The sequence below is a fragment of the Arvicola amphibius genome, chromosome 7 (genome assembly GCF_903992535.2).
Source record: "Arvicola amphibius chromosome 7, mArvAmp1.2, whole genome shotgun sequence".
Classification (NCBI taxonomy): domain Eukaryota; kingdom Metazoa; phylum Chordata; class Mammalia; order Rodentia; family Cricetidae; genus Arvicola; species Arvicola amphibius.
Genome location: NC_052053.1, coordinates 43,191,249 through 43,261,068, shown reverse-complemented (window position 1 = coordinate 43,261,068; position 69,820 = coordinate 43,191,249). Strand labels below are relative to the sequence as shown.

At 48.3% G+C, this 69,820-nt stretch overlaps 5 protein-coding genes and 1 pseudogene across 5 annotated transcripts; 1 reads left to right on the top strand and 5 right to left on the bottom strand.

Annotated features, from left to right (window-relative positions):
- Positions 1–2,889, top strand: part of LOC119819728 — a 3,378-nt pseudogene extending 489 nt beyond the window's left edge.
- Positions 2,890–14,482: 11,593 nt separating this feature from the next.
- On the bottom strand, positions 14,483–15,379 carry LOC119818730 (protein B-Myc). Its single transcript, XM_038336497.2, has one exon. The coding sequence runs from the start codon at positions 15,312–15,314 to the stop codon at positions 14,724–14,726; it is 591 nt and encodes a 196-aa protein (XP_038192425.1). The 5' UTR covers positions 15,315–15,379; the 3' UTR covers positions 14,483–14,723.
- Positions 15,380–20,252: 4,873 nt separating this feature from the next.
- LOC119819726 (odorant-binding protein 2a-like) lies at positions 20,253–24,198 on the bottom strand. The gene is made up of 7 exons (XM_042055382.1): positions 24,112–24,198; positions 23,454–23,587; positions 23,152–23,222; positions 22,587–22,697; positions 21,935–22,036; positions 20,739–20,851; positions 20,253–20,414 (listed from the first exon to the last, which is right to left on the bottom strand). The coding sequence occupies exons 1-7, from the start codon at positions 24,196–24,198 to the stop codon at positions 20,253–20,255; spliced, it is 780 nt and encodes a 259-aa protein (XP_041911316.1).
- A 15,712-nt stretch (positions 24,199–39,910) lies between these two features.
- LOC119819725 (odorant-binding protein 2a-like) lies at positions 39,911–42,652 on the bottom strand. Its single transcript, XM_042055381.1, is given in 7 exon segments — positions 39,911–40,086; positions 40,368–40,469; positions 41,042–41,152; positions 41,610–41,643; positions 41,645–41,681; positions 41,911–42,044; positions 42,566–42,652. Coding segments are annotated over 7 exon segments (681 nt in total).
- Positions 42,653–59,872: 17,220 nt separating this feature from the next.
- Lcn10 (lipocalin 10) lies at positions 59,873–62,765 on the bottom strand. Its single transcript, XM_038336502.1, has 6 exons — positions 62,664–62,765; positions 61,837–61,976; positions 61,439–61,509; positions 61,071–61,178; positions 60,330–60,428; positions 59,873–59,901 (listed from the first exon to the last, which is right to left on the bottom strand). Exons 1-6 carry the CDS (start codon positions 62,763–62,765, stop codon positions 59,873–59,875), a joined length of 549 nt encoding a protein of 182 aa, XP_038192430.1.
- Positions 62,766–64,112: 1,347 nt separating this feature from the next.
- Positions 64,113–69,451, bottom strand: Lcn6 (lipocalin 6). The gene is made up of 7 exons (XM_038336501.1): positions 69,359–69,451; positions 69,037–69,176; positions 65,724–65,794; positions 64,983–65,093; positions 64,664–64,765; positions 64,373–64,398; positions 64,113–64,206 (listed from the first exon to the last, which is right to left on the bottom strand). Exons 1-7 carry the CDS (start codon positions 69,449–69,451, stop codon positions 64,204–64,206), a joined length of 546 nt encoding a protein of 181 aa, XP_038192429.1. The 3' UTR covers positions 64,113–64,203.
- Between the last annotated feature and the right edge of the window lie 369 nt (positions 69,452–69,820).

Below are 69,820 nucleotides of genomic sequence, written 5' to 3'. Positions count from 1 at the left end.
AGAAAAGAAGACAGACTCAAAACCCACATTCTCAAGTTCCATCTCCTGCTACTGCTAGGCCCAAAGTTCAAATCCCCAAATTACCAACATGAGACTGGAACTGATGGAAAAGCAGAGAGTCTTTATTGCGACTTAACTCAGACCTTCCCCCTTCCCGTCTGCGGGGAACAGCAGCAGCAGAGCAGGAGAGACTCTGAGTGGACCGGGAGGCTTTTTTTTTTTTTTTTTTTTTTTTTTTGGTTTTTTTCGAGACAGGGTCTCCCGGTAGTTTCTAGAGCCTGTCCTGGAACTAGCTCTTGTAGACCAGGCTGGCCTCGAACTCAGAGATCCACCTGCCTCTGCCTCCCGAGTGCTGGGATTAAAGGCGTGCAGAGGCAGGCGGATCTCTGTGAGTTCGAGACCAGCCTGGTCTACAAGAGCTAGCTCCAGGACAGGCTCTAAAGCCGCAGAGAAACCCTGTCTTGAAAAAAAAAAAAAAAAAAAAAAAAAAAAAAAAAAAAAAAAAAATAATAATAAATAAAGGCGTGCGCCACCACCGCCCGGCTCCCGGGAGGCTTTTTTATAGTGGGGAAAGCTCTGTAACTTCCAAGCCCACAGGCTTGTGATCGCTAACCCCCCATGGGAGAGGAGGTTGCCTGCTCCTGATTGGCTCCTTCCATAAGGGGGAGGAGTTCCTGGTGTTAGCATTCAGTGAAAAGTCATGCCTCTAGACTAGAGAAGGCTACTTCCTCAGGCTAAGATCCCAAAAAGGTCATAGCAGTCTCTAGACTAGAGGTTACTACTCTACGGCTCATGATTGGTTGGTTTTTCCTGCTCAGGGATTGGTTGGTTTTGTGTCTGGGTCAGAGCCGCCTTTGACTTGGGGGCCAAACTGTGTTTCTTTCTCTGGTCCTTTTTATCTTTCAGGCTCTAATTTTAGGACCAGGGTGAATTTCTTTAACAAGCTCTGGTTCGAGGGGCAATGTGTGTTCCCTTGGCTCTGGTTTGGGGGCCAGAGTGTTTTCTCTGGCTCTGGGTTCAGGTATAAAGTGTTTCTTTGACTGACTCAGGTCCCAGATCCAAAGTGTGTCCCGTTCACTGGCTCTGGATTCAGAGTCAGGGCGCTCAGGGATTGTCTATGGCTACAGATCTATGGGGGCCTGGGTCTCTCACTACCTTTAAAACGTTCTATGTGGCCTGAACCTCCGGACTGAGAATGAAAGGCAGGAGAGGTGAGGACTAGCTGCCAGCAACACAGCAGCGACGCAGGCCTCCCACGAGGTGCACTCCCTGGGGAGATATACAGGGTAAATTCTTCCTTTCAGAATCTGTGCAGAAATCTGATCAGCTACCGAAGCTCTCAAAGCCCCATCCTTTGGGATGTTAAGAAGACTAAGCAGTGTCTCTAACCCTAAGAAGATGGAGTGAGGACACCCGGCAAGGACTGTCTGCTTCCTCGGTCCTCTTGGCCTCTACACAGCATTCATCCCATTCATCCCGTATGGGTTTGGGGCCGAAGGTACTATTCCTCCAAGGGAAGAGCTGGAGTAGGCACCTCAAGGAGCATTTCACAGAACCACAGTCCCCAACTACACCAACTGAAGGAAGAAGAACCCCTGAAGCACAGGCTTCACCTAAACCAATTGGAGGCAGAGTCGTGTAGACAACAAGGTAAGAATACACTCAACAACATAAAGAGCAATGGGGCACCAGCAGAAACTAGAGGTTCTACAAGACCTGAAGATTCCAGCACAGATGAAGCAGGAGAAAATGGCCTTGAAAAGAACTTTATGAACATGATTGAGGTCCTTAAAGAGGAATAAAAAAAAATTCCCTTAAAGAAGTTGAAGATGTTTGTCACCAGTGTCCCTTAGTGGCTGGTGCATTCTGGGTAAAGGGAGAGACCACAGCCAGAACATTACCCACCCACCCCTTTCCAGGGGCCACTGGAACCAAGCAGCTAGTAGTACTTCAGCTTGCCGTCACCTCTTCTCCAGCGTTTGGGGAAGACAGTGACTCCCTTCAGCACAGCATTAAATGTTAAATCCAACAATTTTTTAACACAACATACCCAGTAAACCACTGGCCAGATGGGGCCCAGCCCCTCAATCAGGAGGCTTTCACCATTGATGACTTTGAAATAGGGCATTCTCTGGGCAAGGGGAAATTTGGGAATGTGTACCTGGCTCAGCTCAAGAAAAACCATTTTACTGTGGCCCTGGAGGTCCTCTTCAAGTCCCAGATAGAGGAGGGAGGAATTGGAGTGCCAGCTTTGAAGGGAGGCGGTGATCCAGGCTCATCTACAGCACCAGAATATCCTGTCTCTACAGCTACTTCCGCTATGCTCACTGGGTATCCTTAATTCTGGAATATGCTCCATGGGACAAGCTCTGCAAGGAGCTTCAGAGAAACCACGCCTTAGAGAAGCAGCATACAGTCATGATAATGGAAGAGTTAGAAGATGCCCTGACCTACCATCATGAGAAGAAGGTGATTCATGGGGACATAGAGCCAGAGACTCTCCCTACTGGAGCTCAGGGTTAGGTGAAGATCGCAGAATTTGGTCGGTCTGTGCATACCCCCTCTCTCAAGAGAAAGACAGTGTGTAGACTCTGGACCACTTGTCCCCAGAAATGAGTGAAGAGAGAACATAGGATGAGAAGGCGGCCCTGTGGTGTCTTGTCACCCTGCTATGAGCTGCTGCTGGGAAATCCTCCTTTCACAAGCAGCACTCACAACAAGACATACAAAGACAACCTCAAGGTGAATTTGAGGATTCCTCAATCAGTGCCTGTGGGGGCCCGAGATTTGATCTCCAAGCTTCTTAGGTACCATCCCTCAGAATGGCTGAACCTGGGTTGGGACCACTCTCGTAGGATGCTGCCTCCCTGTAATCAGATGGCTTCCTGAGCCCTGCCTGCCTCCATTCCTAAGTGTTTACTCAGGAAGCTCTCCAGGCTCTTTTACCTCATCTGTTTTGCTTGTTTTCTCTTTTAAGTTGTGAATTAAAACAGCAAAAAAAAAAAAAGTGGAGGAAAGGAAAAACAAAAAATTGGAAGAAATCAACAAAGTCCTTAGAGAAAACCAAGAAAAAGCAATCAAACAGATGAAACAGTTCAAGACTTGAAATGGGAAATAGAGGCAACAAAGAAAACACACCAAGGGAAATCTGGATAAGCGATCAGGAACTACAGAAGCAAGCATAAACAACAGAATACAAGAATGAGAGACTCTCAGGCGTTGAAGATACAATAGAGGAAATAGATACATTGGTCAAAGAAAATGTTAAATCCAACAAATTTTTAACACAACATACCCAGTAAATCTGGGACACCGTTAAAAACTGAACCTAGGGGGCTGGAGAGATGGCTCAACAGCTAAGAGCACTGCCTGCGCTTCCAGAGGTCCTGAGTTCATTTCCCAGCAACCACATGGTGGCTCACAACCATCTGTACTGAGAGCTGGTGCCCTCTTCTGGCCTGCAGGCATTCATGCAGTCAGAACACAATATACATGATAGATAGATAGATAGATAGATAGATAGATAGATAGATAGATAGATAGATAGATAGATAGGACCTAAGAATAATAGGAATAGAAGGAGAAGGAGGAACAGGAGGAGGACGAGGAGGAAGAGGTGGAGGAGGAGGAGGAAGAGAAGAGGAAGAGGAAGAGGAAGAGGAAGAAGAAAAAGAAGAAGAAGAAGAAGAAGAAGAAGAAGAAGAAGAAGAAGAAGAAGAAGAAGAAGAAGAAGAAGAAGAAGAAGAAGAAGAAAAGAAGATCACAGAAAATATTCAACAAAATCATAGAAGGAAGCAATCCCAACCTTAAAAAAAAAGAGCATACCTATGAAAACACAAGAAGCTTACAGAATACCAAATAGACTGAACCAAAGAAAAAAGTCCCCTCCCCACATAATAATCAAAACACTAAACATACAGAATAAAGAAAGAATATTAAGAGCTGAAAAGGAAAAAGGCCAAGTAACATATAAAGGCAGACCTATCAGAATTACACCTGACTTCTCAATGGAAACAATGAAAGCCAGAATGTCCTACTCAGGCATCATGCAGACACTTAAGAGACCACAGATACCAGCCTCAACTACTATATCCAGCAAAGCTTTCAATCAGTATAGACGAGTAAACAAGATATCCCATGACAAAACCAGATTTAACCCATACCTATCCACAAATCCAATCCTATAGAAAGTATTAGAAGGAAAACTCCAAACCAAGGAAGTTAGTTACACCCACAAAACCACAGAAAATTGATAATCCCACACCAGCAAATCCCAAAGAAGAGAAAAGCACACAGAGTACCACCACCAACATCCAAACCAAAGAGAACACGTACTAGCAATCACTGGTCATTAATATCCCTTAATATTAATAGACTCAACTCACCTATAAAAAGACGCCAGCTAACAGATTGGATATGAAAACAGAATCCATCCTTCTGCTGCATACAAGAAACACACCTCAACCTAAAAGACAGAAATTACCTCAGAGTAAAGGGTTGGGAAAAGATTTTTCCAATCAAATGAACCTAAGAAACAAGCTAATGTAGCTCTCCTAATTTCTAACAAAATAGACTTTGAACTAAAATTAGTCAAACGAGATAAAGAATGTCATTTCATATTCATCAAGATGAAGTCCCAATACTGAATGTCTATGCCTCAAATACAAAGACACCCTCATTCATAAAAGAAACATTACTAAAGCTTAAATCACACATCAAGCCCCACACATTAATAGTGGGTAATGTGGGATTGCCCTCTGTATGGTATGAATGTATTTTATTACCATTGGTTAATAAAGAATCTGCTTTGGTCTATAGCAGGGCAGAATATAACCAGGCTATAAGAGATATAGAGAGAGAGTAGGCAGAGTCAGAGAGACACCATGTAGCTGCTGAAGGAGAAAGACACCACAAAACCTTCCCGGTAGGCCACAACCTCATGGAAATACATAGATTAATAGAAATTAATATAAATTAGCCAGGAATATGTCTAGTGGGAGATCACTGACTCCAGACTGACAACTGGGGAACCTGCATAGGTCCGAACTAGGACTCCCTGAATGCAGGTGACAGAGGTGTGGCTTGGGCAGTGTGTGGAGCCTTTGTCAGTGGGACCAGGATCTATCCCTAATGCATGATTACCCTCTCTGAGGAGCAAATGAGGGGTGGGGTGGGGTGCGGTGAGGTGGGAGAAGATATGGAGAGCAGGAGGAGAGGAGGCATGAGGAACTGGAATTAGTATGTAATAAAGAAATAAATAAACTCAAATAAAATAAAATAAAACATTACATGCAAGATGTTAGAGGAAGCTGATAATAAAAGAATTGAATGTTTAGAGTTGAACAATATTGACAACCTTTAGCCAAGCTGACCAAGGCTAAGGAAATAATATAGTGACATCATTAATTAAAAAGGAAAGTATCATTCTGGTACTAGCATGGCATTACATGTAACCGAATAAGAGAATATTATGCTCAACCTTATGAGATTAATCTGACAACCTACACAAGATACATAGAGTCCTTAGAAGAACCAGTGTTGACACAGGGAGGAGAGCAGTCTCTCTATGGCCCTGTGTATAGTATAGCCAGGCATCATGACTCCTGCCTATAATGTCAGCACTTGGGAGGCTGAAGCAGGACCATCACCATGAGTTCAAGGCCAGCCCAAGCAATATGGTGAGACCCTGACTCCAAAACAAAACACTTATATTGAAAATCTTTGTACTAATTCTCTGACCTGTTAGACAACTACTTCACTGGTGAATTCAATTAAGGAAGCAATTATGATAAGCTTTGCATATAGTGGCCAGAATCATCTTAATATAAAGTCTGACAAGGTGGGACAAGGATATTAGTGGTATTAAAAAGCTGCAGGGCAATCCCCTTTATGAGGATAAGCACAAACTCTGAGCAAACCAGAATCACCCAGTGAGGAATGCAGTATGGGGCTGGAGAAGTGACTGGGGGTAAAGATCCTTTGCTGCTCTTCCAGAGGACCTGAGTTCAGTTCCTAGCACCCATGTCTCCTGGTTTACAACTTCTTATAACTGCACGTCAGGGGACCCGACATCCTCTTCTGGACTTCAAGGGCACCCACACACATGGCATATACTCACACAGATACACACACATAATTAAATACAAATTAAGCTTTCTTCTAAAGAAGACTTTGCTGTCATGTGTAGTTTGTTCCTGTAATGCAAGGTTAGTTTAACATTACAAAATATCAAGCTACCCAGATCACTAACAGCTGACTACATGGAGAAAGAATGGAAAGCTGTGTACAAATGGGCTTCTCAGCAATGATTACATTGACAAACTGTGCCACTTTGTTTTTTTTTTTTTAAAAAAAAAAATTCCATCATGACTGCAGCCAGAGAAGCAGTTCCCAACTTCAGCAGGTACCCCCTGGGAACACACAGTCCCCTCTGACCAGGGAATCAGCTCCCAGCTCCAGCAGGCACCCTCTGGGTACCCACAGGCCCCTCTGACCAGGGAAGCAGCTCCCAGCTCCAGCAGGCACCCCCTGGGAACACACAGTCCCCTCTGACCAGGGAATTAGCTCCCAGCTCCAGCAGGCACCCCCTGGGTACCCACAGGCCCCTCTGACCAGGGAAGCAGCTCCCAGCTCCAGCAGGCACCCCCTGGGTACCCACAGGCCCCTCTGACCAGGGAAGCAGCTCCCAGCTCCAGCAGGCACCCCCTGGGTACCCACAGGCCCCTCTGACCAGGGAAGCAGCTCCCAGCTCCAGCAGGCACCCCCTGGGTACCCACAGGCCCCTCTGACCAGGGAAGCAGCTCCCAGCTCCAGCAGGCACCCCCTGAGAACCCACAGGCCCCTCTGTCCAGGGAAACAGCTCCCAGCTCCAGAAGGCACCCCTGGGAACCCACAGGCCCCTCTGACCAGGGAAGCAAGCAGGCTAACTACAGATGGTTATCTTTCCCTCCACTGTAGGCGAACTTTTCTGTCCCACCTGCCAGCTCCCAAATAACCATACGGAGACTTCTTAGTAATTAAGAAAGCTTGGCTGGTCGCTTAGGCTTGTTCTTATAACTTAAACTAACCCATTTCTATTAATCTATGCTGCCCCAAGGCTCGTTTACCTTATCTACGTACTTCCCATCCTGCTCGTCCTGCCCTGCATCTCATGGTGTCTCCTGGTGACTCCACCTTTCTTCTTCTTCCCAGTGTTCCCTTAGTCTCCCTCTTCTGCCTAACCTCTCCCTGCCTAACTATTGGCCAGTTGGCTCTTTACTAAACCAATGAGAGCAACACATCTTCACAGTGTACAGATAACTCCAGAGCACACCTTGCCTCCAAATCTAACCCCAGTCTCATTCCCAGCTCTACAGCAGACCTTCTGCTCTTGCCTCTTCTCACCCTTTAGCCCCATTCCCATGTGACTAAGCAGATCCCAGGGGAACACCCTGCTTCCCTCCCCCTCGAGAAGCCCCTCCACTTCCCCCAGCCCTTCCCCATTCCAAATTTCAGCTCCTGATAGCCAGAAGCACATTTTACCTGGAACCCCCAGTGTCCACATCTATCGTGACCCCAGATGATTTTCCTACAGGTAACACAGAGCCACCACACTCTCCTAAGAACCAGAGAAGAAACAGAAACAAAGGAACGAAGCACCCAGCCAAATTGGGCAGTGATGGCACACGCCTTTAATCCCAGCACTTGGGAGGCAGAGGCAGGCGAATCTCTGTGAGTTCAATGCCATCCTGGTCTACAAGAGCTAGTTCCAGGACAGGCTCCAAAGCCACAGAGAAACCCTGTCTCAAAAAACACAAACAAAAACAAAAGCAAAAAAAGCACCCAGCCAACAAAGACATATATCAGCACAGTGAGAACCAATGTTAAATTTTTAAGTTTTAATTACTATGCCATACATATCCATGAAGTAGCAACAGACATAATTTTATAGTTGGGGTTCACCACAGCATGAAGAATGATATTATAGGGTTGCCACATTGGGAACGTTGAGAACCCCTGCTCTAGAACAAAAAGAAGAATTCACACCACAAACACCCAAAAGGAATAGACTGTAAAATCCAATCAAACACAGGGCTGAAATTAAAAAGAAACAAACAATAAACAAGCAACAACAACAAAAATACAAAGAATCAATGAAAAAAAGAATTGTTTCTTTGAAGCATAAATAAGATTGACAAATCATTATCCAAATTAACTAAAATGCAGAGAGTGAATATCCAAGTTAACAAACTTAGAAATGAAAAGGGGGCCATAACAGCAGACACCAAGAAATCCAGAGAATCATAAGGACATACTTATACTTTTAAAAAAATGTACTCTACTAAATTGGAAAATCTAAAAGAAATTGGTAATTTTATTGATATATGCTAATTACCAAAGTTAAATCAAGAACTACATAGTGAGAACCTATATTTAAAAAAAAACAAAAACAAGACAAAAAAAACAGCAAAAGTTTGTTTCAAGCCTTTGATGCTACCATTTGAAAGCAGGTGAATCTTCATGAGTTTGAGACCAGCCTGGTCTACATATGGAATTCTCAGTCAAAGATACATAGTGAAAATATGTCTCAAAAAAAAAATAGTGAGATACATGTCTCAAAAACAACAAAGACAAAAAAGACCAATTGTAGAATATAATAATAAGAAATATCTCTGGGCATCTACAACAGGCTTTAGAGGTAGGTTGGATCTATGTGTCAGCAGGAAGCTGAGATGATACTCCCCAGAGACCTGGGCCCCTCTCTCAGGGCCCTAGTGGGGAGGACAGTCAGTAAAAGCATTCAGAGATCACTAAATTCTTTCCAGGGGAGCTGGACGGTGGTGGTGAACACCTTTAATCCCAGCACTCAGGAGGTAGAGGCCGCGAATCTCTAAATTGGAGGCCAGCCTGGTCTACAGAGCGAGTTTCAGGACAGCCAGGGCTACACAGAGGAACCCTGTCTTGAAAAGAAAAAAAAAAATATATCTCCAGGGAAGGATTATGTGCTGAATAGCTGCCTGGTGGCCCATTAAATCATGTGACCCAGTGACGTGACTGTGAGCTCATTTAGACAAGGAGACCTTGCAACAATGAATAGGGATCTCAAAAGAGACCATCGGGGAGGGTCAAGGTGGCCTAAATCCACTGACAAGGGTGCTTGTCACAGTCAAACAGAGGGACCTTTTAGGTTGAGGATGGGCGGGGTAGAAATGAATGCAGAACTGGGACAAGGAAAGGCTGTGGAGTGCAGGGAACTGCCAATCATCCAGGAGCCTACCCAGAACCTTGTGGCCCTGGCCTGGTCTCCACACTCAGCCTTCATGGGGAGTTCTGCTCTGAAGGAAACAGACATGAGGTACTGAAGGCCAGGTTGGAGGGCGTTTGTTACAGAAGCCCAGGCAGCTCCTGCCAGTGCTCTGAGGAAGAGAAGGCCAGGAAGGGGAAGACGTGGAGAGAGTAGACACCTCAATAATCTGACTGAGCCCCGAGTCAAAAAGCTGGACCTACAGAACACCCAGGGCAAAGTTCGCAACAGAACTTGGTGTACATAGGGTGGAGCAGGCCTGAAATCCTGCTCTCTCCAGATCCCACCTTCACCATCACTGTTGAGAGCCCCTTCCAGTTCTCCTAATGGGGACAGCAGATCCGATTCACTTGGCCCATCTTTTGTGTCCCTGATTCTCCCTCAGCTTCTTTGGACTCCAAACGGTGGCTGCCATTTGAAATGGCCTGTAGCCTGTTGGTCTCTTGAAGTCTTAACAAGCTGTTATACAAAACCTGACATTCCCCTTGCCAGCTGGCTGTGGACGTAACTCAGAAAACCTGGTTCTCTTAGCCAAGCTCCCTACGGACTCTGTGAGGGGCCAAATGAAATGTGGCTGTGTAAGGAGCCGGTTTCCTTCCCAGCCCTGGGAGTAGCTTAAGGCTAGCTGGGGACGCAGACCCTGGACATGAGGGCTTTGTTCTCCACCATCGGCCTCTGCCTTATTTCCCAAGATTCCTTAGCACCAGTCTGGAAGGACTTGGAAGTGAGGCCTGAATCTGAGCCTTCACTGGCACAGAGAGACCAGGGTTCTGGGCTCAGGGGACATCTCATTCTGACCTCTCTCTCTCTCTCTCTCTCTCTCTCTCTCTCTCTCTCTCTCTCTCTCTCTCTCTCTCTCTCTCTCTCTCTCTGCCAAAAAGAGTGGAGAGATTTGGAATTAAAGGACCCATCACATGTTCCCAGGCCTCCTTAAGCACAGGGGTGGAGGCTGAGAGAATGTACTAAGAAGGGGTTCTGGTACTGTGGGAGTGAGAAGGTTTCTGTCATGTGACGCCCCTACATGGTAGAAGTGAAGTGGTCAGGACTGAGTGGTGGTTGTGGGGAGCAGATGCCACATGGGGGGCGTACAGGCAGTAGGAAGGAAGGGATTTCACCTTTCTGTTCTCCAGGTATCGTTTCACTAAGGCCACTGTAGGAAATGGTGAGTTCCCCATAGAGAAAATCTCCCTGTAACTGTCTTGGTACTGAGCAGTGGTGACATTCAGGCTCAGGGGTGAAAGCCACTGTTTGGAAGGAACTTTGCTATCTTAAGATCCTCTATAAACAGAATGGGTAAAACACTAGGCTCTCAATGTCATTCGGGAAAATGGAGGTGTGGCCATAGATCCATAATCATCTCCATCCCATGTTGCTCAGTAACAGATGCATGGGGGATGGGTATGTAGGTAGAGGTGCAGAGGAGGATCCGTGAATGGTGAGAAAGTGATCAGTGGATGAATAGTAGATAACAAATGAGTCAGTAATGAATGGATGGGTGAGAAGAAGATGGGATGGAAGGAAAAGAAGAGTGGGTGTGTAGTCACCACATGGCAGGACTGACGGATGGATGGGTGTCGGTCACCTCTTCTGGGCTTCCCAGGTTCTTCTGCGCTCTCTCTCCTCGTTACCCTGACTCTTACCACTCACAATTTCACACACAGACAGCTTCTAATCTGCCATTTTGCACCCTAAATAATTTTTTAATGGGATAGTGGCAAGGATGAGACCCAGACACTGACAGAGACAGATAACGTCATTCATAACATTGCACTTTCCTGCCTCTAGGTAGAGCCTGTAGCAACACCACGGTCATTCCTCTCCTGTGGACAACACTCAGCTCTCTCTCTCTCTCTCTCTCTCTCTCTCTCTCTCTCTCTCTCTCTCTCTCTCTCTCTCTCGCTCGCTCTCTCTCCACCTCCCAGGCTTCCCCATCAAAGGGAAGATCCAGTTCACAAAGCATAACTTCTATGATAACCTTTAAAGGCACTGGCAGTCCTTGAGCCGTTTTTTTGTTTGTTTGGTTGGTTTGGTTTGGTTTGGGTTTTTTTTGGGTTTTTTGTTGTTGTTGTTTTGTTTTTTCTGCTGTGGGTAATTCTGGGGTCATTATCTAAATAAAGCACTCTCACCTGGATCCCCCTGCGGTGGTCTTCTGCTGAGTCATGCTGTGATGGCTAATCTCATCTGTCCACTAGTTGAGGTCTAAATCACCTAGGAGACAGGACTGTGGGCATACTCTGGGGTTGTCTTCATTAGCTAAGGAGGAGGGAAGACCCACACATTGTGGGTGATTCTGTTCACAGGGAAGGATCCTGGACCATAAAAAAGAGCCTTGGTCTGTCTATTTCTGGGCTGGGACTGCAAAGTGATAGATTGCCTTTAGGCTCCTATGTCCAGGATTCCTCACGGTGGTGGCCTGTATTCTCAGATTGTGAACCAGAAAAAAAAAATTATTCTGAAGTTGCTTTAGTCTGGTTTTTTTGTTTGTTTATTTGTTTGTTTAGTTTTGTTTTGTTTGTTTGTTTGGTTGGTTGGTTAGTTTGGGTTTTTCAAGACAGAGTTTTTCTATAGTTTTGGAGCCTAACCTGAAACTCTGTAGACCAGGTTGGTCTCGAACTCACAGAGATCTGCCTATCTCTGCCTCCCGAGTGCTGAGATTAAAGGCGTGCAGCACCACCGCCCGGTTTAGTCTGGGCTTTTTTTTTTTTTTTTTTTTCCCACAGAAACAGAAAAAGGAACTAAAATACAGGCTAAACTGACATGCTAAAAGGTGGCCCTGTGGTTTCAGAACCTCTTGCCCTGGTGCTGAAGCTTCACCAACCATTGCTGCCACCACCTGAGGCCTCTGCCAGGTGGTGAAGGCCTCAGGATACAGAGCTGCCAGAGGAGTGAGCCAGACTGGGCTATAGAAAGACAGGGGACACCTCTGTGCAACATCTCCTGAGAAGTTCAAAGATGGCTGGATAGCACCACCTGGTGCCAAGAACTGAAAGACCGTGGGGCAAGTCTTGGTGGTCAAAGCTCAGACAGTGATGAAATTCAGAGGGCCTCACGATGGTTGTTGGTGCCCACCTACCTGCCATGTCTTCAGACCCAACCTCAAGGAGATGGGGTTGCGGGGGAGGAGGGGTGGCTTTCAGAGGTGCAGACCTCATACGCAGAATTGGTGCTTTTAGAACAGGGTTCTTCCCATCCACCATGTAAGCCCACAGTGGTTCACAGCCATCTGAGTACCAGGAAGTGGACCCTCAGCAAAACCAAATCTGCCAGCTCCTTGACTTTGGCTCCCGGGCTCTGAAACTGTGGAATCAATGTCTGTTTACAGCCACGTGGACTGTGTTGTTTTGTTCTCATAGCCAAGTCCACCTCTGAGGAACGGCTTGCAGAGTGTCCTGCTGACTGCCCTTAGCCAGGGGTTCACAGGGCACAAGACCAGGAACGAAACAGACCGGAACTAATTCCCAATGGGCAACGTGGAAAAAGCTTACAAAAATGTTCAATAGCAACTACTGTGATTGTCCAACGTGGTCAAAAGCTAAACCAGAGACTTCCAGATGGATGGAGGTGAGAAGGTGACTCCATGAGCCCTGGTGAAAGAGAAGAGTCAGGATAAGGAAAGACTGTGTGTGTGTGTGTGTGTGTGTGTGTGTGTGTGTGTGTACATATATATAATAAGGAGAGAATGGGAGATGCTATTACAAAAAACAAAAACAAAAACCCCACTTTAGACATTCATAGAAGCAGGGCCAGGACAGCTGGGAATTGTGTAGAAACAAAAAGAAAAAACTCAGCAAAGGGAAGAAAGCCAAGCACAACTCCAGCACTGTGGCCCCTGTGAGGGAGGAGTCAGAGCCCCAGGCCAAGGACAGCCAGGTAGCCCTGGTGCTGGGAGCCACAGGACAAGGCCACAGCTCACACAAGCCTCAATTCCAGAGGTTGATCTTGTGGAGAACAGTCGGTTTTCTAGCTAGGTGGGTGGGCTGTGGAGAGCAGTGCCCCAGCTCTGAGGGCTATGGCCAGGAGCCATCCTGAGAGGGAACCTGATTTGTAAACCAGATCTCTCTTGGAGGCCAGGAGCAGAGAACCATCACAATTCAGGGACCCCAAGTTTAACCTCCCACACAGCTCCAGGGTGAGTTTGGGAGGCAGCTATGGAGAGGAGGTGTCTGGTATTAAGAAACCAAAGAGTCAGACTAGCAGGAAGCTGGGCCCAGGCAGTGAAGTGCTTGGGAAAAGGGTCCCCACCCTGGCTGCCTGGGGCTTACCTGATCAACTGAAACTACTCTGGAGTTTGACAGAGCTGAGCTGGGGCCAGCATGTCTATCAGTGCCTTGAGTGTGGCTCTGTGGGCTCTGAGATCCCTGACTCCAGTAGCCTACTCTGCCTCCCAGCTGCAGCCTCCAGTGTGGTGGGCTTTGAAAGTAGGTCTGTCCACCCAGACAGGTCTCAGCACCACGGCCTCTGGCTCACTCCCAGCACACTTGGATACCCTCCCTTCCCCTCAGCTGGAACTTTAGCTACTCCTGGGTAGGAGCTAAGGGAGGAAGTTCAGGAGGGTGAGGGGGGAAAGAAGGCCTGCCCAGCACTCAGACTGCAAAGCCAAGTGTGGCCAGCAGAGGTCCCTGGTACGCGAGGGAAAATACCAAAGTGACGACAGCGCCTGTGTTCATTTGTCCCATGTGGGGCCAGCACAGCCTAAATGGGAGGAGAGAGAAGAGTCCACAAGCTCAGCTGACGCCATACACCCTGTACATCCGAACACCTCCAAATTCACAGGACCCAGGAGAAGGAAACACCGACACTTTGGTGGTTTTTTCCCTTGCCTCCTGCGAGTCACCCTTTACCGTTTTCTATGCTTCAACAGTACCTTTATTTTATTTTTAAAATTATGGTCCTAGTTTTAAACCCGTTGGTCTATTTTTAAAATTTTGTTTATGCATTGGTTTCATTATTAGACTATCTTTTGTCTTTTCCTTTTTTGTTTATTTTAATTTTCCTTTTTAATCACATAAATTTCCTCTTTCTTACTTCTAGTATACTTTCAATCGTAGTATTTTCTGTAGCTTCTTGGTTTTTTATTTTTGATTTCATAACACTATTTCTTTAGCGTGGGCTCAGTATATTTTCTAATTATTTTGTTTCTCTTAAAAACAATAGAAAATAATCGACTTTTAAAAGGAAAATATACTTTTATAGTTCATATTTGAAGATCTCATACAACTGATACAATGTTTTATTGAAGTTATTTACATTTAAGGGTCCAGTAACATTGGAAAATTGATAAACTTTAAGACATTTTATTAAACAAATACAAATCTGTTAAGGGGAGTGAGGAAGGATGGCAAGCTTTAAAAAAAGGGGGGGGAGGGGGTTCTCTTACGCCCAGAATTTGAGGCAGTTAACATGGCTGAAGCTTACAGTCTAAAGACCCAGGGCTGTGCGCTCAGGTGTTGCAGGTGCAGTCTGGAGGCGTCGCAGGCTCAGTGTCCCCGGCCGGGCTCGCGCTGGCGCCTTCTTTGCGCACAGCCTGGTAGGTGTCCAGCTTGGAGACCAGTTTGGCGGAGGCCGAGAAGCCATTCCACATACAGTCCTGCAGAATGATGTTCTTCACGAAGGTCTCGTCGTCCGGGTCGCAGACGAAGCTGTGCTTCACCGCCTCTCCAGGCAGCTCGGGCACCATCTCCAGCAGGTCTGCGGGGTAGAAGCTGTCACCGTCGTGTTCCCTGGGGGAGAAAGCCGCGGCGTCCGCTTCGCTGGAAGGTGAGTAGAGGCCGGCGTGGCCCGGGGACGGGCGCGGTGTGGGCAGCAGCTCGAATTTCTTCCAGATGTCCTCGCTGGGCGCGGGCGGCTGCGGCGGCTGCTGCTGCATATCTTCTTCCTCATCGTCGCACATGAAGTATGGCTGCACCGAGTCGTAGTCCAGGTCCCGGTTGCCGTTGGCGAGGCTCACGTGTAGGGGCATGGTCTCGGCTGTGCGTTTGAGGGCCACACCAAGGCGAGCAGGGCTGCTGCGGAAACCTGGCGCGGTGCGCATCGGTCCCGAACCACTCCCCTTCCCCGGGATCACTTCCTACAATCCCGGCAATCCCTTCACCAGGCCTTGGTCTCCGTCAGGAGCACAGGGAGGAGGCGACTGCTAGTCGCCAGACGCCGCGCTCAAAGTATCGCGCCACCTTATGGAGAGAGGCTAGAGGCGCCGCGTCCTGCACACTCAGGATGTTTTCCTGCCTGCATCTGACCTACTTCCAGCAAATTCTCATTCATCCCCTGCTATTTTGTACTCCTCCACCTCTCTTAGTCCTCTTTGTTCGCCCGGTTTCTCGTCTACTTTCATGTCATCTGTAACATGTATGATTTTATGTATTTATAAAATCTGGAACCGACGAATGAGAGAAACAAAGATATTTTGTCTCTCTGACCCAAACAGCATGTCAGAGCCCTGGACCTGGAGTTACAGCACTGTGAGCCTCTCTGTATCTTCATTACAGATTGTGGGGCGCTCCTGGGGAATTGGCTCTGCATTTAGGACCTCTTGCGTACCTCCTGGATTTGGTTCCCAGCACTCACAGAGTGTTATGTAATGTCAGGCAGGCAAGGCAGCTCCTACATTGACTAAGACAGGGGGATTACCCTAAATTCAGTTTGACTGGGTTCCAGGATACCCTGGCCTACAAAGTAAGAACCTTTCTGAAACAAACGAGAAAAATCCACAGTGCAGAATTCCTAAAATCAAAAGATCTAGTTTTATTTTTCTCTTTTCTTTCCTTAACCTATACCGAATTTAACAAATTATGTAAAAGAACCCTGGTAAGACACATATGATTTCTGGTTTCTAGACAATATCTCTTACAGCAATATGAGATGTGGATTAAAGATCTGAATTAGTTACAGATGTTTCATACAGGTACAAAAGGCTTGAGGAATAAACACTTTTTGTGTGTTCGTGTTTGTGTGTGTGTGTGTGTGTGTTCACACACATATAGGTCAGAAGTCTACCTCAGGGGTTCTTCGTCAAGATGCCATCTACAATGTTAGTTTGAGACAAGTTCACTTTCTGATTGATTAGGCTAGGTTGGACATCCTCCTGCCTTCATCTCCCCAGTGCTGGGGTCATATCTCCATGACTTACTTGTTTGTTTGTTTGTTTGTTTGTTTGTTTGTTTTTAACGTGGATTCTAAAGATCAAGCCCTGGTCCTCCTACTTTCACAGCAAGCTCTTGACTGATTGGACATTCTCCCAGCCCCTTATAAAGGAAAAACACTCTAAGGGGTAGAGAGATGGCTCAGGGATTAAGAGGACTGGCTGCTCTTCCAGAGTCTGCAGACTTGATTCCCTTAGGGTGGTATAGCTCGTAACAATCTACATCCTCTTGGCCCCCACAGGCACTGCCTGAACATGGGGTACAGATATACATGAAAACAAAACACCAATATACATAAAAATAAATAATTATTTTAAAAAAGAATAAGGTATTATATATGAAATTATATATAATTAGGATGGGTATAACCCACATACACCATATAGGGTTTACTTGTGCTTTATTTTCTTTTTTTGGTTTTTTGAGATGGGGTTTCTCTGTAGCTTTGGAGCCTGTCCTGGAACTAGCTCTTGTGGAACAAGCTGGCCTCAAACTCGCAAAGATCTGCCTGCCTCTGTCTCCTGAGTGCTGGGATTAAAGGCGTGTGCCACCACCACACGGCCTCTTGTGCTTTATTTTCAAATAATTGAATTTTCTTGGAAAGTTTATTTCATTTTTTGTGTTTATTTATTTTTAATGTTTAAATGATTTTTCATATAAGGTATAGAAAGTTGATATATTTTAAAGAAAAATCCAAAAAGACAAAAAAGTAAATGGTGGCACATGACTTTAATCCCAGAACATGGGAGGCAAAGGCAGGCAGAACTCAGACTTTGAGGCCAGCCCAGTCTACAAAGCAAGTTCCAGGGCAGTCAAGGCTACACAGAGAAGCCCTGTCTCAAAAAAAAAAAAAGAAAGAAAGAAAGAAAGAAAGAAAGAAAGAAAGAAAGAAAGAAAGAAAGAAAGAGAAAAGAAAGAAAGAAAGATAGAAGGAAGGAAGGGAGAGAGGGAGGGAGGGAGGGAGGGAGGGAGGGAGAGAAGAAGGAAGGAAAGAAATAGAAAAAAAGAAAAAGAAAGAAAGAAGGAAGGAGAGAGAGGAAGAAAGAAAGAAAGAAAGAAAGAAAGAGAAAGAAAGAAAGAAAGAAAGAAAGGAAGAAAGGAAGGAAGGAAAGAAAAATAGAAAAAAAGAAAGGAAAGAAAAATAAATTGATACTAATTTAATATTTATGTTTACTGTTAATTCTTCTGGGTTTTAATTTTAATGAGGACTTATTTAAATTTTGAGAGCCTGTAATCTTGAGGATCTACTTTGAGATAGAATTAGAGAGCTATCAAGACAGGACATACAGCTAAAACTAAAGAGCAACTCTCCCTTGAGAACTGGGAATGTTCTATTCTTTCCCTGAGTGTCTCTCCTTCCACCTGTGTATATAACTTAGCTTTCAGTGTCATATACTAAATTGTGACTCCCCTTTGTGAAGGCCGTGCTCCCAAATCTGGAGTTCCTGTATTCTCTTCTTAAACTTTCTCTTTGAACCAGTCACCAACTCTGCTTTATACAGGTTCATCCTGAAATTCTTCTCTGCGTTGAAGCCATGAGCCTGTGATTGACCTGAGTCAAGGGCTCTAGAAAAGGGGCCCCTCAGGCTACCCTGGATGGCAGCTCAAAGCTGTGCGGTGCCCCCATCTCTGCCGTGACACTCTATGTGATTCTAGCCACCTGGTATGCCTTTTGTCATCTGTAGTTCTGGTCTCTCAACATTCCTCCACTCCCCCCTCCCCCACCAAAAAAAGGCAGAATTTACAACTGAGCTAGTGAAAATACCTCCAAAGAGCACTTTTCAAGAAAATACATTTACCAATACATGTTTGCTCTGCTGGTTAGGTTGAACGTATTTCCTGTAGCACTTCAGTATTCCCTATTGACATTGGGCAGAAGTAAAGCTTCAAGGAGCCTGGCACGCAGTGCTCAGATGCTAAACACCATCCACAGAACAGACAGGATTAACTGAGTAGCACCCTCCAGGTGGGAGCTGTGGTTGTCCATTCCCTTGTCAGCCTGATGGAAATCATCAGGAAAAAGAGCTGAGCACGCCTGTGGTATTGTCTTGTTTAGGTTTGCTGAGGTGAATTTAACTGTCCACTGTGGGTGGATCCATTCTCTGGGCTGGGATTCTAAGATGTATAAAAAGAAAAAAATAGGCTGAATACAAATATTTATCAACCTATGCTGTTTTAATTTTATATCACATTTTATTATTTATTTTTATTGCGTGTGTGTGTGTGTGTGTGTGTGTGTGTGTGTGTTCAGATGACACGGTCACCATGTAGAGCTCAGAGGACAACTTGCAGGAATCAAGCCTCTCCTTTCTCATGTGAAAAAGGAGGACTAAACTCAGGGTCAGGCTTGGTGACAAGCTGGTTTACCCTGAGTCTTCTGGTTGGCCCAGTCTGTGCTGCATAACTGTGGATTTGATGTGACCAGTTCCCTCTAGCTGCTGCCACCTTGGCTTCTTGACAGACTGTGGTCTGAAACTGTGAGCCAAACTCCCTCCTTCCTTAAGTCACAATGCCAGAGTATTTTAGCAGAGCACAGAAAACTAACACACTAGTCTGAAGATCCCGGACTTGGGGGCCTCTAGTTGCTTAACTGTGGCAAAGAGAAAGCACCATTGGTACCAGAAGGGTCGATCTGTGAGTGAGAAGCACACTAGATGCACCCACCCTGACCACTTGACTCAATCCCAGAAAGAACCCAGGTAAAGCTGGAAAGAGCACTGTGACCATAAAGCTGTCCCATGACCACCATATCTAGGTAATTTTTGAATTTGAGGTTATTCTGGGACCCACAGTTGAAATCCATGCATAGTGTCCCTGTCTCAATCAAAGAGAGCCTGGTATCTAGGTTATAACAAGTGCATTCCTGCATACACACAGTGGTCTAAACATAACATTTTTTTTTCTTTTTTTTTTTTTCTTTTTTTGGTTTTTCAAGACAGGGTTTCTCTGCAGCTTCTTTGGAGCCTGTCCTGGAACTAGCTCTTGTAGACCAGGCTGGCCTCGAACTCACAGAGATCCGCCTGCCTCTGCCTCCCGAGTGCTGGGATTAAAGGCGTGCGCCACCACCGCCAGGCTAAACATAACATTTTTAAAGTGTTTTTGGCTCTATCTTGCAATCTGCCCAGCCCCTAACATGTGATCAGACCACCTGAAAAAGCTCCCTCCAGATCACGAGGGGCCAAAAAAACCACAGAAAACCACAAGATGGTTGGTTGGTCAGTATGTCTTTAAAGAAAATGGGTTCCAAGTTCAAAAAAAAAAAGTGGTCCCTGCCCAAATGGAGTCCCTGGTGCTTCCCTTCCAGCAGTAGTGAAGCCCAGGAAGTCAGCAAAGGCTCAGTGCAGGGCAGCTGGCAGGAAAGGAGGCCTCTCCACTTTGTGTCCTGCTAGGATTCTGCTCACTGCTCCAGGGCACAGTCACAGCCCTGAGCTTTCACACACAGTGCCCAGGGTCACAGCTCAGTCCCAGTACTGACCCGTGGCAGGGGGCGGGGAGCTGTGATACTGTAATGGGGTTTAGGGTCAGATTGCAGTCTCTGCATTTTTTGGATTCAATTAGAAGTTTTCCTGAACTACTGATTACAAAAGAGAACAGCATCAAATTTTTGAATTTGAGGTTATTCTGGGACCCACAGTTGAAATCCATGCATAGTGTCCCTGTCTCAATCAAAGAGAGCCTGGTATGTGGGATCCAGCCTGGCCTGGCCCTACCCTCCAAGACTTCAGGACCCACCTGCACCTGCAGAGCTGCCCCTCCTTAGGAACTCCCAAGAGCTCCCAGCAAGATCTAGGTCCAGAAGGAGAGGAATTCAGAGAGAACAATCAGGCGAGTTAGACAGGAGGGTCACTGAGCTGAGGGGCACTAGCCTGAGTTCCAGCAACCCTCAGCAGAGGTGACATGCTGGACAGCCAGCACCATGGGGTTTGCACTCTGAGGCTGTATTGATCACCTGGGATCGGTACATCTTCTCCCACACTGTGGCCACCATGTCCCTATTGGACAGTGAAACCCCACACCCTTGTCCTTGGAAAAGCAAGGGGAGGCCTGGGGTGGAGTACTGGGGGCGGGGGGCTGTGGCTGCTTCTGTGTTTCCTGAGGGGACATGATAGAGGAGCTACCCACCCTAGCTCCACCCTGTCACTAACCTAAACTTCTCAAGGAGGGGTCTTCCTGGCAGCCCACCAAGTCCTCCTAGACTAGGAGCCCTGTGGTGACATTCAAACTGCCCAAAGCCCTGATGATTCCTCACAGCCCTGCTTCCCCAGGAGCTTCTCAGACGCTCATGATAGGGTCCAGCCTGACAGCCAGTGGCTCACCAGGTGGTGTTCTAGGACCTCACAAGGCTCTCCAGGAAGTCCGATGCTATGCTCCTTGGACACCAGCCCAACAATGTCACTGTACTTTTTCCATGTCTCTGCTGGCAGCAGGGCTTTTCAAACCCACACAAGGCCCTTCACAGAAAGGCTGAGCCAGAGTACTGCTAAAGGGCTTTATTTGGTGTCAGGAGAGGTAGGGGAGGCCAAGGTGGGGAGTTGGTCCGGGAGAGGTGTTGTAAAGGGATGTCACAGTCAGGTTTGGGCAGCAAGGCTTGCTCAGCAGGTGCAGACTTGGGTAGCTGCTATGACAGACAGAAGAGAGATAAGTGTCCGTCCCCCACCCCCATTCTTTAGGATAAACAGTCAGGGAGTCATGGACAGGGACAGCCCAGGGCACATATTGGACAGAGATCTCCTTCCACATGGTTCTGTGAGGTCCCTGCTAGGAGCTGGGGCACTCTGAAGAGATCCCTCACCACTCCCATGAGCAGCCAGGTCTCTGCCAACCTGGAGAGAATGGTAAGAACAGGGCAAAGCAGAGACCAGGGACTAAGAGAGATCACGACAAAAAGGAAGGACTTTCCAGCTGTCCTAAAAACTACACCCAGGGCCACTTCCCCGGGGACAACACCTGTCTGTGGGGATGGGATGAGGACCAGGGCTTCTTCAGCACCACATTCTAGGCTTCTCCACATTCCTACTGGTGAGGGTGGTAGGGGGAGACTTACCCTATTTGCTTTCAGGCACACAGTGCTCTGTAGAAACCAAAAGAAGCCCAGGGGTAAGTAGGGCCCTGTAGAGGACCCCATCACACCTGCGGCCCACACCCTCCCTCAGCCAAGACCTGAGGCAGGGCCTGGCAACCCTGGGAGAGCTGACAGGACCTTGAAGCTGCAATGGAGAAACTAGGGATCCAGAGAGAGCAAGGGAGAGAGTGGACAGAAGCACAGGAGACTTAGAGGTACATAGGGACACCGAGGGACAGAGGCTCAGAATGTGACATTGTGACCCTGAGGAAATGATGGAGATACCACAGAGACACAGGAAACATGGACAGACATGAAACAACAAATAATGGACAATAAGTACAGGCACAGAGAGGACGCAGAAACACACAGACAGACATGGTTTGGGGCCACAGACAGGTAGCAGTGATATAGGAGACACAAGAGAGGCATGGACAGTCCTGTTCTCACCTTTCAACTCTGGGACAAGGAGGTTTTCCTCTTTGAGTCCCTTACGCTGTACAAATTTCTTAAATTCTTCCATGGCCTCTGGGTTTTCCTCAGGGTTTCTCCCTGTGGGGAGGTCGGGCAGGCTTAAGGGGTGGGGCTCAGCTCTGCAGAGAGCCAGAGACATAGAGATGGGAGCATTAACCAGCACAAAGGTGGAGAGAGGACCCTGGTGGTTAACAACAAACTGGGTGTGGACACCCAGACACCGAGGGACCCTCTGTCCCTAGGGAGATCCTCTGCAGACTTGGTTACTCCACATAGCTGTAAGAGCCCTGAATTTCAGTGGCATGAGGCTGTCCCCTGACACTGGAGGATCTCTTCCTACCATATGGGCTTCTGCCAAGACATTCCCTTTGACCTGACCCTTGACTGAGATCCCTGGAAGTGGCATTTGCTGGCTCCAGAGGTGGAGACTGTTCCTGAGTGCTAAGGTCTCCAAAGGCCACAGAAGCCCCAGGCTCAGCCAGTTTTAGCCACTTTTCTCTTCGTATCTCACACATTTCCCAGGCAGCACCCTGGGCACAGCACCAAGAGGCTTCCCAGTCCCCAGTGCCAAGCATGGCTGCTGGAAACAGACACCAGAAACAGGATTGGGGCCTCCATGGCACCTCACCCATGAGCTTTCCCATGGCAAAGAACTTCCCGTGGTAATGGCCTTCACAGTAGAAGATGTAGTGGTCCTTCACCGGCAGCTGTGTGATATAGATGGACTTCTTGCCGTGAACTGCGGGTGAACAGAAATAGATCATAGTGTCTTATCCTTGAGTCTCATTGCAGACCATGTGAGGGAACACCTTGGAACACCTCAGTGGTCACCCAGGAGACCTGTCTAGTCTAGCCCTGGCCTTTCCATCTTCTCCATAGTTAGACAGGAGTCCTTTCTTTGAAGCTGTCAAGGCCACCTACGATGTTCAGAGAAGGGGGCTGAGGTTGGACCAGGCCTGAGCATCCATCTCCCTGCCTGGCTTTCTGCTCTTAGCATGGTTTTCTCATGGGTCAAGAGTTGAGATCTTCGCAGGGGACCAAGAGCCTGTCAGTTGCTAGGGTTGACTACACAATGACCTCTATATCTGGTACGTGGAAAGTGAGTGGATGGTCGGTCCTACAAGCTGGATCAGGCAAGGACCCATCTATTCAAGGGCTGCCACTCCAGGACAACCTAAGACACAGGGACTCACAGGAGGTGAATTTGCCAGGCTCCTTAGTTTTCTTCATCAGAATTTTAATGTCGTGGCACTGATCATTCATCCTGTAAACACAAGTCCACAGTCAGGCTGCTCTCAGCAGCAGAGCAGAGCCTTTCAGCTCTTTTGGTGACTCAGCCCTGGTCAGGTGATCTCCTAAATTCCATGTTACTGCTTTAGAAAACTGCTTGGGACTGTGTTTCCTCAAAGGCAGAAATTTTTAGTTTCCCAAACTCAAAACATGGATAGCAAGGGATTCACAAACAATACAGAGGCACACAGCTGGGGACACGTACCATAATATAATGTTGGCCTCCAGGTCTCCTCCTTCCACGGCTGTCACCTTCACAGGGAAAACCTTTGAGGGTATCTTGTAACTGGGTAGGCTGCCATTGTATATTGTGGCCTTTGGATACCAGGTCCCAGAGTACTGCAGGAGACAAAGCTTTGAACATGCCCAGTCGTGGCCCTAATCCTATCCCAGGCTCCAGCACATGGGCTAGCACCTGAATAGACAATCAGAGCCCAGGCTGCAGCCACTGAGAAGGGCTAACTAACCCTGTTTGTCCCAGAACCTTTGGTCAGAAAACAGAAACCAGCGCTTTAGGCTACCCAACACCATGATGATAGAAAGTGTGTTCTCCCCATCCAGGTATCTTAAACTCTTGAGGCCTACACCTCAGCACTGGATGAACACCCTTGTCCTCGAGGCCTTCTAGCTCTGGGTATCATGTGAACAAGGACCCCTCACCAAAATCTGCTTTCTGTTTTACCCCTATCTTCTGGAGGACGCCAACCTTCTGTTAGAATAGTGGAAGCCCAGTTCTGACTACTCAGTGCAAGGTCAAGTTCAACCTTCAAGGAAACATGCTGCACCTCAGCTCAAATCTACCAGCACCAAGCAGAAGGCCATGCCTTTATCCCACCCCTCCCCATTTACGGTCCCTTCCTCACATCTTCCTGGTCATCTGTTGGAAGTTCTTGGGCCTTCAGGACAGCCACCAGCCCCAGAAGCATGGAGGTCAAGAGCAGGCTCTTCATCTTCAGTAACTAGCTGGGCTCTCACACAAGGCAGGTCACCTGGGGAAGGTCTGCTCTGGCTGCTCACAGGGTGCCCTTTATATCCCCCGTGGCCAGGGATGTGTGCCCACTTGGCACTGACCACGTCCCTCCCGTCCTTGTCTCATGGCCAAATCCACATCCATCATGGAGGTGGAAGATTGTTGTTGTTGGGATCTGATGACAATGAACTCAATGTCACCCACAGACGAAGAAAGACACACAATGCCCTGCAATGTCTGTGCCACCAATACTGTGCTCACAAAGGACCCTGGGAAGATGAGTGAGTCAGGGGCAGTGAGGTTGCTCATTGGGCACGGAGGGAGGGCCAGGATTCACAGCCCTGGCCTCCATCTGCCATGGCTGCCCTGAGCTGTGTCCACTGAGTTCTGGATTCTGACCTCCTGTGCAGAGAATGGGGCTGAGCTACACCACCAGGGACTGTTGCTAGTCCCCAGATGGCTTGGCTGCTGCCCTGGAGGGAGCCCACTTCATTGTCCTTTCCATTCATGGATACCCCAGCTGGACCTTCCCGTAAGTGTGGACACAGACTCCTGACTCTTATCAGTTTGTACATCATCAGGCAGACCCCCTGCCACACTAGGCCACACCATGACCCTGACCCAGCTGTGGGCTCTGCAGGGCACTTCTTACTCTCAGATGCCCTGGTCCTTCTCACTGTCTGGCCAATGCCATCTCCTCAACCACCAGGTAGGGCTCCATTTCCGTAGTTCACATGATTTTAAGTTGACTGCATGAAGAATTCCAGCCACACATGAATATATGGCCCATGAAGGACAGGTAAAGGGGCTTCACCTCTGTGAACTCAGGGGGATACATCTCCAACAAGGCGACTTGACCTTCTGCTCTGCTTGTCATCTGTGGACCTGCTGAGTGGACATTTTGAGAACCAAACCTGCCCATGTAGAACTGAGGTCCACATGTGTTCATTTCTTGCCATCTTGTACCCTGAGGTGGGATGAAGAACCAGCGTCCATCACAGCCTGGCCTGGGCCCACCCCAGTGCTCCTATTGAACTCACTTCCTCTGGAGTCAACAGGTTCCCTCCTTGTTATCTCTGAGCACCCACAGGCTCTCCACAAGTCCAGATCACACTCTTTTTGGGTAAATGATGCAAAAAGCACCATGACTCCATGTGCCAACCTGTGTTCTGAATTCATGATGTCTGCCATGGCTCCAGGCCTTAGCCCATCTTCCTTCCCGGTAGGATCTGTGCCTTCCACTCTCCACTCTGCAGTTCCTGAACTTGGCCCCTGCCCTGAAACCTAGAAGTCTGGAGAAGGATTTCATTTCCTGTGTGGCTGTCTTCACTCCATGGCTCTGGAGACAGGTGCTGGTCCCACAATGGCATCTCTGTGCCTGTCTGGACCAAAGGTGGACGGGCTCAAGTATCCACAAACAATCTTAATGAGCACCCTCTGACTTGCCCTGGCTTATGCTGAGTAGTTGGCACAGCCCAGGTCGTGACCTCACTGTAGAAGTTGTTGAGCAGGAGGCTGACATTCTGCGTGTGAGCCGGGAGGGGCACTTTGGGACCAGAGATTAGAAAACAGGCTATCATTTCCAAATCAAGGCGATGCGTCTCTGAACCTGCTAGCTTGTCCTTCATTAGTGTCTTTGATTCATTCCTCTGAGCACCTCACCACACAGGCACCCGTGTATGATTTCCTGAATCAGAGAACATGTGCCCATGTGATTGACAGAGCAAGGGATGCGGTCAATCTGCTGGAGTTCATTCTAACTTGCCACGTGCCTCTCATTATTCATTTCTCTTGCCTGTGTCTTAGCACCTGATTCATCTCAAGGTTTCCAGTTAGGTTTCTTGGTAAGACGAAATTAAAGTGGCAGCAGATAGCTGCTGTTGCATTTGTGGAATGGACTCTATTTGAATCCTGAAGTGTCAGTGCTGGGGTGGGCTATAGCTGATAGTGGTGATGGCTGAGCCTTAATGTCACCTACCACTGCAGTTGACATTTCTTAACAACAGAGAGACCAGCAGCTTCCCAGTCTAAGCCTGCACTTCCCTTTTGTGTTTCTCTGACCCACAGCCTTGAAGGGCAGGTGTGATGTTGATAACCACACTGTCATGGATGGGTCTGAATCTTCCCCCAAAGATTCGTGTGCAGAAGGCTTAGTCCCAGCTGACAGCCCTATTTGAAGAGACTGCAGACCAAGGCCAGGGTTGGTAGAAATTAGTCATGGAGAACACCTTGTCCTCCTCTCTGCTTCCTTGATGGCATGAGATGTCAGCTGTTCCTCTTAACCCTCTCTGCTATTATGCTCTGAGTCCACAGGCCCTCGGCCATGAGACCAACCCATCGTGGGCAGAACCTCTGACACCAGGAGCCAAAAATAACTCCTTCTTCTTTAAGTTGTCCTCCTGTGTGTTTAAGGCGATGATGAAAACCTGGCTGATACATCATCAGCATGGATGGAAACTGAGAGGATGGTGGACTGGGCTCCCCTGCTTCCCAAGTTCACATGAGATGTCCTACCTGTGACAGTCTCAGGGGAGCCAAGTCCCAATAGCTCCAATGCTAACTTTCTTGTTAAATGACAAAATATGACCTTAAAATATCACCAGATGCCAGGCTTCTGCCTCCAGAACGATCAAGCATATGTTGTAGGTTTTTGGTTTTGTTCTCTTAGCAGTGCTGGGATCTACCCCAGGCCTGGCACAGGCTTTGGTGCACTTTACCACCAAGTTCCATCCGATGTCCACATTTCTGGATTTTAAGGGCTACAACTGCCCTTAAAATCATTCCTAACTGATCAATAGTTACATTACATGCAAATGGTCAAAATCCATCAAACACAGCATAGTGACTAGTACAAATGGCTGAAACCGTATGATAGCTATTGTTGTCTACGAGAAATCTACTTTAAAAGTGCTGATGGAGGTGAACTGGGTGGGAAAGTATACAGTTGCAGTAGGTCAACTTTAATCTAACAAGATGTAACATCAACTGATGTAAAACCTAGAACAAAGCAAAATTAATGGGATAGTGAGGGGCAGCGTACAGGACAGTTATGCCATTCCTTGGAGAGGAGCTGCCATCCCAAAGGTTAACAGAGCAGGCAGTCAACAGGGCAGAGCAATAGAACTTTCTAGCAGAACTAGAAAAATGGTGAGAAAGAGATGGAGAGAGAGATAGAAAGAAATAGAAAAAGAGAGAAATGGAGAGAGAGAGAGAGAGAGAGAGAGAGAGAGAGAGAGAGAGAGAGAGAGATCCACATTTAAGGTTGGAGATGCCACCCCACTCCACCAAAGACTGAAAACCAGCATTGACACCGAAGGCCTCAGCCTTGCTCACCCAGCAGCTGTGAACTCTCCTCACCAACGCAACACTACCCACAGTCCCTTATACAGTCACACAACGTGCAACACAGAGTGCACCTTGTCCTAGTGCTGGATGACCTGGACACACTGCGAGGGACTGAAAGTGTGTGGGAAGTGTCCACCAAGCTCATGGAGCACATACCAGACCCCAGCGCCAGAGGGAGATGGGTATGTTCCTCAACAGACTTCAAAATGCCACAACTCAACTCTGAGCCGTTCATGGACCAAAGAGGAATCCTGCAGGGAAGTGATACATTGAACTCATTGAAAATGAGAAGATGTGGGTCTGTAGCTTAGCTATTTGGTAAGCTGAGGCAGGAGGATGCTGAGTTTGTGGCCTGCTTATGTCACCGAACAACTTCAAGGCCATATAGGTCAAATTAGCAAGACCGTGTATCAAGATCCTGAAAATGAGGGATTGTAGGGATGGGTCATTGGTTAAGAGTACTAACTTCTCTCTCCTCTCTCTCTCTCTCTCTCTCTCTTTCTCTCTCTCTCTCTCTCTCTCCCTCCATCCCTTCCTCCCTCCCTCCCTCCCTCCCCCCTCTTTCTTTCTCCATTTTTCTTCCAGGGTTCTAGTCTCAGCATTCACAATATGGCTCACAGCAGTGTGTAGCTCCAATTCCAAAGGGATCAAATGTGCTCTTCTGTCTTCCACAGAGACTAAGTAAGTACTCAATATGCAAGCAAAACACACACACACACACACACACATATAGATAGATAGATAGATAGATAGATAGATAGATAGATAGATAGATAGATAGATATAGATATAGATAGATAGATATATAAAATGAAGATTTAAAAAATAAAACCGTATTGGAGAACGTCTCAGTTAGGGTTTCCATTGCTGTGAAGAGACACCATGACCACAGCAACTTTTATAAAGGAAAACATTTAGATGCAGCTTGCTTGCAGGCTTAGAAGCTTAGCCCATTGTCATCATGGTGGGCAGCATGATGATCATGCAAGCAGATATGGCACTGGAGAGGTAGCTGAGAGTTCTACATCCAGATCTGCAGGAAGCAGGAAGAGAAAGAGCCGCCAGGTTCTGGGCCTGGGCTAAAGTCAAAGTCCACCCTCCAGTGACATGCTTCTTCCAACAAAGTCAAACCTACTCCAAGAAGGCAACACCTCCTAATCCTTGTGAAATAGTGCCTCTCCCTATGAACCTATGGGGGCTATTTTCATTCAAATTACAACATTTCCCTCCCTGCCCCCCATAGACTTAGATCCATATCATAAAACAAAATGCATTTAGTTCAGTTTCACTAGTTCCTGTAGTCTATCACAGCCTCAACACTGTTAAACACCCACAGTTCAAAGTCTCTGATGCTCATGGCAATCTCTTAACTATAAGCTCTTGTAAAATCAAAATGAAAAAGCAGATCACATCCTTACAACATACAATGACACAGGATATGCATTTCCATTTCAAAGGGAGGGAAGGGAGCATAGTGAGGAAACACTGGGCCAAAGCAAAACTGAAAACCAAGCTTTGAACACCATACCCACCTTTAGTATGTTCAAATTCTTCTATAATGCTTAAAATTTTAAATTTTACAAGGTTTTCATTTTTGTTCTTAGGTTTATGTCAAGCTAATTAATTTTTTAGATATAAAAATTTATGTTGACGAGTGTTTGCCTATATATGTGCATGTGTACACATGCACCACCTGTGTTTCTGGTTCCCGTGAGGTCAGAAGAAGGCATCAGATCCCCTAGAACTGGAGCTATAGATGATTGTAAGCCAGTGTGTGGGTACTGGGATCTGAACCCAGGTCCTCTGCAAGAGCAGCAAGTGTTCTTAGCTTCTGAGCTATCTCTTCAGCACCCCACAAGGTCATATTTGAGGAAATTATGAAAGGGTAGATTTTGAAATATACTGCAAAATTCTATAAAATCGAGAAGATCTGTATAGATTCTCCACCCACAGGACCTACCCAAGCTAAATCAAGAGGAAATGCACTACTGTAATGGATCTATATTGGGCAACAACGTTAAAGTACTGATAATCTTCCAACAAAGAAGAGCCCAGGAGAGGATGGAGTCACTGCTAAATTCTACAACAAACTTAAAAGAATCAGCACCAGTGCTCTACAGACTATACCGTAAGAGAAGGACTTCTGCCACCTTCATTTTGTAAACCAAGAACATTTGATATTCAAAGATTGTAAGTAGAAAACTATAGATAAATTTCTCTGTTGACCACAGATGCAAAAATTCTCAATAAAATTCTTGCAAACTGAACACAGCAACATTGGGTGGTCAGGCAGCATGACCAAGCTGGTTTCTTTCTAGGAAAGCAAGAGAATGCACAAATTAGTAATTGCAGCCCAAACCCAAACTCTAGACAGATGTCGTCTGATCATTTCAGTAGGTGATGATTGACTTTCAACAAAGCCAACATTGTTCTAATCAGGGAAGAGCTGAAGTGCTCTTATTCAATACAGTGCTTGAAGTCTTAGCCATAGCAATAAGGCTGGCAAAGAAATGGAGTCTATCAATAAGAAAGGATCAAATTCAGTTATCCTTATACTCACATTACTTTACTTTTTTACTAAATTAAATAGAAAACTCTGAGATCTGATTTAAAAAACATTCAGCAAAATAGTAGAATATAAAATCAACCTGAAAAATTATTAGCTTTTCTAAATTGAATAATGATAACAGGGAGGTAAATGTGAGGCAGGGAGGAAGCGGAAATTTTTAATAATAAAGAAATAAATAAAGAAATTGAATAATAATAACAAGCATGCTGAGAGACCATGAAAATGTCCAAATCATATCAGCCAAAAAGAGGAAGAAAAAAGAAGAGGAGGAGGAAGGGGAGGAGAAGAAATATTCCATTTCTACAGAAACAACAAAGCATGGAAGAACCTGGATAACACAATAGCAGAAGGAACACTATGTCCATGGATTAGGGGAATCAATATTGTGAAAACGACCATATTGCCAACAGCCGGCTTAGGCTCCAATACAAATTTCTGTCAAAAGTCTAATGTCACTGTAGGAGGAAGGCTGCTTGTTTGTCCCAACCACCCTGAACTGAAATAATCACACAGAAATTGTATTCATTACATCACTGCTTGGCACATTAGCTCTAACTTCTTATTGGCTAACTCTTACATCTTAATTTAACCCATTTCTATTAATCTGTGTATTTTCACGAGGTTGTGGCCTACCAGCAAAGTTCCAGCATGTTTCCCTCTGTCTTGTTTTCCCAGAATTTCGTTTAGTTTTCCCGGTCTAGCTCTGTTCTTCTATAGCTCTGCTATAGGCCCAAAGCAGTTCCTTTATTAACCAATGAAAGCTGCACATTGACAGGAGAACCTCCTATACCATGTCACAGAAATAGATAATTAATCCTAAAACTCATTTGTGAGCCCCCAAAGCCCTGAATAGCTAGAGTCATCCTGGGCAGAAACAGCAATGCTGGGGATGTTGTAGCACATGGTTTTAAACTATACTACAGAGCTGCAGTAACAAAAATAGCATGGTATAGCACAGAAGCAGGCACACCAGTCAGTGTGGCAGAATACAGGGCACAGACTCAAACACACATAGCTGCGGCCGCCCGACTTTAGACAAAAGTGCTCAGAGCACACAGTGGGGAAGAGACAGACATCTATTCGTCAGCTGTGCTGGGGACACTGATACCCACACACAGGAGATGAAGCTAGACCTCGGCTATTGCCCTGTGCAAACACAATCTGAATGGGACACAGACCTTAATGCACGACCTGAAACTGCTGGCTGGGGGGGGGGGTGTTAAAACACTTCAAGACACAGGATACAGGCAGAGAAAAGGACTTTCTGGATCGGACTGAAATTGCATAGGAAATAATCCCAAGAGAAAAGGAACCATGTGAAATTAAAATATTCTTTCTGCACAGCCAAGGAAATAATCAACAGAGTTAAGAGACGGTCACTGAAGGGGAGGAATCTTTCCAGCTATACAACCAACAGGGGAATGACATACAGTACGTAAAATACTCAAAACATTTATTACCAAACAACTTATCCAACCAATAAATGAGCAGATGGATGTAGAAGGAAGCAGCGGCGTGGCTGAGTTCCCGCCGCCCAGTTCCCAGCAACCGGCTAGCTTTATACCCGAAATAATTACACGGAAACTGTATTCTTTTAAAACACTGCCTGGCCCATAGTTTCAGCCTATTGGTTAATTCTCACATCTTCCTTTAACCCATATTTAGTAATCTGGGTAGCACCACGAGTTGTGGCTTACCAGGAGAGATCTTAACCTGCGTCCATCTCGGAGAGGAGCAGCATGGAGACTCCTATGGAGACTGCCTGAAGCGTCTCCACAACTCTACTTCCTTGTTCCCACAATTCTGTTCTGTCTACTCCACCTACCTAATTTTCTGTTCTTAAAGGGCCAAGGCAGTTTTCTTTATTAATTAACCAATGAAAGAAACATAGACAGATAACTCTCCTCCATCATTTCCCCTTTTTCTGTTTAAACAAAAAAGAAAGGCTTCAACTTTAACATAGCAAAATTACATATAACAAAACAGTTATCAAGCAAGTATTACAGCTACAATATTTAAATCTATTTTATCTTTTATCATAACTAAGGAAAGCTATAACTATCTATTTATTCTTCAACTCCATCAAAGACTCCAGAAGGATATAATGCTACCTAAGTAAACAAGAAATAAGTAACTTATAAAACTCTAGAAATGACAGAGACAACTCGCTGCCTGGACAGTCACCCAAAGTTCCTCTGTACCGTTGGGGCATCCATCTTCGGGCTTCAGGCCCACAGTATCCAGCAGACAATTCCATGAAGCAGAAAAATTCCAAAGACAGTTCAGTCACTTTCTGCTGTGTCCTGCAGAACGTCTCGCAGACTCTTTCACGAATCAGGAACCCTGAGAGACCATCTCACCTTTAGGCAAGTTTAGCAGTCCTCTTTCTGTGGGTTCCTTGTGTCCAGTTTATGCAACAGTCCAGGCAAGAGCAGTTTCTTGCCCAAATGGCTAACAAACTCCATAAGTAGCCTCTTCGATGCCCATCCTCCTCTCGAAGTAGATTGGTGCTGCCAGGAGCAGATGTGTCTCATTGTCATGAAAAACCCTAAGTTATTAAAACATTAAATGCCATATTCTGCAGTCTTTGAAAGATATGAAGAATGTCTATCTAACTGAAATATGTCTCTACATATCTAGAAAATCTAATAACATGACTACAAGCTTAACTATTATCAATGATTATCCATTAACAACCTATATTTCCTAATTATACATTACAGTTTTTAAAATGAACTACAATCACAATAGCTTAATCAAGATAAGAAATACATATACATATAACAAAATTGACCTTAAAATCTATACCAATGCAAATTCATATCTATATCATCTCCCCCTTTAAATGTAAAAGAACATTTATAAGCAATATTTGGGAAAAGGGGCGCAGTTTTTTCTCTCCAAACTGCTTCCTGCTGAATGGGGGCGTTGTTATTTAGGTCTTTCATGGTATAACCTGTGTGCTAGGTTCCTCTCAGTTGGCAGTTGAGTGAAGTAATTTTTTGAAGATATTCACAGCAACCTTTCAGGAGGGCGTGGTCTATCATACCATATTGGGATAGAAGCAATCCACAGAGTCTCGTCCTCTGTGAAAACAAAAGAAGAAACTCTTTTCCAAAGCATCATGTTCTTAGATCCAAATCCTGAAGTCATACCATTAAGATGTCCATTTTGGTCTAGCCTGGCAGCCCATATAATGAAATGTCTCTCTGTACTTAGCTCCTTTACAGTCAAAAAAATCAAAGAAAACACAACAAAATACATAATCCAGACTCTCTGTGAATTTTCCATTTTTACGTGGCTTATTTTTACTCTATCACTTTACTTCTTTTAATCTATAACTATCTGTACTCTGTCTCTTTAAAGACTTTAACCTTTTTTTTTAAGGCATTAACTTTATTCTCTATATTTTCTTTTTCTCTCTTTTAAGCCTACGTGAGCCATTTAAAGGCCTTCTATGTCTGAATCTTTTCTATTGTGAATCTGTAATTTTTTACTATCCAGGAGCATTTCTTAAAAGGTTAACCACTTCTTAAAATAATACGGTACTGCCTGTTTATAGCCAAGTCTAAACCTTAACTGCGCTGTTATCATGGTAATTACGATAGTTCCTGCCTGAGGTCAGCACAATTCAACATGGCTGAGCAGAGCCAAAGCCGTTCCTGCCTCAGTCATTTGGTGCCCCTGAGCCGCACACAGTTCCAGGCACACAGCAGTCGACATTGGAGCCGCACTCAGCAGTTTAATTCTGAGACTGAGCGTGCAGCACAGAAACTCTTTTAATCCAAGTTACAGCCAAATCTGACGTAAAGAGCAGTCTGAAAACACCTCTCTCTCTATGGCAGCAGGAATCCGCAAATGCTGTCCTGCTCGCCTAAGCCTGATTCCGCCATCTGCCCAGGTGCAGGAAGGGAGCAGTGAGCCATTGGCATGGTCTCAGAGAACTTTCTTTCCGATCCCAAGCGGGCAAGGTTTTTAAGTGGATTTAGTCACCACGTTGGAGCGCCAATCTGTAGTGGGAAGCGGCGACGTGGCTGAGTTCCCGCCGCCCAGTTCCCAGCAACCGGCTAGCTTTATACCCGAAATAATTACACGGAAACTGTATTCTTTTAAAACACTGCCTGGCCCATAGTTTCAGCCTCTTATTGGTTAATTCTCACATCTTCCTTTAACCCATATTTAGTAATCTGGGTAGCACCACGAGTTGTGGCTTACCAGGAGAGATCTTAACCTGCGTCCATCTCGGAGAGGAGCAGCATGGAGACTCCTATGGAGACTGCCTGAAGCGTCTCCACAACTCTACTTCCTTGTTCCCACAATTCTGTTCTGTCTACTCCACCTACCTAATTTTCTGTTCTTAAAGGGCCAAGGCAGTTTTCTTTATTAATTAACCAATGAAAGAAACATAGACAGATAACTCTCCTCCATCAGATGGATTGAACAATGAGTTTCTAAAATGGTAGAATAAATCATCAACAGTATGTGAAATAGTGTTTTACCCTGTTTACCATCAGGGAAACACAAATAAACACAACAGTGAGGTTTGTTCCCCTCACTCAGTTCAGAATGGCAGGTGTAGAGAAGACAAGTACCCAAAAATTCTGGGATGGTGCAGGGAAAATAAACCCTAACACATTGTTTATGGGGACAGAAACCAGAGAAGCCACTACAAAAACTAGTTTGGAGGTTCCTCAGAAAACTAAAAATAGAACCAGAAAATGATCCAGCTCCAGCAAGCACCCCCAAATTTATACCCAAAAGATTCTAGTCATTGTAGCTCAGGGAAACCTGCACATGTGTGTTGATTGCCATGTTGTTCACACAGCCGAGATGCAGAATCAGCCTAGATACCCACAGAAGGCTGAGATGCGCAGATACAGAAAATGCCATGAATGAACACTGGAGTTTTGTTCAGTCATAAAGCAAAAGGCAGTTTGCAGGGAAAGAGAGGCAGGAAGAATGAGGTAGGAGGGCTGATGCAGACAGGGCTTTGTTCTGGAGAGAGGACAATGCTTCAGGCCTGGACAAAGATGAGCTGGGTGTGGTGTTGCGTGCCTTTAATCCCAGTGTCCCAGAGGCAGAGGCAGTGGTAGAGGCAGGTCGATCTCTATAATTTTAAGGCCAGAAGTCAACCTCAGTATTCCTTCCTCATGATGCGGGTCCACCTTGTTATTTTTGAGACAAGGTCTCTTCTCTGACTTGGCACTCAGCAGTTAGGGTAGCTAGCCAATGAGTCCCTCCCAGTGCTGGGATTACAAGTACCCCTCCAGGCCTTGAGATTTTATAAGGGACACATATATACATATGCATAAAATTTTATGTAGAGACACACATAACAAAAAAATCATATTTTATGTGCACTGTTAACTTTTCAGGTCTTTAAGAGGATCACAAATAATTTAAATTATTGTTTTGGGCTAGATTTATTATTATTTCATTCAGTTTTTGAGATTATACTATAAGTACATCATTTCCCCCCTCCCTCCAAACATATAGCCCTGCTTGCTCTTTTTCAAATTCACAGCCTCTTTTTCCATTAAGTGTGTATATATGATCCCGCCTCTCTTTTCCTGCAAACTACCTTTTGCTTTATTATTCAACAAACAAATGACTGTTCACACATGTCATTTTTTATCTGTTTATCTCATCTGTCACATGTATATATGTATAATATATATAATATAGGAATATATATTATATAGGTACATAGGTACAACCTGTTCAGCTTACATTCTGTTAATTGATTGTGTGTTTTCGGGGCTGACCATGTAATATTAAATAACCAGTCGGTGTAGTCTTCCCTGGGGAAGACTATTTCTCCTGTTCCCAGCATCCCCTCATTCCTGTAGTTCTTGAGGTCTCTTCTTGTCTGTTCCCCAACCACCTTAGCTTGTCTATTGCTGTTGTCCTTCAACTCATGGTTAGGCCGCCATGCTGCTGAGACTTTATGGGGAAGCTTCTGATACCTCTAGGAGACACAATCTCATAACAAACTCCCTGACTGGCTCATAAATTCGGGGCTGGAATCTTTAATATCTATTTTGAGACATAATTTGAGAGCTATCAAGACAGTATTTATAGCAAAACTAAAGAGCAACTCTCCATTGAGAACTGGGATGTTCTATTTTTTCCCTGAGTGTCTCTCTCTTTACCTGTGTTTATACCAAAGGTTTCATGTTCATATAGTAAACTGTGACTCTCTTCTTTGAGATGGCCATGTCCCCAAATCTGGAGTTCCTGCACACTCTTTTTGAACTTTCTCTTTGAGCCAGTCACCAACTCTGCCTCATACAGGTTCATCCCGAAATTCTTCTCTGCACTGAAGCCAAAACCTGTGTTTGGCCTGAGTCAGGGACTCCAGATAGAGGGAGCACTCAGAGTGCCCTGGGTGGCAGCACAGAGCAGTGCAGAACCCCATCTCTGCCATGATGCTCTATGTGATTCTAGCCTCCTGGTATGTCTCTTGTCATCTGTAGCTTTGATCTCTCAACTAATACCCCCCCCCCCAAAAAAAGCATTTACAAGTAATCTAGTGAAAATACCTCTAATGATCATTTACTTTTGAGAAAGTTATTTGACTGGACAGTGGTGGTGCACACCTTTAAACCCAGCACTTGGGAGGCAGAGGAAGGCAGATCTTTATGAGTTTGTGGCCAGCCTGGTCTACAAACTGAGTTCCAGGACAGCCATTGCTGTTACACAGAGAAATCCTGTCTCAAAAAACTGGAAAAAAAAGAAAAAAAGCAAGTTAGTTCGCTATTACATGTTTGTTCTGCTGGTTATGTTGAATATTTTTCCTGTAGCGCTAAACTGTTCCCTATTGACATTCGTCAGACGTAAAGCTTCAAACAGCCTGGCATGCAGTGCTCAGATGCTAAACACCATCCACAGGACAGACAGAATTAACTGAGTAGCACCCTCCAGGTGGGAGCTGTGGTTGTCCATTCCGTTGTCAGCCTGATGGAAATCATCAGGAAGAAGGGCTGAGCACGCCTGTGGGGATTGTCTTGTTTAGGTTTGCTGAGGTGAATTTAACTGTCCACTGTGGGTGGATCCATTCTCAGATATATATATATATATATATATATATATATATATATATATATATAGCGCTGAACACAAACATTCATCAACCTATGCTGTTTTAATTTTATATCACATTTTATTATTATTTTCTTTGCATGGGTGTGTTTGTGCCTGTGTCTGTGCGTGTGCGTGCCGGTGTGTGTGTTCAGATGACACGGTCACCATGTAGAGCTCAGAGGACAACTTGCAGGAATCAAGCCTCTCCTTCCTCATGTGAAAAAGGAGGACTGAACTCAGGGTCAGGCTTGGTGACAAGCTGATTTACCCTGAGTCTTCTGGTTGGCCCAGTCTGTGCTTCATGACTGTGGATTTGATGTGACCAGTTCCCTCTAGCTGCTGCCACCTTGACTTCTTGACAGACTGTGATCTGAAACTGTGAGCCAAACTCCCTCCTTCCTTACTTAAGTCACGATGCCAGAGTATTTTAGCAGAGCACAGAAAACTAACACACTAGTCTGAAGATCCCGGACTTGGGGGCCTCTAGTTGCTTAACTGTGGCAAAGAGAAAGCACCATTGGTACCAGCAGGGTCACTCTGTGAGTGAGAAGCACACTAGATGCACCCACCCTGACCACTTGACTCAATCCCAGAAAGAACCCAGGTAAAACTGGAAAGAATGCTGTGTCCATAAAGCTGTCCTGTGACCTCCACACCTATGCCATAACTTGTGCATTCCTGCATAAACACTGTGGTCTAAACATAACATTTTTAAAGTTCCTTTGGCTCTACCTTGCTATCTGCCCAGCCCCTAACACGTGATCAGAACACCTGAAAAACCTCCGTCCAGGTGAAGAGGGGCCAACAAACCACACACAGCAAACCACAAGTTGGTTGGTTGGTCAGTATGTCTTAAAAAAATGGGTTCCAAGTTCAAAAAAAGGAAGTGGTCCCTGCCCAAATGGAGTCCCTGGTGCTTCCCTTCCAGCAGTAGTGAAGCCCAGGAAGTCAGCAAAGGCTCAGTTGCAGGGCAGCTGGCAGGAGAGGAGGCCTCTCCACTTTGTGTCCTGCTAGGATTCTGCGCATTGCTCCAGGGCACAGTCAAGTCCCTGAGCTTTCACACTCAGTCCAAAGGGTGACAGATCAGTCCCAGTACTCCCCCCCCCCCTGCTGGGGGCGGGGAGCTGTGATACTGTAATGGGTGTGGTGTCAGATTGCAGTCTCTGCATATTTTGGATTCAATTAGAAGTTTTCCTGAACTACTGACTACAAAAGAGAACAACATCAAATTTTTGAATTGGGGTTTATTCTAGGATCCCCAGTTAAAATCCATGCATAGTCCTTGTCTAAATCAAAGAGAGCCTGGTATTTAGGATCAGGCCTGACCGGGCCCTGCCCTCCAGAGTGGCCTGGAGGCTTCAGGCCTCACCTGCACCTGCAGAGCTCACCCTCCTTAGGAATTCCCAAGAGCTCCCAGCAAGAGCTAGGTCCAGAAGGAGAGGAATTCGGAGAGAACAGCAAATCAAGCGGAGTTAGACTGGAGGGTCACTGAGCTGAGGGGCACTAGCCTGAGTTCCAGCAACCCTCAGCAGAGGTGACATGCTGGACAGCCAGCACCATGGGGTTTGCACTCTGAGGCTGTATTGATCACCTGGGGTCGGGACATCTTCTCCCACACTGTGGCCACCATGTCCCTATTGGACAGTGAAACCCTACACCCTTGTCCTTGGAAAAGCAAGGGGAGGCCTGGGGTGGGGAACTGGGCTGTGGCTGCTTCTGTGTTTCCTGAGGGGACATGATAGAGGAGCCACCCACCCTAGCTCCACCCTGTCACTGACCTAAACTTCTCAAGGAGGGGTCTTCCTGGCAGCCCACCAAGTCCTCCTAGACTAGGAGCCCTGTGGTGACAGTCACACTGCCCAAAGCCCTGATGACCCCTAACAACCCTGCTTCCACAGGGGCTTCTTAGACACTCCTGGCAGGGGCCAGCCTGACAGCAAGTGGCTCATCAGGTGGGGCTCTAGGACCTCACATGGCTCTCCAGGAAGTCAGATGCCATGCTCCTTGGGCACCAGCCCATCAATGTCACTGTATGCTTTCCCTTGTCTCTGCTGGCATCAGGGCTTTTCAAACCCACACAAGGCCCTTCACAGACAGGCTGAGCCAGAGTACTGCTAAAGGGTTTTATTTAGTATCAGGTGGGAGAGGGGAGGCCAAAGTGTGGAGGAGGGGCAGTGGGGAGTTTGGTCCAGGAGAGGCGTTGTACAGGGATGTCACAGTCAGGTTTGGGCAGCAAGGCTTGCTCAGCAGGTGCAAACCTGGGTAGCTGCTGTGACAGAGAGAAAAGAGATAAGTTCCCCTCCCCCCCTTATTCTGTAGTAGCAGCAGTCAGGGAGTCATGGACAGAAACGGCCCAGGGCATATATGGGACAGAGATCTCTTTCCCCCTGGTTCCGTGATTTCCCTGCTAGGAGACGGGGCCCTCTGAAGAGATCCCTCACCACTCCCATGAGCAGCCAGGTCTCTACCACCCTGGAGAGAATGGGAAGAACAGGGCAAAGCAGAGATCAGGGACTAGGAAAGATCATGACAAAAAGGAAGGACTTTCCAGCTGTCCTGGAAACTGCACTCAGGGCCACCTCCCCGGTGACAACACCTGTCTGTGGGGATGGGATGAGGACCAGGGCTTCCTGAGACAGGCATTCTAGGCTTTTCCACATTTCTGCAGGTGGGGCATAGTAGGGGGAGACTTACCCTAGTCGCTTTCAGGCACACAGTGCTCTGTAGAAACCAAAAGAAGCCCAGGGGTGAGAAGGGCCCTGTACATGACCCCATCACACCTGCGGCTCAGACCCTCCCTCAGCAAAGACCTGAGGCAGGGCCTGGCAACCCTGGGAGAGCTGACAGGACCTTGAAGCTGCAGTGGAGAAACTAGGGATCCAGAGAGAGCAAGGGAGAGAGTGGACAGAAGCACAGCAGACTTGGAGGTACACAGGGACAGAAGCTCAGAATGTGACATTGTGACCCTGAGGAAATGATGGAGATACCACAGAGACAGAGGGCACATGGACAGACATGAAACAACACATAAGGGACAATAAGACCAGGCACAGAGAGGACGCAAAAGCACTCAGACAGACATGACTTGTGGAAACAGACAGGTAGCAGTGATATAGGGGAAACAAGAGAGGCATGGACAGTCCTGTTCTCACCTTTCAACTCTGGTACAAGGATGTCTTCCTCTTTGAGTCCCTTACGCTGTACAAATTTCTTAAATTCTTTCATGGCCTCTGGGTTTTCCTCAGGGTTTCTCCCTGTGGGGAGGTCGGGCAGGCTTAGGGGGTGGGGCTCAGCTCTGCAGAGAGCCAGAGACACAGGGATGGGAGCATTAACCAGCAGGAAGGTTGAGAGAGGACTCTGGTGGTTAACAACGACCTGGGTGTGGACACCCAGACACCAAGGTACCCTCAGGCCCTAGGGAGAACCTCTGCAGACATACAGGTCACTCCACAGACCTGTAAGAGCCCTGAATCTCAGGGACATGAGGCTGTCCCCTGACCCTGGAGGATCTCTACCTACCATAAAGGCCTCTGCTAAGACATTCCCTTTGACCTGACCCTTGACTGAGATCCCTGGGGGTGGCATTTGCTGGCTCCAGAGGTGGAGACTGTTCCTGAGTGCTCAGGTCTCCAAAGGCCACAAAAGCCCCATGCCCACACAGTTTTAGCCTCTTTTCTCTTTGGAGCTCACGCATTTCCTGGACAGCACCCTGGGCACAGCACCAAGAGGCTTCCCAGCCCGCATTGCTAGGCATGGCTGCTGCCCTTCTCATGGCTGCTAGAAGCAGACACCAGACACAGGACTTGGGGCCTCCGTAGCACCTCACCCATTAGCTTTCCCATTCCAAATAACTTCCCGTGGTGATGAGCTTCACAGTAGAAGATGTAGTGGTCCTTCACCGGCAGCTGTGTGATATAGATGGACTTCTTGCCGTGAACTGCAGGTGAACAGAAATAGCTCTCAGTGTCTTATCCCTGAGTCACCATTGCAGACCATGTGAGGGAACACCTTGGAACACTTCAGTGGTCACCCAGGAGACCTGTCTAGTCTAGCCCTGGCCTTTCCATCTTCTCCATAGTTAGACAGGAGTCTTTTCTTTGAAGCTGTCAAGGCCACCTAAGATGTTCCAAGAAGGGGGCTAATGTTGGACCAGGCCTGAGCATCCATCTCCCTGCCTGGCTTTCTGCTCTTTAGCATGGTTTTCTCATGGGTCAAGAGCTGATATCTAAGACAGGGGACCAAGAGCCTGTCAGTTGCTAGGGTTGAATACACAACAACCTCTATATCTGGTACGTGGAAAGTGAGTGGATGGTCGGTCCTACAAGCTGGACCAGGCAAGGACCCATCTATCCAAGGGCTGCCACTGCAGGACACCCTAAGACACAGGAACTCACAGGAGGTGTATTTGCCAGGCTCCTTAGTTTTTTTTCATCATGATTTTAATGTCTTGGCACTGACCATTCTTCCTGTAAACACAAGTCTACAGTCAGGCTGCTCTCAGCAGCAGAGCGGAGCCTCTCAGCTCTTTTGGTGACTCAGCCCTGGTCAGGTGATCTAAATTCCATGTTACTGCTTTAGGAAATTGCTTGGGAATGTGTCCCCTCAATGGCAGAAATTTTTAGTTTCCCAAACTCAAAACATGGATGGCAAGGGAGACACAAACAACTAGAGAGGCCCACAGCTGGGGACACGTACCAGAATATAATGTCGGCTTCCAGGTCTCCTCCTTCCACGGCTGTCACCTTCACAGGGAAAACCTTTGAGGGTATCTTGTAACTGGGTAGGCTGCCATTGTATATCGTGGCCTTTGGATACCAGGTCCCAGAATACTACAGGAGACAAAGCTTTGAACATGCCCAGTTGTGTCCCTAATCCTATCCCAGGCTCCAGCACATGGGCTAGCATCTGAATAGACACTCAGAGCCCACGCTGCAGCCACTGAGAAGGGCTAACCCTGTTTGTCCCAGAACCTTTGGTCAGAAAACAGAAACCAGCGCTTTAGGCTACTCAAGCCCATGATGATAGAAAGTGTGTGATCCCCATCCAGGTATCTAAACTCTTGAGGCCTACACCTCAGCACTGGATGAATGCCCTTGTCCTCGAGGCCTTCTAGCTCTGGGTATCATGTGAACAAGGACCCCTCACCAAAATCTACTTTCTGTTCTAAACCCCTATCTTCAGGACGATGCCCATCTTCTGTTAGAATAGTGGAAGCCCAGTTCTGACTGCTCAGTGCAAGGTCAAGTTCAACCTTCAAGGAGACATGTTACACCTCAGCTCAAATCTACCAGCACCAAGCACAAGGCCATGCCTTTATCCCACCCCTCCCCATTTACGGTCCCTTCCTCACATCTTCCTGGTCATCTGTTGGAAGTTCTTGGGCCTTCAGAACAGCCACCAGCCCCAGAAGTATGAAGGTCAAGAGCAGGCTCTTCATCTTCAGTCACTAGCTGGGCTCTCACACAAGGCAGGTCACCTGGGGAAGGTCTGCTCTGGATGCTTACAGGGTGCCCTTTATATCCCCCGTGATCAGGGATGTGTGCCCACTTGGCACTGACCACTTCCCTACTGTCCTTCTCTCATGGCCATATCCACATCCATCATGGAGGTGGAAGGTTGTTGTTGTTGGGATCTGATGATAATGAACTCAATGTCACCTACAGATGAAGAAAGACACGCAATGCCCTGCAATGTCTGTGCCACAAATATTTGTGCTCCCAATGGACCCTGGGAAGACGACTGAGTCAGGGGCAGTGAGGTTGCTCATTGTGCAGGGAGGGAGGGCCAAGCTCCCCTCACAGCCCTGGCTTCCATCTGCCATGGCTGCCCTGAGCTGTGTCCACTGAGATCTGGATTCTGACCTCCTGTGCAGAGAATGGGGCTGAGCTACACCACCAGGGACTGTTGCTAGTCCCCAGATGGCTTGGCCGCTGCCCTGGAGGGAGCCCACTTCATTGTTTTTTTCATGCATTGATTCCTCAGCTGGACCTTCCTGTAAGTGGGGACACAGACTCCTGACTCTTGTCAATTTGAACATCATCAGAACAGATCCCCTGCTCTAGGCCTGATTGTGACCCAGCTGTGAGCTCTGCAGGGCACTTCTTACTCTCAGATGTCATGGTCTTTTTCCACTGCCTGGCCAATGCCCATCTCCTCAACCACTAGGTAGGGCTCATTTCCATCGTTCACACGATTTTAAGTTGGCTGCACAAAGAATTCCAGCCACACATGAATATTTGTCCCCCTAAAGGGACAGGTGAAGGGGTTTCATTGCTGTGAGGTCAGGGGAATTCATCTCCAACAAGGTGTCCTGACCTTCTGCTGTTCTTGTCATTCAAGGACCTGCTGAGAGGACATTTTCAGAACCAAATATGCCAGGTAGAACTGAGGTCCACATGTGTTCATTTCTTGCCGTCTTGTGCCCTGAGGTGGGATGAAGAACCAGCGACCATCACAGCCTGACCTGAGCCCACCCCTGTTTTTCTATTGAACTTTGCTCCTCTGGAATTTCATGTGGAGGCTCTCCACATGTAGAAGGAACTGCGGGATGCGTTCCTCTGGCCACCGGCTAGCTTTACCCCAGAATAATTTCACCGAAACTGTATTCATTTAAACACTGTCTGGCCCATTAGTTTTAGCCTCTTATTGGCTAATTCTCATATCTTGCTTTAACCCATATTTAGTAATCTGTGTAGCACCACGAGATGGTAGCTTACCAGGAAAGATCTTAACCTACGTCTGTCTCAAAGAGGAGTGGCATGGCATCTGCCTGAAGCATCTGCCTGACTCTGCTTTCTTTCTCCCACAATTCTGTTCTGTCTACTTTGCCTACCTATGTTCTGACCTATCAGGCCAAGCAGTTTTTTTATTAATTAACCAATGAAACAACAGATATACAGATGACCCTCCTCCATCATCCACATGGCCAGATCACACTCTCTTTGTGTAAATGATGCAAAAAGCACCATGACCACATGTGCCAACCTGTGTTCTGAATTCATGATGTCTGCCCTGGCTCCAGGCCTTAGCCCATCTTCCTTCCCGGTAGGATCTGTGCCTTCCACTCCCCACTCTGCAGTTCCTGAACTTGGCCCCTGCCCTGAAACCTAGGAGGTCAGGTCTGGAGGAGGATTTCATTTCCTGTGTGGCTGTCTACACTCCATGGCTCTGGAGACGGGTGCTGGTCCCACAATGGCATCTCTGTGCCTGTCTGGACCAAAGGTGGACGGGCTCAAGTATCCACAAACAATCTTAATGAGCACCCTCTGACTTGCTCTGGCTTGTGCTGAGGAATTGGCACGGCCCAGGTCTTGACCTCTCTATAGAAGGTGTTGATCAGGAGGCCTGACCTTCTGGGTGTGAGCGGGCAGGGCCGGTGCTCTAGGACCAGAGATTAGGAAGCAGGCTATCATTTCAAAGTCGTGGGAAAGATGCCAGCTTGTCCTTTATTCATTCATTCCTCTGAACACCTCACCACACAGGCACCCGTGTCTGATACCCTGAACCAGAGGAGAACAATGTGCCCGTGTGATTGACAGAGCCAGGGCCACTGTCAGTCTGCTGCTTACTTAGTCTGTGACTGGAAATGCTGAAGGTCGAACCCCACAGCCCCCCAGAATCTATGGTAGACATAACAGCCTCACAGCTTCCCAATCTATTTTGCCTGAATCTACTTCCATGTTTTTCTAACACATACTTAAAGAGCAGAGGTGAAATAAATTAGCATGCTGTCATGTTTGGACCCGAAGCATCCTTCCCAGACCCATGTGGTGAAGACTTATTTCTGGCTAGGGGCTCTAGATATACGGCTAGTAGAAACGAGTCACTGGGAATAGTCCTTTCCCTAAATCTTGGCCTGTCTTATTCTTAACAGACTCAGAAGGACAAGTTTTGCTTGTTTTCTTTCACTTTCAGAATGCACAAGTAAATATGTACACAAATACATATGTATGTCTGGCGTGAAAGCACAAGGGTGGCCGTGTGTGGGACCGTGGAGTCTGACGGAAGTACAAGGGAAGAGAACAGACGGAAAGACAAACATCACTGCCTTTCTCGTGGAGAATATGTATTTATCTCATTCGGCACTTGTTCAGGTTGACTTCAGAGCTCTGTCTTTTGTCTATCCACGGAGCTCTGAACACTCAGGCCGTCCAGGTCGTTCAGTCCCACCAGCCTCGTCGGCCCCAAATGGCTTTCTATCAAGATGCAGACCTGCCAGAAAAGACAAGCTTTCTGCTTGCTAGGAAGCACGTGGGCCTTTCTCTATTCGGTCTCCTCTTTCCTGATTATTCCCATCCCTGACCCAGGCAGACACCCTGGGCTGCGGCCACACCTTTTCCCCACCAAGTGTGAACCAGGCCTTGTGGAGGGGATCCCCCTGAAACCACATCCTGCAACTTCTAGCTACTCTTTAGAGTTGTCTGTACACTTTTTTTGTTGATTGTTCATTACGTAAACCATTCCTATTCTATCTGTTGTGCCGTTCTTTCTCCTGATTGACCTGATTCATGTAAATATAAATTATCTAAAAGGTCATAAATGTTACGAGGAAAATCAAATGGAACAAGTTATACAGAGAGTGTTGATACAGGGGGAGGGGGATGTTGTACTTTAAGTTGAACTGTCTGAGCCAACCTCACCAAGCTGACATTTGAACTACAGTGAAGGAACTGTTTCAGGAACAACATGGAAGGAACACAGGGTACAGACCTGGGGGAGAGAGCTGGACTTGTTCCAGAAACAGACTGGAGGGCAGGGCATCTATAGCAGATGATACTTGAGAAGACTGGCCCAAGACCAGGCACCAATAGGGCAGGACCAGCAAGGGTGGCTACGGGTCACTGTAGGGACAGTAGCTTTCTCTCAAACAGAGAGACCTGGAGGGGTTCAACCCAGGCAATCTGTGGCACATGCTTAGCACCCTAATAGACAGTATCCCTCCCTAAACTGTCAGTCAACATGAGCCCTTCCTCCATTAAATGACTTCTTGTCCAGTCTTTTCCCACAGCCACCAGCGAACTAACTAGTACAGATGTATCTGTTGCCCAGATGGAGCCACAACAGAGCAGGCTCTGCCTCCATTGGTAGATGACTGACAAGCATGTACAAAGCTTTGGGTCCAGTCCTCAAAACCGCACAAATCCAATGCGATGGTGCACATCTATAATCCCAGGACTGGGAAGATAGAGGTAGGGAGATCAGAAGTTCAAAGTTATCCTTGGCTACTTAACAAGTTCAAGGTCAGCCTGAACTACATAAGTTTCTGTCTGGGGGGGGGGGGGGGCGCGGGGGGAAAAGTGGCAGGGCGTGGTGATTTTGATCTGAACACTCAAGAGGCAGATGCAGGTAGATCTCTACTAATTCAAGGCCAGCTTGATCTATATGGTGAACCTTCAAAGGTTTGAGTTTGGTTACTCAGGTTCCTGTTCTCGGAACTAGTGCCAGGCCAGCTCACGAATTCTGTCTCTGTTTAAATCAACCAGAAACCACTCCTGGCATTTGGAGTCAACAACCCTGATAGCTCTAGAAGCTTATGAAGAAAAGAAAAAACAAAAAACAAAAACAAACAAACAAAAAAAAACAAGGTGAAGAGATGGCTCTATGATCGCGAGCACCTGCTGCTCTTTCTAGAGGACTCAGTGTTGATTCCCAGCACCCACAATGCATCTCAGAACTGTCTGTAACTCCAGTCCCAGGGGTCTCGGTGGGTACCAGGCATATACATGGTTCACAGGCATATATGCAGGCAAAAGCCCCACACACCATAGAAATAAATAAATAAAAATTCAAAAATCACAAAATGAGTAAATCCTTAAAAATAAAAAAGAAAATCCCACAGGGCTGCTAGCAGTTCATAGGGGCAGAATGTTGTGACTGCCAAGGGGAGACTCTGCCTGCAGCACACAGGAGAATCTGCCAGCAGCATAAGGGGAGAATCTGCCAGCAACACACAGGAGAATCTGCCTGCAGCACACAGGAAGAATCTGCCTGCAGCACACAGGGAGAATCTGCCAGCAGCACGCTATGTCAGCCACCCCAGCGGAACATTCTGAGGGTGGGAGAATTCATTCGTGAGGCAGCCAGGCTAGAGGAGGAGGGATAAGGCCTCCAGACTGAGGAGATTAGAGGTGGGTACTGTGGTGTGGGGGACGAGCTGGAAGTGAGAGAAGCCGTGGCGAGCCAGCTGTGCACTATAGAAATGGGGTCTTGACTGAACAAGGCCCTCAGCAGGTGGGTGACGGTGGTGTAGCTTGGTCTGTTTGAGGGGCCCCTGGCAGTGGGACCAGGATCCATCCCCAATACATGAGCTGACTTTTTGGACCCCATTCCCTATGGTGGGATACCTTATTCAGCCTTGATGCAGGAGGAGGGGCTTGGTCCTGCCTCAACTCAATGTGCCAGGCTTTGCTGACTCCCCAAGGGCCTTACCTTTCAGAGGAGTGGATGGGGGATGGGTTGAGAAGGTGGGTGAGGGGGTGAGGGGGTGAGAGGGGAAGGAGGGGGAGCTGTGGTTGGTATGTAAAATGGATTAAAAAATTAAAATTAAAAAATTAAAGGAATGGATAAAAATAAAATTAAAAAATAAAAGGAATGGATAAAAATAAAATTAAAAAATTAAAAGGAAGGGAAGGGAAGGGAAAGAAAAGACCAAATGTGGAAAGTGTCTTTTCAGCAACCTACAATTTGCAATGAGAAATAGGTGTTTGTTTTGTTTTTAAATAAACTGTCAAGAAAGAAAGAAAGAAAGGAGGGAGGGAGAGAGGGAGGGAGGAAAAAGAGGGAGGGAAGAAGGAAGGCAGGAAGGCAGGAAAGAAGGAAGGAAGGAAGGAAGGAAGGAAGGAAGGAAGGAAGGAAGAAAGGAAGGAAGAGTCATGATTCGTTGTGTGACTCACAATCAGAAGAGAGTGGCAGCGCTACAGTCTAAACACGGGGTTGTCAAGCACCTGATGTCATCCACCAGACACCCACACAGGCAAAAGAGAGGAACAAGTGATTTCACAGAGGGCTGCCAAGTCCTCAGGAAGTAATCTGGGCCAGAGTGGTCAGAGGCGTTATCTCCAGCAGAACTGTCTAACTGTATAGAGACCAATAACACACTTCTCGGCTGTGTGCTCTCCTAAATTAGTGTTGCTAAAAATCAACGAAAAGCAAGTAAAACTACAGAGTTTATTCAAGACTCCCTCATTGTCAGGAACAGCTCCTCGGAGTACAGTTCCCTATGTGCAGTAGGAAAGGATCTAGCCATGAAAGGAAGGAACCTCTGAACTACCCTAGAGGGTGAGTGACCCACAGGGAATAGACACAACAGACAAGCTGCAGGACTCCAACTATACAACCTGTCAGCTGGCAGTCGATGATGGCACACAGCTTTAACCCCAATACTCGGGAGGCAGAGGTAGGCAGATCTCTGTGAGTTCGAGGCCAGCCTGGTCTACAGAGAGAGTTCCAGGAGAGTCAGAGCTGCTACACAGAGAAACCCTGTCTCAAAAACAAAACAAAACAAAACAAAAAAGTGTCAGGAGACACATGTCTTTAATCCCAGCCTTCAGGAAGCGGAAGAAGATGGATCTCTGTGAATCTGAGGCCAGTCTGGTCTACAGAGCAAGTTCCAGGACAACCCAAGCTACATAATGAGACCCTAGAGACCCTGTCCCTAAACAGACAGCCAGACAGACAGATAAAATTGCCCATCAGGGGCTGTCCACGGGGACAGAAAGCAGACTGTCAGTTTCCAGAGCAGTGATGGAGGGACTGCTCACAGGCAAGAGTCTCTATTGTGGGGGTGGAATGGCGTGGAACCAGCTGTTGGTGGTGATTGCACACTCCTGAACACAGCTTATGACATGGAATTGTTAATGTTAAGTCTGGAGCGTAGCCCAGCCCCTAGCATCTATCCCAGCCCCCCCTGGCCTGGAAGTATATTAGTCTGGACTTCAAATCCCATCATGCCAGGTCCTGACCCTCCCACAGAGTATTTAAATGGGCTCCCGGAGGAGAAGCATGTGGTTCCGGGTTTGCATGAGCTCCCCACTTTCCTGTCTCCCCTGCCATGCACTCGGCCACCCGAGAGCCCCGTACTTAATAAAACGATGGGCATTTTCATTTGGTTTGATCTGACCTAATTGGATTTCTTAGCGCTAGCGGAGCTGCACCTTCTTAGGATTTTTTGGGGCTTTGTGAATTCCCTGCAACCATCTGATGGGATTCCGGTGGAAGCAACAAATCTGCCATTTGTTGAGTGAGGAATGGACTTTTGCAAAGGGAACAAAGCCTCTAGTGTGCAGTTGAGCCTAGTGGGAGGACCCAGTGTGAGGAACTGGGTTTGCTCATTCCCTGGGCAGTGGGAGGAGCAGAATTTGGAGATGTGTAGTTCTGAGGAGAGAGGGAAGGCGCACCAGGCTGGGATGTGGAAAGGGCAGAGGTCAGCAGGGGCTGTGTGACATAGGCTTAAGGTCAGAAGGAGTGGAAAGTAGCCCCTTGGGCCAGGACCGGTCCCAGATGGTCCTCTGTGCAGAGGCGGCCACACCGAGGGAAAGGTTGAATTTACCACCTTGTTTTCTCCTTCAGTTTCTCCCAGGTCCTTGCTTACCTGGATACGAGGACACATTGTTGGACAGCTTGTGTCCTGTCACAGTAAATATCACATAAACAGGAACGTGATTGGAAGTTGCCCAACCTGGGTAGCAATTGGATGCTAAGTGAAGCCCATGGTCATGGTCTGGCTGAAGCTTTGCCAGCCACACCCTGGGACACCTCACAGCCATTCCACACCCTTGTTCTGGAAAGTTGCTCCCCAGAAAGGAAGGTGCAGGATCTGAAAGCCATGGATGGGCCTGGGCTATCCCAGGCCCCATGAGCCTATGGGGAGGAAGAGGCCTCACTTAATGATAAATCCACACTATGAGCCCAGATCTCCTCCCTGGGGTTCCCACTGTCCTCACTCTGAAGATGGGCTGGGTGAGCAGGAGGCTGGAACTCCAGTCTCATAGTTCTATCAAATACTAAGAGGGCTGTGCGAGGCCCCTCTCGCACGTACTGTGTGCTCTGTTAGGCTTCCCAAACACTGTGTGGACCTGTGAGTCAAGTATACACAGAAGGACCGGGCAGATGTGAACGCTGGGACGAAAAGGGTGCGGGAAGGCAGAGTCCATTGTGGCCGAAGGGGACACTGACAATGGCATTGTTGATGGAATCACACATCTGTTCCTCCCTCTATCCCCTAACTCAGACCAGGGTTCACACTGGTAATAACACACCCACCCAACCCCCAGCTCCAAGGAGGCTCTGACTTATATACAGTGACTTGCCCCTCTGTCTATACTGTTGGCACTGGCCAGAGAAGCAGAATGTCTGAGAACTCCACAGGAAGACCTGTGAGAGAAGCCCAACAGTGAACCCTTGAACAGAGTCAGGAAACATTCAAGTCCCACGAAAGCTGGCCCACTACCTAGATTCCAGTCCAGAGAGCAGAGGCTCAGGCTGTGGGCTAAGCTTGAGAGGCAAGCGGTGCCCGGTATGGAGGCTGTGTCAGAGGACAGCTGTACCACGACAAGGAACAATTAGGGTGATGTGGATGTCAGAGAAAGGGAGGTGCAGGATAGTGAGGAGTCGGGAGATGTGGAGCTCAAAGTGGCCCCCTGCACCGTCGTCACAAGCAGCCCTGAGTAAGGAGCCGTGACAGGCAACAGGACGTGTCTTTAAAGCATAGCGACTGACCTTTCAAACATCAGCAAAAGACACGCTCATCAATGACATTGTGGAAGCCCTCACCCCAAACAACTGTACAGGGCTTCCCGTGAGCACCAGTCTCAGATCTACAGCATTCCGGCTTCAGCTGGCTTGGCCTTTCCACAGGGAAGTGAGTCTCCATCACACAGTTATCTGCATCACTGGAGAGCCAACCTGATGGCCGTGCCGTGCTGGCTTCAGCTGGCTTGGCTCTTCCACGGGGAAGTGGGTATCAGACAATGTATTCCATTTTCTGCTTCACTGCAGAGCCATTCATTAAGGCTTCAGCTGGCTTAACTTCTTGTGAAGAAAAGCCCGGAGCTGGTTCACAGCTTCCAGCTCTAGTTGCCAGGTGCCTCCAGTTATTGTGTGCCCTGTCACAGAGATGGAAGCCAGAGGCTGTGGCTTCTGCCCTGAGCATTTTCTAGACCTACAAGTGTTTAGCATGTGTCAGAGGTCAGAGTTCTCTCCTTTCTGTGGCTCAGTGAAACCCTCCCGCCAACCCCTGCCAAAGAGCAGACCATGTATGTTCATCTCCTCTTCAGTGGACAAGCATGGATTCCACCAAGAGATTACTGGGAAATGTGCTACTGTGGATGTAACGGATTAATTAAAAAAATGCTGCAGGATCCCTGGCAGATGCTGCAGGTCCCTAAGCAAAGGCAGTGGGCCATGTGGCAGCAGGCAGCAGGCAGCAGGCAGCAAACAGCAGGTTCTGAGAGCAGCCAGTCCCAGGCAAGGATGGAGCAGTTCCCCAAGTGGCTGCAGTAGGCCACGAGGAGAGACAGATGCATACGCCACAAGACCACGCCACAGATCTCCAAAGGCGCTGGTCCCGGGGAGGGAGCCACACGGTGGCTGGCGAGAGAGAAAGAGGGAGGGAGAGAGAGAGAGAGAGAGGGAGAAGGGGTAAGGGGAGAAATAGGGGGAGGTAGATGCTGCCTCTTTAAGGGGGGGTGGGGGGAGGAAGCTGCAAGCAGGAAGATCTGCTGACAGGGAGGGAGTGGGCGGGGCTTGCCTCTTAAAGAGACAGGACAGACCATTACAGTGGACCTTCACATATAGTTTTTCAAGTTTGTCTGCTCTTCAGTTGACAGACATCGGCACAGATTCCACCAGGCTGTTATAAACCTTCACATACACATTTTCATATGCACGTACGTTCTCAATATCTATGCTCCTAGGTACAGACTTGCCGGGTTACAGGATCCCTCCCATCCTGACATTGGAGAGCTGGAAAGTTGCCTGGCATCGTGATTGTACCGTCTCACAGTTCCCACAGTTCCACGAGTAAGTGGGAGGATCTCCTCTTCTCCAGGGTCACGGCAGCCCTTGTGGCTACTCACTGTGTTAACTGATAGGAGCCTAAAGATCCACGTGTAAATGTTTACAAAACAAAACCAAAAATCGTCACACCGTAGTGAACCAGTAGACTTATACAGCAATTCAATCATTTGACATTTAAGTATGAATGACCCCCGTAGCCTTTGTCCCTGATGACCCCAAGACCACAGCCCTCCATTCAACTCTAGCCTTAAAAAAAGTCACAAAGCCTGGCACACCAGGAGCCACTTCCCACCTGTGAGAGTTCCACCTTGCTCTAGGATGCTAGGGATAAAGGTCCCTTTGAGTGAGTCAGACACACAATTGCTACTAAGGACTCTACCCTGATTCCTCTTGATCTATTGAGCACTGTAGACAGTGATGCCCCCAGTGGTCATTTCTAGAACTACATTCAAGGTGGATTCCCAGGAGGCAAATGAACCAGCCCAGAAACCTCCAGAAGTGAGGAGAAGGCTTTCCCAGTCTTCCTTGCCAGCTCTGCTGGTCCAAGGTCATCCAGCTCACCCAAGAAGCCTCTTCATATGACCCTAGCATGAGGACCCTGCTGACATCACTAGGAGTTGGGAGAAGCCTGAAAGACTTTCCTAAGGGAATACAGTCCTGAGACTCCAGTTATTGCCCCCAGAGTCTGTAGAGTTGCAGAACTTGCATTTCTTTTGTTAGGAACAGCCCAGATGATTAGGGTTGCTTCTGCAGCCCGGGACTCCATGTAGTGACTGGGCAGATTCACCTAGCAGGTCAGACCTGCAGCAGGCTGGACGATCACTCTGGTTCCTGCCCTGTTAGCACCTCATCCCCAGATCTGTGGTGATGGCTTGAGCCCTCCAGCAGCACAGGGCTCAAAGGGAAACCCACTGGGACTTTTTTATCTGAGGGGGTTAAGGAAAAAGACACTCTCTTGATAATTTTCTTCTTTATTCTTCTATTGTATACTTCCCTACAGTTTATATATCCCAGCAAAGTTTGTTAGGCAATATATAAATTATGTTGGACCCTAGCGTCCAATCACCAAGGAGGAGGAGTCGCCCAAAGAGACCATCTCTCATATCACAACTGATGTAAAAGCATAAGGATTTTATTAATTCTGTCATGACAGGGTCTCCAGCAGTCGGGAGGCTAGAAGACCCTGAATGTCTGGTACAGGCTATTTTTAAAAGGAAAAACCACAGAAGGAAGGGGTGTCTGGGGATTGTTCTGTAACTATTATGATTGGCTTATTCAAAAAGGCTATTACCAGTAATTGGCTGGAGAGTGGTTGCCAGATCAGATGAGGTAAAGGGAAACTTCTGAGGGTCACTTTGCCCCTTCCCAGGGACTAAGTCAAAGCATCAGTAACTGAGTCAACACCTAAGGGTTATCTTGCCCCTATTCAGGGAGATGGAAAGTTCCCAACATCTCAGTACGTGCATGCATAGCTGTTATGTCCTTGGTTCCCAGGGGAGGAAGGGAAGTACTGAGAGTTGTCAGAAATGGCTTCAGAATTGTCTTAAAGCTGTACAATTGCAGTGTGGTTACACTCTGTTTTTCAAGTTAACGATTATAATAAATACAGGTAAAAGCATATTTTTCATCTCCTTGCATGATTTAAACAAAGTCATCCCAAGAACCCGTATACCTTTACATCTAAGTAACGTGTCACAGATTAACAGAATACCAGCAAGCAGAGGGTATGTTTCTCGGCCAGTTCTTTTGTTGGCAGGTTGAGTAGTGCAGTTACAAAGGGCCGGTCCTTAACTGCTTGTCTTAAAGGGTAATCTTATAAGGAATTACAGGCCTAAACTTTTTTTTCCCCTCAAGACAGGGTTTCTCTGTTGCTTTGAGGCCTGTCCTGGAACTCACTCTGTAGAACAAGCTGGTCTCGAACTCACAGAAATCTGCCTGCCTCTGCCTCCCAAGTGCTGGAATTAAAGGTGTGCACTGCCACCACCCGGCTCAGGGTCGCATTGTTCTTGTTCTCTGACCTTAATGAGTTCCTCATTCCACTATGTGACTTTCTCAAAGTTTAGATTGTCTTCTTGGGTTTTTCACCCCGAAGCTACTTAACAAAAACATCTTAGCCTAACTTTATTTTTGAAGCTTCGTGTCAGCTGTGAAGCACTCTGAAACCTGTGAGCACATCTCCCGACATTAAGGTTATAAGAATTTAAGGAAGCTGGGCTTCGGGGACTCAAGTGGGGCTTTTTTGTTTGGTTTTGTTTGTTTGTTTGTTTTGAGTTGTTTTGGTTTTTTTGTTTGTTTTTCAAGACAGGGTTTCTCTTTGTAACAGACCTGGCTGACCAGGTTGGCCTTGAACTCACCAAGATCCACCTGCTTCTGCCTACCTAGTGCTGGAATTAAAGGCATGCACCAACCACTGCCTGGTTTCAAGTGTTTTTCTTAATCATTAACCTAAGCCACAGCCCATGCAACTCCTCAATAGAAACTCATGTGTCCTATCTGTGTGACACTTCCTCGTTTTATTTTTAATCATCAAAACTCTATTTAAACTAACATTATTGGCCGGGCGGTGGTGGCGCACGCCTTTAATCCCAGCACTCGGGAGGCAGAGGCAGGCGGATCTCTGTGAGTTCGAGACCAGCCTGGTCTACAAGAGCTAGTTCCAGGACAGGCTCCAAAGCCACAGAGAAACCCTGTCTCGAAAAACCAAAACAATAAAAATTAAAAAAATTAAAAAAAATTAAACTAACATTATTATCAATTACACAGTGCAGCTTAAGAAGAAATCATCTTCATAATTGTTGTTCTTTTAAAAAATGGGTCCCAGGAGGCAGTAGACTGTAGGTCCCAAATGGTGGTAGCGGGCCATGTGGCAGCAGGCAGCAGGCTCTGGGAGCAGCCAGTCCCAGGCAGAGATTGCTGCTGGTCCCCGAGCAGTGGCTGGTCCCAGGCAGGGAGACACATGGCGGGCGGGCAGGAGACAGAGACATGGATAGACACAACATTCAGAGTGAGGTTGAATATTTATTGAGGGGGTTATGAAGGGGAAAGGGAGAAGGGGGAGAGAGACAGAGAGGAGAAGAGGAGAGAGGAGTGGGGGGAGCGGAGAAGTAGGGGGAGAGAGGCAGAAGCGAAGCTGCCTCTCGGAGAGGAAGATGGAAAAGAGAGCTAGCTCAGGCCCGAAGCTGAAGGTCAGCCTGCCTCAGTGGATGGGGAGGGAGTGGGCATGGCTTGTCTCTTAAAAGGACCAGGGACCAAAACCATAACAATAAAAATCCATAGTAGAGCAGGCTGTTTCCATGAGATAAACACACCACTTTACAGGCAGTGGGATCCCCCACACCCATTCACACCATGCCAGGTGCTGGAGAAAGATGGCAGCAGCAAACGTGTGAAGGCTCAGCAGAAGCAAAGGACATTCTGGAGTCTGTGGTCTCTGAGCCTTGCCTGTCCGTAATTCACCCATCAGGGAAGAGCTTCCTTGTGAGCTGACACTCTGAAGTTAACTGCCTTCTGCTGCTCCTCTGACAGGTCTGGTACCATCAAACTTCCTGCTACGGTTCCCTCCCTGAGGCTCTTCTGCCTGTCTCTGGCTCTGTGCAGCTGACAGGCTTCCCCTTAGCAAAGAGAGTAACCTTTCCTAATAGATGGTGTCAAAGTCACTGGACCATCAGAAACTTGGGTCTCCTTGGTACCTGGGCCCATATAGGGACCTGCTAGGGACTAGAGGAAAACTGACCGAATCCGTGGCTCTGCTACTGAAGCTCTGGGTCGTGCCCTATGTTAGACACCAAGATGCTCCATTGACCACTATCCCGCCCTAGACCTCCACAGCCCAGCAGAGTGTTAATGCCCTTGGAAAACAGGACCTTCCAGACATCCAGTCTTTCTGGAAAGGGCAGGGGCAGTGGACAACCCCTCCTTCATTGCAAACTAACACAGCAGACTCTGCCCTGAGCTAGAGATGGGGTGAGCAGGAGTGTTTGTGGATTTGTATGCAGGCTTATATGTGCATGGATGAATATGTACGCACGTGAATGAATGTGTGTACTGTATATGCACATATTGTGTATGCGTGGTGACTGTGTAAATACATGTGCCCATATAAGTGTCCAGGTGTACATATGTACACTCTGCACATATGCATATATCTAGACGTTGTATGCAGGTGCGTGATCCACTGTGATTGCGCCCTGTGCACAAGATGGGGTATGTGCATTACCTGTGCTAGAGCCTGTGTTGACATGAGGCTCTGCATTCTCTGCCTATACATCATATGTGCTAATGGAGTTGTTTGTCAGCGTGCAATGCACACATGAACATGGGTGTGCACTGCTGTGTGTGTGTGTGTATGCACACTTGTCAGTGGCTGTCTGCGGCTACTCACTTTTAGAGCTGTCTTTACAGAATAAAGTCACTGAGACCTGCTCCTGCCCTGTGGCTTAGTGATGAGAAGAAATACTGCGAGTAGCAGTCAGGGCTTTCAGGAAGCTGAGACTAGTCTGCCTTGCTCCTCACTCAGAAACATAGACATCCCAGATCACGGCGGGGGTGGGAATCAGGGGTCATGTTGATCTAGGAAGCAGGAAGAGATCCTCGAGGCTCTGGACCTGTGGGCTGAGCTCAAAGTAATGTCTCTTTCACCACACAGAGTCTTTATGCCTCCTCCATCAGAACACGGTGTCCAGTTCTGTGATTGAGGCTCCCTCTGTCATCCCACGTCTCTCCTCCTCCCGACAGGAAAGGCTGTCATCATCCCACACACACTCAGAACAGGAAGTGGGATGATGCCATCCCAGAGGGTTCTCCCCTCAGAGTCTGAGTCCCCAGGAAAAGCTGAGAGAGCTCATGGATTTAAGGTGGGCTCGTGGGTATGGATTTGTCAGCCATAGCCTAGGACCCTAGACAGAGGCCTAAACAGCATTTATGTCTCAAAGTTCTGGAGGTGATGGTCCAAGAGGGTCCCATATGAAAGAATTCTAAAGAAAGTCTCTTCCCAGTTGGCAGGGGTCACCTCACTGTGTCCTCATGCAGCTGGGCACTGATTCATTCTCATCACAAGAACCCACCTTCCCAGCCTCATCTAACACAAACCTTCCACAGGGTCTCTCTCCCCGTCATCCCACTGCAGGCCAGAGCTCCACATGGACACTGAGGGGACACCTGTGAGGCACCTGTGTCCTCCCATCTGTCATGTTACACACAAGCATAGGTTCACCTACATGTGTCTCCGGAATGCAGTAATTCCTGCTGTCTGTCACTGCAAACTCAATGAGCAGCGACAAGAATGGATTCGTTATGTTATGCTTTACTCGAGAGCTGGCAATCAGGGAAGCCAGGGGAGAGAGCTTTGTCTGGGCTATCTCTCAATGGTTTACTTTATAGGAAACCAGGACACGGGCAAAACTCATTCCAAAATCTTGTCCTTCTGGCTGAATGCTCAGCCTTGTCTCTGAGCTTTGTGTTGCCGCTGTTTTCCCCTTATCATCTTTTCTCTCAAGGCCTGGGGGCATACACGCACCTGGGGCACACACGCACCTGGGGGCACATACGCACCTGGGGGCACACACGCACCTGGGGGCACACATGTACCTGGGGGTGCACACGCACCTGGGAGCACACACGCACCTGGGGGTGCACACACACTCAGTCCACTGCCCCTAGCATTCCTCCAGAACACTCCTTTCCTTTATGTGACCTGTAGGTTCTCCGAATAAACCAGCTTGAAGATTCGTCTCCACAGCAACCAGCATCATGGGGCTGGTATTATGATTATATATGACTCACCGGTGATCTGACTGCGGATGGCTCTCTCTCCAGCTCCCCAGCTCTGCCACTGCCTCTGTGAAATGAGTCAGGGAAAGAGCATCTAAAGCGCTCCTGAGGCCACAGTGGCCCTGGGTGGATCTAACCTTACCAGGGTCTTATGAGATCCAGGTCAGGCTGTGGCAAACAGCACAAGGATTTGCAAGACTGGTTCTATGGGACTTGAGACCATCTTTGCCCCCATCCAGCTGGTTGCTTCAAGAAAGGCTACCTTCAAGGGCAGAGGGATAGATAGATTTTGTGAGTCTACCCTGTGGGGCTTACCTAGGCACCCAGATCTACTGACTGACTCATGTTCTGCCTACTGGACCTTCCATGGCTCCCTCTTCCCAATGTCTCCCCCATTTCTCCTCCTCTTCTTCCCCACTTCTTCTCCTCCACCTTCTCCCCTCCCCCCTCTCCTCCTTCTCCGCCATCGCTGGTAGAGCCCAGCAGTAGAAAGCATCTGTCCTGGGTGCTTACAACCCAAGAAAACAAGGAGTCTGAGGCCCCTAGAACAGGGTGGTTTCACCCACCCTAATGAAACAACAATCTAGAGATTGCTAAGGTCAGATGGCAGGGCATAGCTGTCCTTGGCTCTGCAGTAACCATCATCTATTATTAAGAACCAGAGATATCAGAGGAAGAAACGGGAACCCGAAGCTCAGGTCCCTATGACATTCCTGGACCTTAAGGCTTAGAGGGGTGCTCAGGACACCACCATATTTAACTCCTGGCTCCTTCCCAGAAGGCTGTAGGGCCATGCCTAATGTCAGCTGCCATCCTCCCACCACACGCTGAGTTTTAGATCCTTCCCAGGAAGTTGTGAACTCAGGCCTGACATCGACTGCCTTCTTCTGAATCCGGGCTCCCGGGATCCTGTTTTCATTCATAAGCCAAAAGTCACGTATAAATAAATGCCCTCGACCCAAAAGCCTGACATGGATTCTGGGAGCTGAATTTGGATGCTCTGGAAGAGTAGCATGTGCTCTTAGTGAGCTATCTCCCCAGCCCCAAGGTCTAGATTTTAATGTATGTGTCATGAAAGTAGAAAACCAGGAAAACGTAAGAAGAGGAAATGTAGGAAGGTTGAAACATGAAAGCAAAGTGGGGACCAGTTGATAGGAGGGACAGAAAGCAAGAGGGAGGCAGGGGAAGGAGAATGAATGAGAATGAAGTATAATTAATAATATGCACAGAGTTTGGCATGATGGTGCACATCTTTAATACCATCCCTAAGGATGCAAGAAAAAGTACATATGAAAATAAAAACTTTTAAAAGATTTTTATTTTTAATTGTATGTATATGTGGGCAGGTGGTGTGTGTGTGTGTGTGTGTGTGTGTGTGTGTGTGTGTGTGTGTGTGCAGTGCCCACAAAGGCCAGAAGAGGCTGTTGGATCCCCTGGAGCTGCAGTTACAGGTGCTTGTGAGCCCCTCAATATGGACGCTGGGGGCGAAACTTGAATTCTATGCAGTATGCACTGTTAACCACTGAGCCATCTCTCTAGCTCCCAAAATAAAGAAGCCCAGTTTCAAAGAAAGGAAGAAAATGGGAGTGTGATGAGCCTGTGGTCTGTGCTCAGCCTCCCCAGGGTGAAGTGTGGGTGAGCGTCACACTCGGCCGGGCAGGTGGACCAAAGGGAGCCTTGAGCACAGCCAGTGGGAATTTGCTGGGATTGGAGGATGCCTAGGCAGCAGTCACAGCTCGGGCTCTGTGCAGTCAGCCAGTCACTGGACTGCAGTCACCCAACACCCACTGAATGCCACAGCCACCGCCTGGAACAGCATTCCAGCATCTGGAAGACTCTCAAGGCAAAGGGATGAGCAGAGGATGACTGGCTGTCACGGCAGGATTGTGTGTGCACAGGAATCTGTGGGCAAGAACACGGTGCTGAGAGGACTGGCTGCCACCTCTGTCGTGAATTCATGAGGGTCCTTGTCCTAGTTGCCCTGGACTCTAAGGAGGGTAGAGCTGTGTGGCCTCCATTCGGAGTGTCGACTGGAGTCTGTATGCTCTGGAAGCCGCCTCGGTCTGCTGGGGACGCTGCACACACAATGCTGGCAGGAAGCCCACAGATACGGGGGGGGGGGGGGAGAGGACATCTAGGCATCTTCACAGTTGACTTTGCAGACCATGTGGCCACACACGGGTATACACACACACACACACACACACACACACACATGCACACACACATATGCACATGCACACACATGCACGCACATTTCCTACATGGACCAGCTGTCTCATGGGGCAGAATGAGGGGCAGGACAATAAGAGCCCGAGGCCGTGTAGTACCGTCTTTCGGAAGGATGGTGGCCTGCTTGGTGAGCCGCAGGATATGGCATGTGTCCAAGAATTCTCGCAGGCTCAGGAAGCTGGAGATGTTCTGTCTGTCTGAGTTGGGGACAGAATCACAGCAGCAGGGGTGCCCATAAGACATTTGGAGGGTTGCATCCTAATCTTTCACGCTCTCCTTCACTGTCATTCTGTGCCTGGGCCCCATTTCCAAGGCTAGGAGATAGGGTCACTCTCCAGTCTGTCCCTACAAACAGCCCTCCCCCGGGCATGTCCAGGTCGGATACATTCAAAACACGCCTCTCCTCTGCTCTGTCCACAGACCCCCGCTGCAGCCAGGCTCGGTGTCCCTCCTCCTGACCACATCACTTCTGTCACCTTCCCCAGTGCTTTCCCTAACACCTTGTTCACACTGGATCCAGCCACCTCATCCTAAGCCTCCATTTCCCAGAGCTCAGCACTCACAGCCGGCACCTCAACCTCCTCTCGGGCAGCATCTGAACACTAACACACAAGGCTCCCCTATCCTGCAGCCCCTGCAAGTAGACCCCTCCTGGTGAGGGTCTCCCCTTGACTCTGCAGCTGCCACCTCCAACCCTACACATAGCCCTTCTCAGACCGCCAGTCACCAACCGCCCTCCCTCCCCATTGGCCAGCCCTCCCTCACTTCTGTGTCTCTGGCCCCTGAGCCCTCCCCCACCATGGTGCTGATACCCACAGGTAACCGCACAGCGTACTCACTGAAGAGCAGCAGGCTCTTGTAGTTGCGGCCTGCGCGGCCCAAGCGGAGGTAGACCAGGCCGTACGTGTAGTCGGTGGACAGCACATGGAAACCCTTTATCCCCTTTACTGCAAGAGAAGCACAGCAGCCACTGGTGCCTGGACACCCACGCCCACCCACAGTACAGAATCTAGTGCCTGGACACCCACGCCCACCCACAGTACAGAATCTGGTGCCCAACACATCAGCTGGTCCAGCATGGTCTTTCCTCACTGGCCTTACCTCCCAGGCCTGGTCACTCAGCCAGTTGTGGGCCCTCAGCCACCCTGCTGGCCCATCCTGGGTGTCCAGCCACAGGCTCAGTTTCCCATGGCCCATCTCTACTCACAGGTGTTCCTGAACACAGGCTTCTTTCTATCCTTCTTCAGGGTCGTCTCCATGGACTGACACCCCTGAGGCCTGGGGGACAGGTGTGAGGGGCTGCAGTCAGAAGGCCACCTTCCACCACCTTCTCCAGCTCTACTCATAACTGCCCCTGGAGCCTAGGGGTGGGGGTCAGGGGCCAGGGTGGCCAGTCTGGGTGGGGTCCACTCCCAGTACTCCATCTCCAATGCCACGTAATTCCTCCCAAATCAGCTCTTAGGTCTCAGGGAAGGAAGAGGTAGTGAAACCATCTGTCTGGGGACTCCGCTCTGCTTCCTGTTGGCCCCTTCTTCCCAGAGAGAAGCTGTCCCTGGCCAATCTGCAAGGGCGTACCAGGACCACTGCCACATCGTGTCCCCTCACCGGCTGAAGGCGATGACCACCTTGAGCTGTCCTGTTTTGTGCACCTTCACCACAGATGCCCCCAGCTTCCTCTTGTCTCTAGCCGGCAAGAATCCCCGGGTGTCTGTGGCGATGGCAATAATATACCAGAAGCCTGAAAACTGTGGGGTCAGCAGGGGAGGACAATGTTGGAGCTGTCATACCACGCTGCCTGTCCAGGCTCCCAGCTAGAGAACAGACCCAGCAAGTGACCCTTTCCCAAGACCCAGACCACATCTGTATCTGCAGGTGGACACTACCCTGTCCCAGGCTGAAGAGAAGCTGGCGCTTAGCTGGTCAAGTGCCCAGGAGTCTGAAGCCTGGGGTGGGTAGGGTAGACACAGCTGGTTCCTTCCCTCCTGGCCTCCCTGTAACACCGACACTCAGTCACTTTCTCTCCTACTTGTCCCTGGGCCGCTAGCTGCCAGCTTTTCCCTGATGCATACTCCTTGATCCTAATAACTCTGTGCGTGCTATTACATTGTCCACCTTGCCTCTGCACCCACAGCCACCCCACCAGCAATCTTCCGCCTCAGGGCATCTCTAATGCTTGCCCCTCCACCCCACTCTTTTTGCAGCAGAGGTATCTCCAAGAGGTCCCAGGGCTGGAGCAGCAGCGGGAGAGGACAGGTAACCAACAGAGCTGGGCTCAAGGACAGGTAACCAATACAGCTGGGCTCAACAGATGCCGTGCTCTGCCCTCCTGCTGAGGTCTCAGATGACCCCACAGTTGGCGCTCTGGTCCTAAGTGGCCTTTGTACCCTGCAACTCTAGTACCTGATGAAGGTACCAAGGGGCATGAGGCTTACCTTGCCCCAGTTGAGAGTGTGGGCCTCCTTAGGGAAAAACTCCTCTGTCCAGGACACCACAGCCAGAGCTAGGGCTGTGGCCAGGGCCATTTCCAGCTTCATCCTTAGCTGCTCTGAGTTTAAAGCTGTATCTTGCCGTGTCTGCCCTGCTGTGGTGTCAGACCTGCCCTGGAGACTCCGGCTGCTGGGATGGGAAGGCGTGACTTCCAGCTCTGCCCCTCCTTCTGAGAACTTCACCCTGGTGGTGGTTGGTTACAACAGACTTTGCCTGCCTGGGAGGTCCCTGAAGATGGACACCATCCTGTTCTCAGAGGCCATACGGAGGCTGGTTCTCACATCCCTCACTCCCGAAGGGCTAGAACTACACACATCTGCATACGATTGCAGCCTGGGCTGCCTCACCTGGCACTGGGTGCCTGGAACTCTCATAACCCTAGCCAAAGGTGGGAGGCAGAAGCCTAGGGTGTCTCTGGGACTAGACTCTTGGGCAAGTGTGCAGACAGGAGGGATGGAAACAGTGGCCTCTAGGTATAAATTTTGGAACTTCCTATGGAAGGCTATTTATAGTGCCAGGAGCTGCTGATGACAGGGCTAGGGGAGAGAGAGAAAGAAAGAGAGAGAGAGAGAGAGAGAGAGAGAGAGAGAGAGACAGAGAGAGAGAGACAGAGACAGACAGAGACAGAGACAGACAGAGAGAGAACTATTGTGTGCCCAAGCTTTTACTCCTTCTTCCCCCCCCCCCATGTTACTTTCTAATAGATGACTTTGTTCCACCATTTCCCGACCAGATACCCCTTTTGCAATGAGGGGCCATAGACTCAGGCCTTTGGGAATTCCATGCACCACCGTGTCCACCCCCAACCAACAGCCAGAGCCTAGGTATAGAGGAGCTAGGGTTCTGGGAACACCTCCCTGCTGGGAAGCTCACAGATACTGACCTAACTCCGCTGCCAGCCAGTCTGTGAATTCTGTGTCCTCCTGCTAGGCGGCCTGTGGATGCTAACCCCCTAGTAAGTTGTTGGCGGATGCTATCTGTGCTCTCATACTGTGAAATGCTCAGTGTCTCTTCCTACTAGGTAGTGCATCGGTGGTTGGACCCCATCCTTGGATTCTGGTGGTCCAGGACTGTCTTGATAGTGTCCTGACAAACTCATACAGTTCTTGTCTAGCCCAGGCACCTCAGCTTTCGCCATTCTTGGTGGCTACATCCTGTCCCCAGTGAAAAGTCAGCATCCCTGTCTTCAGTCTCAAGAATTCTCACAAGGGATATTAGTGCATCAAATTCTTTTGTCCCTGAGCTGTCTCTGTGGTTCCATGGTCTGATCTCTGGGGACATCCTCTTCCACAGCACAGGAACCATCCCACCCCCAGAGAAGACACATTGTGGCAGGTTTACTTGTGAAATTGCTTTATTTTCAACCCAAGCGTGAGCCTAGGGGAGCAGAGAACCAACACCAGCACCGCTAGCCTCTGAGTAAAGACAGTGCCTGTTCACCTCCACCAGGATGCGAGGATGTGATGCTATCTCCGGGGAGTGGCGTCACTGAAAACCAGGGCAAGAGTTGGAGAGGGGCTTATGACATCCTTCATCCTCACCTTCAGTGACCTTCCCACCTGCAGAGCCGTGGGCTTTGAAAAAGGTCCACCCAAAGCCCCAGGCACTACCTGCGCCCCAGGGAGTCAAGAGTGGTGCAGGAAAGGTGGCCTACCTGGAGGATCTTGTGTGCACATGTTACTGTAAAAAAAAAAAAAAAAAAAAAAAAAAAAAAAAAAAGCCAGTTGTGAGAGAGAACAGGGCTGCAGCAGCTCCCAGGATCCTACCCACAAGCCTCTTCCAAGAAGACTGTTCCTACAGACTTGACTATGGATGACAGGCATAGGTGATCCCCTGAAGCACCCACAAACCAGTCGAAGAAGACGAACCACCTCCAGCACCCCAGCCACTCCGTGTGTGTCAGACCTGCCTGCGCCCCCCTGTGGCCAGTACTAGTAACACTCACGGTCCTTCCGCAACTGGGCCTGCTGTTGGGACCGGAAACCCAGACCCTGGCTCCATTTGGTGAACAGCTTCATGGCCTCGTAGCTAGCCACCTCTGTCCGACCTGGGCATGAAGGAGCAGCCTCTGAGAGATGGTCAGAGTGTGGAGAGCGTGTCTGTGTCCCGTCCCCCCCCCCAGCCCTTTTTTTTACATCAATCCCTAGCAAACTTCAGGGTAGCTGGGGCTTGTCCCTGTATGTTCCCTACCGGGGACTGTGGACACAGAGTACCCATGTTTGGGGCACCAGGGACCCTAAGCAACCTTGCACGTCCCCACTTACTGTACAGCTCCACTGTGTTGAAGGCCTCATCTCCAAACTCCAGCTGTGTGAAGACGACGGCGTAGTCCTTGAAGTTAGTGCCCAGCACCCGATAATCCAGTACGCCAATAGCTAGAGAGCAAATGCAAGATCCAGGGCAGCAGGGGGAATGGGAGCATCGTGCCAAAGAGGCATGAGACCCGGATTAAAAGTCAAGATGGGGAGCAGAACCAAACCCTATTCAACTTCAGCAGAGGTGTCAAGCTGTCCCCAGGCCCCTGACCCCTACACTGTGCCAGCAAGAAGCAGTTCTCAGATGCTGGTGGACAGACAGACAGATGAGCGCTTGCCCCAGCTCAGCCCTGGGGTGACTGAGAGCAATCAGATCACCCTCTCCCAGTCCTATCCTATGCAGGGAGAAAACTGCTAACCAGGCACTTTGCCCTCTTAACTCATGAAGAAGCCCAGGGATTGAGACTAGGACCCCCCCACCCCCACCCCCACCCCTGCCATGTGCATCTGGGCACACAGGGGTGGAGAAATGAGGCCTAAGTCCTCTGTTCAGGGGCCTCTCTCCCCTGAGGATTGGAGCCAGGGCCCTGACTGTCAGATCTTTTATTGGTCCACAGAAGGGTTCCAAGGGCTCTGGAACTGAGTGATCTCCTTCCTGCCAGGCCTGGCCCTACCAACCGCAGCCTGGGAAGACATAGGGGCGGGCCTTCACAGTGATCGGACGAGGAGGTCCAGGGACATCATACTCACAGGGGTTCTCAAACACCCATCGGGAATCTTGCTTCAGCAGCTCCACTGTGCTCTGACGACACCCATCTGGCCTAGGAAGCAATGGAAGGAAGGCCTCTGAGACACACACGAGGCCTACTAGCGGGGAAGGCCAAGAAGGGGTTCACCTTTCATGACGCCTGGGTTACCCAGAAAAACAACCCATGGGACCCAGAGGCACTCATTATTCCTTTTCTTTCCCAAGGGATCCACACTGTTGGGTGCTGAGGGCTCAAGAGACATCAGCCTGTGGTTCAAGCTAGAAGACACTATCCAGACTTCCCCTGAGGCCTCACCCTCTGAGGTGAGCAAACACAAGAGAAGCACAGCAGGATCTGCTAGACAAAACAAGTGCCTGCAGAGGTGGGAACAAGACACCTGCAGTGAGCAATGCTGGGAGGTTCTAAAGGAAAACAGCATCAGCTGGTCCATCAGACCAGGAGGTGCACCTCAAACCCACAGCAAAGTCAGGGTCAATGAACAGATCACAGGAACAGAAGAGAAGTTAAAATCAAAGAAAATTAACCCAGACGTGTGCCTCGGACAAAGGTCATAAACTAAGTCATAATTCAGCAATGTGGGGCTGCACAGCCACCTGAGTGTACCTCACACTTTTTCACAAGGCAAAGTCTTAGATGTACCAAAGATTCAAGACTTCCAGAGAAAGAAAGGAAAAGGAAACTCCCACCCTAACCCCATGTCCTGGCACCCAGAGCCCTAAGACGCAAAGGCCAGGGTGCACACAATGCAGAACTAAAAAGCACTTCATAGACACAAAGTCCCCCTCTAACCTGGAGAAACAGCCAGGCAGTTCACAGCACTTGCTGATCTCACAGAAGACCCGGCTTTGGTTCCCAATGCTCACACAGTAGCTCACCCCCATTCCTAACTCCAATACCAGGGAATCTGATGCTCTTTTCTGCCCTCTATGGCATCAGGCATGCACATGGTACACAGACATGCATGCGGGCAGAATATTCACACACATAAGATTTTCAACAGCCTCCCAACATCAGAAAACAAACTGGGAAGTATATGTGTAACCACTTAGGTTTTTTGTTTTGTTTTGTTTTGTTTTGTTTTGTTTTGTGTTTGTGACTCAGAATCAGAAACATGAGTCAGATGTGCAGAAATAGCTACACCTGCCATCCCAGCACTGAGGGGTGGAGAAAGGGGATGATGAGTTCAAAGCCATCCTTGTCTACAGCCTGAGCTTTATGAAAGGAGCAGAGGTCAGAACTATATGGGAGCAGCGGATGGTAAAGAATGGCCAGTTAGACACACAGACACCTGCCAACAGGTCACTTCTAGGATAAGCCCTCTCTTCTGAGGAGCCAAGGTTTGCTCACTGTCAAGGCTCACTGCCTGCACATTTCTGGTGCAGAAGATGGAGGTCACTAAGTGTCCATGTCCAGCACTGGCTAAGAGAAGGAAGGGGCCACACTCTGTAAGGGGAGCAAAGAGCTCTTCCGGGTTAACTGTGACATTGCCGTGTGACCTGGGATCCCACTCCTGGGTGTGTCCCCCAAAGAACTGAAAGCAGAGGTTGGTCCTAACAGCTGCACTGCCCCATCAGGGGATAACGGGGCACACAGCCCACACACATAGTGGGATGTCACCTAGCCAAAGATGGAAAGGGTGGAGGATGTGGGATAAGGGAAGCACCCCATCACGACAAGACAGGCTCTAGTAGGGACATTTCTCTGGGGTCTCCAGTCCTTGGATGGAGAGACAGGAAACACAGAAGGGGTATCATTTGCTGGAGTGGGGATGGGGATCCAGTGATACTCCATCTGGAATGTCCTTGATGCCTCTGCACATAGTGGGAGGAAGAGGTAGAGCCTGGTGGGAGGAAGTTTGACCACTGGAGATGTGTCCTTCCAGGGAATGTTGAGACGGCCTTCTGCTCTTCCTCCTCCTCTTCCTTCTTCTTTTTCTTCTCTCTCTAATTACCATCATGAAGTGAGCTGCCTTCTCCGCCATGTGTTCTCCGCCATGCTGCCCTGAGCTACCATAGTCTCAGGGGAACAGGGGCAGTGGCTAACCAAGGACTGAAACCTTTGGAGTCATGGGCGTAGGCAAACCTTCCGTCCTCGTAAATCTGCCATAGTGATGGGAAGCTGTCACATGGGGGCAAAGTTTCAGTCTGGGAAGATGGAGCTGTGTGATAGGTGGGACTGATTGCTATGGCGCACGGTGACAAACTACTCTGCAAAGTGACGATCACAGTGCAGACGCCCTGACTGTCAGAGACAGGGGGAAAGGAAGGGATATAGCTGCCTGCCTTCAGAGACTCTGGTTTTTATTCACCCGATCATTCCAAAGACCAGCAAAGTACAAAAAAAAAAAAAAAAAAAAAAAAAAAAAAAAAAGAATATTCCTCAACTCTCCTGAGACCCGCCCAACCCTGCATAGGCCCAAGCCTCTCCCGATGCCTCTGTGCACTGTTCTGCTGGTCACACAGCCTGCTGGACAACAGGAACTCACCCATCCATGTACTGCTGAGCCACTCGGCCAGATATGTGGTCTGGTGTTTATGAAGGCCACATGAAAGATGCACCTTAACTGAGACCTCTCTGTCCCCACTCCTCCGTGTCCTCCCAGGTCCATGGGTGACAGAAACCTTGTCATCCCCTTTGAACAAACTTAGGAAATGACTCAGAAGGAGAGAAAGGCTTTCTCTGTGCCCCAGTCTGTCTCAGTGGCTCAGGACCTCAGTAAGCAGCCAGCCTGGCACACCAAATGAGTCACATTTAAGAGACATTCATCTCACTTCCCCACAACTCCCACCAGCTGCCTCAGGGATTGCTGTGTGTTACTTCACTAGACAAGGCCAGCTTGACCCTACAGGCTAGACTGGCCTGAGGCTCTGGTGACTTCCTTGCTGAAGAGATCAAACCTTGTGGCCAAGCCAGTGGAAATAAGGACCCAAACTCTCCAAAAGACTCAAAGAGAAAAAGAACAACGGAGTATCGAGTCATGCCCTCAGAGGCCAGGGACAGAGATTCACAGGCTGGCAGAAAGTGAATGAGTCAGGAAGACTCCACTAGGGAAAAAAAGAAAGGGCAACAGAAGCAGGAAGCATGCCACTCCGAGGACCTCGGGAACAGAGGAGACTAACCCGGGGAGCACAAGGGAGTAGGGAGCACAAAGAGCCAACCATGCAGTTAGGAGATGGTCTGCAGAATCCAGTCCTCTACCTGAATGAGGGAGACAAAGCCGACAGCCCCTCTGGGGAGGGTGATCCTGCTGAGGAAGCTAAAACAGAGTCCCCAGCTCCGGGTTGCCTACTCACCCATGCCGGGAAGACAGAACTCTTAGCTTGTTGTCCGGAGTAAGAGTCACCAGGACGCCTTCTACGTTCTTCATGTCCTTCTCCACCATGAAGTCCTTGGCACGGGAGGCCATTGCCAGGATGTACCAGGGCCCAAGGAACTAGGGGAAGCATTGGCTGAGATACCGAGCCCTCCCTCAAAGCAGTTGAAGAACTTATCACTCTTCACACAGTCTAACTCCCTCCATCCATGTTCATCCAGATTGACTCTTGGGGATCCGAATGCTGTGTAGCCTTAAAGGTAGGGCCTGGCCCTAGGACCTGCTGCCAAGAAGGCTGTTACCTGCTTAGAATCCAGCCTTCCCAGCCACACTGCCTGGACCCAGGACATAGAGACCAAAGAAAGAAGAGCGGCAGCCAGAAACACCACCTTCATTCTTCCGAAGGCCCGGGCACACCGTGCAGTAGGCCAGGATGTGACATCACCCACAGGAAACAGTTTATAAGACTCTAAGTGCCTCAGTGTGGGTGGCCACTAACTGCCAGGATAGCATTCTGACCTCTCACAGAGCAAAGTCACTCAGGGTGGGGGAGGCCGGTGTTAATCTGTGCTGGCCTTGCTGTCTAGCAGAGGCAAGACAGGACCAGGAACCTGTTCTAATCAACAGTACAGTGCAAACTCCCCAGAAAGTTCTAAAGTAAGCCTCCTAAAGATGTCCATCCTGTCTTCTCCCCTCCTCAGTACCAATATTCTCCCAAGCTTCTCTTCTCCTGAGCCGTGCAGGTCCAAGCTGAGGTCAGTCCT

What these genes read in the sequence shown, in the direction of transcription:
- LOC119818730 (XM_038336497.2), bottom strand. Translation starts at nt 15,314, where the DNA reads ATGCGCACCGCGCCAGGTTTCCGCAGCAGCCCTGCTCGCCTTGGTGTG.
- LOC119819726 (XM_042055382.1), bottom strand. Translation starts at nt 24,198, where the DNA reads ATGAAGAGCCTGCTCTTGACCTCCATGCTTCTGGGGCTGGTGGCTGTC. An exon ending in CCTTGTCCCAGAGTTGAAAG is followed by an intron (nt 20,852 to 21,934) that starts GTGAGAACAGGA and finishes GGGTTTGAAAAG; the next exon opens with CCCTGCTGCCAGCAGAGACA. An exon ending in AGGTCCTAGAACACCACCTG is followed by an intron (nt 20,415 to 20,738) that starts GTGAGCCACTGG and finishes ACTGTCCAATAG; the next exon opens with GGACATGGTGGCCACAGTGT.
- Lcn10 (XM_038336502.1), bottom strand. Translation starts at nt 62,765, where the DNA reads ATGAAGCTGGAAATGGCCCTGGCCACAGCCCTAGCTCTGGCTGTGGTG. An exon ending in GCCTGTGTTCAGGAACACCT is followed by an intron (nt 61,179 to 61,438) that starts GTGAGTAGAGAT and finishes CTTCTCTTGCAG; the next exon opens with TAAAGGGGATAAAGGGTTTC. An exon ending in CAAGAGCCTGCTGCTCTTCA is followed by an intron (nt 60,429 to 61,070) that starts GTGAGTACGCTG and finishes TCCCCAACTCAG; the next exon opens with ACAGACAGAACATCTCCAGC.
- Lcn6 (XM_038336501.1), bottom strand. Translation starts at nt 69,451, where the DNA reads ATGAAGGTGGTGTTTCTGGCTGCCGCTCTTCTTTCTTTGGTCTCTATG. An exon ending in GAAGGCTGGATTCTAAGCAG is followed by an intron (nt 69,177 to 69,358) that starts GTAACAGCCTTC and finishes TGCTTCCCCTAG; the next exon opens with TTCCTTGGGCCCTGGTACAT. An exon ending in GGCCCAGTTGCGGAAGGACC is followed by an intron (nt 64,399 to 64,663) that starts GTGAGTGTTACT and finishes TTTTTTTTACAG; the next exon opens with TAACATGTGCACACAAGATC.